Below are 72,089 nucleotides of genomic sequence, written 5' to 3'. Positions count from 1 at the left end.
AACACCTCTATACACTCACACACACCTACACACACCTCTATACACTTACACACACACCTCTATATACTTCAACACACACCTACAAACACACACACACCTCTATACATTTACACACACCTACCTCTATACACTTACACACACCTACAGACACCTCTATACGCTTACACACCCTTACACACACCTCTATATACTTACACACACCTACATACACTCACACACACCTACACACACACCTCTATACACTCACACACACCTACACACACACCTCTATACATTCACACACCCCTACACACACACACCTCTATACACTCACACACACCTACACACACCTCTATACACCTAAACACACCTACACACACCTCTATACACTCACACACACCTACAAACACACACACACACCTCTATACACTTACACACACACACCTATATACACTCACACACACCTACACACACCTCTATACACCTAAACACACCTACACACACCTCTATACACTCACACACACCTACAAACACACACACACCTCTATACACTTACACACACACACCTATATACACTCACACACACCTACACACACCTCTATACACCTAAACACACATACACACACCTCTATACACCTAAACACACATACACACACCTCTATACGCTTATACACACCTACATACACCTCTATACACTCACACACACACACCTATATACATTCACACACACCTACACACACACCTCTATACACTCACACACACCTACACACACACACCTCTATACACTCACACACACCTATATACACTCACACACACCTACACACACCTCTATACACCTAAACACACCTACACACACCTCTATACACTCACACACACCTACAAACACACACACACCTCTATACACTTACACACACACACCTATATACACTCACACACACCTACACACACCTCTATACACCTAAACACACCTACACACACCTCTATACACTTACACACACCTACAAACACACACACACCTCTATACACACACCTACCTCTATACACTTACACACACCTACACACACCTCTATACGCTTACACACTCCTACATACACCTCGAGACACTTACACACAGCTACACATACACCTCTATACACTTACACACACCTACACACCTCTATACACTCACACACACCTACACACACACACACCTCTATACACTTACACACACCTACACACAACACACCTCTATACACTCACACACACCTACACACACCTCTATACACTCACACACACCTACACACACCTCTATACACTTACACACCTCTATACGCTTACACACTCCTACATACACCTCGAGACACTTACACACAGCTACACATACACCTCTATACACTTACACACACCTACACACACACACCTCTATACACTGACACACACCTACACACAAACCTCTAGACACTTACACACACCTACACACACCTCTATACACTCACACACACCTACACACACCTCTACACACTTACACACCCTTACACACACACCTCTATACACGTACACACACCTCTATACACTTACACACACCTACCTCTATACACTTACACACACCTAAACACACACCTATATACACTCACACACACCTACACACACACACCTCTATATACTCACACACACCTACACACATCTCTATACACCTAAACACACCTACACACACCTCTATACACTCACACACACCTACAAACACACACACCTCTATACACTTACACACACCTACCTCTATACACTTACACACACCTACACACACCTCTATACGCTTACACACCCTTACACACACCTCTATATACTTACACACACCTACATACACTCACACACACCTACACACACACCTCTATACACTCACACACACCTACACACACCTCTATACGCTTACACACTCCTACATACACCTCGAGACACTTACACACAGCTACACATACACCTCTATACACTTACACACACCTACACACACACACCTCTATACACTCACACACACCTACGCACACACCTCTATACACTCACACACACCTACACACACACCTCTATGCACTCACACACCCCTACACACACACCTCTATACACTCACACACACCTATATACACTCACACACACCTACACACACCTCTATACACCTAAACACACCTACACACACCTCTATACACCTAAACACACCTACACACACCTCTATACACTCACACACACCTACAAACACACACACCTCTATACACTTACACACACCTACACACACCTCTATACACCTAAACACACCTACACACACCTCTATACACTCACACACACAACACACCTCTATACACTCACCTCTATACACCTAAACACACCTACACACACCTCTATACACTTACACACCTACAAACACACACACACACCTCTATACACACACCTACCTCTATACACTTACACACACCTACACACACCTCTATACGCTTACACACTCCTACACACAACACACCTCTATACACTCACACACACCTACACACACACCTCTATACACTCACACACACCTCTATACACTCACACACACCTACGCACACACCTCTATACACTCACACACACCTATATACACTCACACACACCTACACACACCTCTATACACCTAAACACACCTACACACACCTCTATACACTCACACACACCTATATACACTTACACACAGCTACACACACACACCTCTATACACTTACACACACCTACAAACACACACACACCTCTATACACACACCTACCTCTATACACTTACACACACCTACACACACCTCTATACGCTTACACACACCTACACACACACCTCTATACACTCACACACACCTACACACACCTCTATACACCTAAACACACCTACACACACCTCTATACACCTACACACACACACACCTCTATACACTTACACACACCTACACACATACCTCTATACACTTACACACACCTACACACACACCTCTATACACTTACACACACCTACACATACACCTGTATACACTTACAACACAACTACACACACACCTCTATACACTCACACACACCTATATACACTCACACACACCTACACACACCTCTATACACCTAAACACACCTACACACACCTCTATACACTCACACACACCTACACACACACACACCTCTATACACTTACACACACCTACACACAACAAACCTCTATACGCTCACACACACCTACACACAACTCTATACACTTACACACACTAACACACACACCTCTATACACTTACACACACCTACACACATACCTCTATACACTTACACACACCTACACACACACCTCTATACACTCACACACACCTACACACACCTCTATAGGCTTACACACACCTACATACACCTCTATACACTTACACACACCTACACACACACACCTCTATACACTCACACACACCTACGCACACACCTCTATACACTCACACACACCTACGCACACACCTCTATACACTCACACACACCTATATACACTCACACACACCTACACACACCTCTATACACCTAAACACACCTACACACACCTCTATACACTCACACACACCTACAAACACACACACACCTCTATACACTTACACACACACACCTATATACACTCACACACACCTACACACACCTCTATACACTTACACACACCTACACATACACCTCTATACACTTACACAACTACACACACACCTCTATACACTTACACACACCTACACACACACCTCTATACACTTACACACACCTACACACACACCTCTATACACTTACACACACCTACACACACACCTCTATACACTTACACACACCTACACACAACACACCTCTATACACTCACACACACCTACACACACCTCTATACACTTACACACACCTACACACACACACCTCGATACACTTACACACACCTACACACAACCCGCCTCTATACACTCACACACACACACACCTCTATACACTCACACACACCTACACACAACCCGCCTCTATACACTCACACACACACCTCTATACACTCACACACCTACACACACACACCTCTAGACACTTACACACACCACAGACACACACACCTCCACACACTTACACACACCTACACACACACCTCTATACACTCACACACACCTACACACCTCTATATACTTATACACACCTACACACACCTCTATACACTGACACACCTACACACAACCCGCCTCTATACACTCACACACACACCTCTATACACTGACACACACCTACACACACACCTCTATACACTTACACACACCTACACACAACACACCTCTATACACTCACACACAACTACACACACCTCTAGACACTTACACACCCCTACACACACCTCTATACACTTACACACACCTACACACACACCTCTAGACACTTACACACCCCTACACACACACCTCGAAACACTTACACACACCAACACACACCTCTATACACTCACACACACCTACACACACTTACACACACCTACACATACACCTGTATACACTTACACAACTACACACACACCTCTATACACTTACACACACCTACACACAACACACCTCTATACACTTACACACACCTACACCTCTATACACTTACACAACTACACACACACCTCTATACACTGACACACACCTACACACACATTTAGACACTTACACACCTACTCAAACACCTCTATACACTTACACACACCTACACACACACACCTCTATACACTCACACACACCTCTATACACTTACACACACCTACACATACACCTCTATACACTTACACAACTACACACACACCTTTATACACTTACACACACCTACACACAACACACCTCTATACACTTACACACACCTACACACAACACACCGCTATATACTCACACACACCTACGCACACACCTCTATACACTCACACACACCTATATACACTCACACACACCTACACACACTTCTATACACCTAAACACACCTACACACACCTCTATACACTTACACACACTAACACACACACCTCTATACACTTACACACACCTACACACATACCTCTATACACTTACACACACCTACACACATACCTCTATACACTTACACACACCTACACACACACCTCTATACACTTACACACACCTACACATACACCTGTATACACTTACACAACTACACACACACCTCTATACACTTACACACACCTACACATACACCTGTATACACTTACACAACTACACACACACCTCTATACACTTACACACACCTACACACAACACACCTACACACACACACCTCTATACACTCCTCTATAGGCTTACACACACCTACATACACACACACACCTCTATACACTTACACACACACACCTATATACACTCACACACACCTACACACACCTCTATACACCTAAACACACCTACACACACCTCTATACACTTACACACACCTACAAACACACACACACCTCTATACACACACCTACCTCTATACACTTACACACACCTACACACACCTCTATACGCTTACACACTCCTACATACACCTCGAGACACTTACACACAGCTACACATACACCTCTATACACTTACACACACCTACACACCTCTATACACTCACACACACCTACACACACCTCTATACACTTACACACCTCTATACGCTTACACACTCCTACATACACCTCGAGACACTTACACACAGCTACACATACACCTCTATACACTTACACACACCTACACACACACACCTCTATACACTGACACACACCTACACACAAACCTCTAGACACTTACACACACCTACACACACCTCTATACACTCACACACACCTACACACACCTCTACACACTTACACACCCTTACACACACACCTCTATACACGTACACACACCTCTATACACTTACACACACCTACCTCTTTACACTTACACACACCTAAACACACACCTATATACACTCACACACACCTACACACACACACCTCTATATACTCACACACACCTACACACATCTCTATACACCTAAACACACCTACACACACATCTATACACTCACACACACCTACAAACACACACACCTCTATACACTTACACACACCTACCTCTATACACTTACACACACCTGCACACACCTCTATACGCTTACACACCCTTACACACACCTCTATATACTTACACACACCTACATACACTCACACACACCTACACACACACCTCTATACACTCACACACACCTACACACACCTCTATACGCTTACACACTCCTACATACACCTCGAGACACTTACACACAGCTACACATACACCTCTATACACTTACACACACCTACACACACACACCTCTATACACTCACACACACCTACGCACACACCTCTATACACTCACACACACCTACACACACACCTCTATGCACTCACACACCCCTACACACACACCTCTATACACTCTCACACACCTATATACACTCACACACACCTACACACACCTCTATACACCTAAACACACCTACACACACCTATATACACTCACACACACCTACACACACCTCTATACACCTAAACACACCTACACACACCTCTATACACTCACACACACAACACACCTCTATACACTCACACACACCTACACACACCTCTATACACCTAAACACACCTACACACACCTCTATACACTTACACACACCTACAAACACACACACACCTCTATACACACACCTACCTCTATACACTTACACACACCTACACACACCTCTATACGCTTACACACTCCTACACACAACACACCTCTATACACTCACACAGACCTACACACACACCTCTATACACTCACACACACCTCTATACACTCACACACACCTACGCACACACCTCTATACACTCACACACACCTATATACACTCACACACACCTACACACACCTCTATACACCTAAACACACCTACACACACCTCTATACACTCACACACACCTATATACACTTACACACAGCTACACACACACACCTCTATACACTTACACACACCTACAAACACACACACACCTCTATACACACACCTACCTCTATACACTTACACACACCTACACACACCTCTATACGCTTACACACACCTACACACACACCTCTATACACTCACACACACCTACACACACCTCTATACACCTAAACACACCTACACACACCTCTATACACCTACACACACACACACCTCTATACACTTACACACACCTACACACATACCTCTATACACTTACACACACCTACACACACACCTCTATACACTTACACACACCTACACATACACCTGTATACACTTACAACACAACTACACACACACCTCTATACACTCACACACACCTATATACACTCACACACACCTACACACACCTCTATACACCTAAACACACCTACACACACCTCTATACACTCACACACACCTACACACACACACACCTCTATACACTTACACACACCTACACACAACAAACCTCTATACGCTCACACACACCTACACACAACTCTATACACTTACACACACTAACACACACACCTCTATACACTTACACACACCTACACACATACCTCTATACACTTACACACACCTACACACACACCTCTATACACTCACACACACCTACACACACCTCTATAGGCTTACACACACCTACATACACCTCTATACACTTACACACACCTACACACACACACCTCTATACACTCACACACACCTACGCACACACCTCTATACACTCACACACACCTACGCACACACCTCTATACACTCACACACACCTATATACACTCACACACACCTACACACACCTCTATACACCTAAACACACCTACACACACCTCTATACACTCACACACACCTACAAACACACACACACCTCTATACACTTACACACACACACCTATATACACTCACACACACCTACACACACCTCTATACACTTACACACACCTACACATACACCTCTATACACTTACACAACTACACACACACCTCTATACACTTACACACACCTACACACACACCTCTATACACTTACACACACCTACACACACACCTCTATACACTTACACACACCTACACACACACCTCTATACACTTACACACACCTACACACAACACACCTCTATACACTCACACACACCTACACACACCTCTATACACTTACACACACCTACACACACACACCTCGATACACTTACACACACCTACACACAACCCGCCTCTATACACTCACACACACACACACCTCTATACACTCACACACACCTACACACAACCCGCCTCTATACACTCACACACACACCTCTATACACTCACACACCTACACACACACACCTCTAGACACTTACACACACCACAGACACACACACCTCCACACACTTACACACACCTACACACACACCTCTATACACTCACACACACCTACACACCTCTATATACTTATACACACCTACACACACCTCTATACACTGACACACCTACACACAACCCGCCTCTATACACTCACACACACACCTCTATACACTGACACACACCTACACACACACCTCTATACACTTACACACACCTACACACAACACACCTCTATACACTCACACACAACTACACACACCTCTAGACACTTACACACCCCTACACACACCTCTATACACTTACACACACCTACACACACACCTCTAGACACTTACACACCCCTACACACACACCTCGAAACACTTACACACACCAACACACACCTCTATACACTCACACACACCTACACACACTTACACACACCTACACATACACCTGTATACACTTACACAACTACACACACACCTCTATACACTTACACACACCTACACACAACACACCTCTATACACTTACACACACCTACACCTCTATACACTTACACAACTACACACACACCTCTATACACTGACACACACCTACACACACATTTAGACACTTACACACCTACTCAAACACCTCTATACACTTACACACACCTACACACACACACCTCTATACACTCACACACACCTCTATACACTTACACACACCTACACATACACCTCTATACACTTACACAACTACACACACACCTTTATACACTTACACACACCTACACACAACACACCTCTATACACTTACACACACCTACACACAACACACCGCTATATACTCACACACACCTACGCACACACCTCTATACACTCACACACACCTATATACACTCACACACACCTACACACACTTCTATACACCTAAACACACCTACACACACCTCTATACACTTACACACACTAACACACACACCTCTATACACTTACACACACCTACACACATACCTCTATACACTTACACACACCTACACACATACCTCTATACACTTACACACACCTACACACACACCTCTATACACTTACACACACCTACACATACACCTGTATACACTTACACAACTACACACACACCTCTATACACTTACACACACCTACACATACACCTGTATACACTTACACAACTACACACACACCTCTATACACTTACACACACCTACACACAACACACCTACACACACACACCTCTATACACTCCTCTATAGGCTTACACACACCTACATACACACACACACCTCTATACACTTACACACACACACCTATATACACTCACACACACCTACACACACCTCTATACACCTAAACACACCTACACACACCTCTATACACTTACACACACCTACAAACACACACACACCTCTATACACACACCTACCTCTATACACTTACACACACCTACACACACCTCTATACGCTTACACACTCCTACATACACCTCGAGACACTTACACACAGCTACACATACACCTCTATACACTTACACACACCTACACACCTCTATACACTCACACACACCTACACACACCTCTATACACTTACACACCTCTATACGCTTACACACTCCTACATACACCTCGAGACACTTACACACAGCTACACATACACCTCTATACACTTACACACACCTACACACACACACCTCTATACACTGACACACACCTACACACAAACCTCTAGACACTTACACACACCTACACACACCTCTATACACTCACACACACCTACACACACCTCTACACACTTACACACCCTTACACACACACCTCTATACACGTACACACACCTCTATACACTTACACACACCTACCTCTTTACACTTACACACACCTAAACACACACCTATATACACTCACACACACCTACACACACACACCTCTATATACTCACACACACCTACACACATCTCTATACACCTAAACACACCTACACACACATCTATACACTCACACACACCTACAAACACACACACCTCTATACACTTACACACACCTACCTCTATACACTTACACACACCTGCACACACCTCTATACGCTTACACACCCTTACACACACCTCTATATACTTACACACACCTACATACACTCACACACACCTACACACACACCTCTATACACTCACACACACCTACACACACCTCTATACGCTTACACACTCCTACATACACCTCGAGACACTTACACACAGCTACACATACACCTCTATACACTTACACACACCTACACACACACACCTCTATACACTCACACACACCTACGCACACACCTCTATACACTCACACACACCTACACACACACCTCTATGCACTCACACACCCCTACACACACACCTCTATACACTCACACACACCTATATACACTCACACACACCTACACACACCTCTATACACCTAAACACACCTACACACACCTATATACACTCACACACACCTACACACACCTCTATACACCTAAACACACCTACACACACCTCTATACACTCACACACACAACACACCTCTATACACTCACACACACCTACACACACCTCTATACACCTAAACACACCTACACACACCTCTATACACTTACACACACCTACAAACACACACACACCTCTATACACACACCTACCTCTATACACTTACACACACCTACACACACCTCTATACGCTTACACACTCCTACACACAACACACCTCTATACACTCACACAGACCTACACACACACCTCTATACACTCACACACACCTCTATACACTCACACACACCTACGCACACACCTCTATACACTCACACACACCTATATACACTCACACACACCTACACACACCTCTATACACCTAAACACACCTACACACACCTCTATACACTCACACACACCTATATACACTTACACACAGCTACACACACACACCTCTATACACTTACACACACCTACAAACACACACACACCTCTATACACACACCTACCTCTATACACTTACACACACCTACACACACCTCTATACGCTTACACACACCTACACACACACACCTCTATACACTCACACACACCTACGCACACACCTCTATACACTCACACACACCTATATACACTCACACACACCTACACACACCTCTATACACCTAAACACACCTACACACACCTCTATACACTCACACACACCTACACACACACACACCTCTATACACTTACACACACCTACACACAACAAACCTCTATACGCTCACACACACCTACACACAACTCTATACACTTACACACACTAACACACACACCTCTATACACTCACACACACCTACACACACCTCTATAGGCTTACACACACCTACATACACCTCTATACACTTACACACACCTACACACACACCTCTATACACTCACACACACCTACACACACCTCTATAGGCTTACACACACCTCTATACACTTACACACACCTACACACACACACCTCTATACACTCACACACACCTATATACACTCACACACACCTACACACACCTCTATACACCTAAACACACCTACACACACCTCTATACACTCACACACACCTACAAACACACACACACCTCTATACACTTACACAACTACACACACACCTCTATACACTTACACACACCTACACACACACCTCTATACACTTACACACACCTACACACACACCTCTATACACTTACACACACCTACACACACACCTCTATACACTTACACACACCTACACACAACACACCTCTATACACTCACACACACCTACACACACCTACACACACACACCTCGATACACTTACACACACCTACACACAACCCGCCTCTATACACTCACACACACACACACAACCCGCCTCTATACACTCACACACACACCTCTATACACTCACATACACCTACACACACACACCTCTAGACACTCACACACACCTACACACACACACCTCTATATACTTATACACACCTACACACACCTCTATACACTGACACACCTACACACAACCCGCCTCTATACACTCACACACACACCTCTATACACTCACACACACCTACACACACACCTCTAGACACTTACACACACCACAGACACACACACCTCCACACACTTACACACACACCTCTATATACTTACACACACCTACACACACACCTCTATACACTCACACACACCTACACACACACACCTCTATATACATATACACACCTACACACACCTCTATACACTGACACACACCTACACACACACCTCTATACACTTACACACACCTACACACAACACACCTCTATACACTCACACACAACTACACACACCTCTAGACACTTACACACCCCTACACACACCTCTATACACTTACACACACCTACACACACACCTCTAGACACTTACACACCCCTACACACACACCTCGAAACACTTACACACACCAACACACACCTCTATACACTCACACACACCTACACACACTTACACACACCTACACATACACCTGTATACACTAACACAACTACACACACACCTCTATACACTTACACACACCTACACACAACACACCTCTATACACTTACACACACCTACACATACACCTCTATACACTTACACAACTACACACACACCTCTATACACTGACACACACCTACACACACATTTAGACACTTACACACCTACTCAAACACCTCTATACACTTACACACACCTACACACACACACCTCTATACACTCACACACACCTCTATACACTTACACACACCTACACATACACCTCTATACACTTACACAACTACACACACACCTCTATACACTTACACACACCTACACACAACACACCTCTATACACTTACACACACCTACACACAACACACCTCTATACACTTACACACACCTACACACAACACACCGCTATATACTCACACACACCTACGCACACACCTCTATACACTCACACACACCTATATACACTCACACACACCTACACACACTTCTATACACCTAAACACACCTACACACACCTCTATACACTCACACACACCTACACACACCTCTATACACTTACACACACCTACACACAACAAACCTCTAAACGCTCACACACTAACACACACACCTCTATACACTTACACACACTAACACACACACCTCTATACACTTACACACACCTACACACATACCTCTATACACTTACACACACCTACACACATACCTCTATACACTTACACACACCTACACACTCACCTCTATACACTTACACACACCTACACATACACCTGTATACACTTACACAACTACACACACACCTCTATACACTTACACACACCTACACATACACCTGTATACACTTACACAACTACACACACACCTCTATACACTTACACACACCTACACACAACACACCTACACACACACCTCTATACACTCCTCTATAGGCTTACACACACCTACATACACACACACACACCTCTATACACTTACACACACACACCTATATACACTCACACACACCTACACACACCTCTATACACCTAAACACACCTACACACACCTCTATACACTTACACACACCTACACACACCTCTATACGCTTACACACTCCTACATACACCTCGAGACACTTACACACAGCTACACATACACCTCTATACACTTACACACACCTACACACCTCTATACACTCACACACACCTACACACACACACACACCTCTATACACTCACACACACCTATACACACACCTATATACACTCACACACACCTCTATACACTTACACACACCTCTATACGCTTACACACTCCTACATACACCTCGAGACACTTACACACAGCTACACACACACCTCTATACACTTACACACACCCACACACACACCTCTATACACTGACACACACCTACACACAAACCTCTAGACACTCACACACACCTACACACACCTCTATACACCTAAACACACCTACACAAACCTCTATACACTCACACACACCTACAAACACACACACCTCTATACACTTACACACACCTACACACACACCTCTATACACCTAAACACACCTACACACACCTCTATACGCTTATACACACCTAAACAAACACCTCTATACACTCACACACACCTACACACACCTCTATACACTTACACACACCTCTATACACTTCAACACACCTCTATACACTTACACACACCACCGACACACACACCTCCACACACTTACACACACACCTCTATATACTCACACACACCTACACACATCTCTATACACCTAAACACACCTACACACACCTCTATACACTCACACACACCTACAAACACACACACACCTCTATACATTTACACACACCTACCTCTATACACTTACACACACCTACAGACACCTCTATACGCTTACACACCCTTACACACACCTCTATATACTTACACACACATACATACACTCACACACACCTACACACACACCTCTATACACTCACACACACCTACACACACACCTCTATACACTCACACACCCCTACACACACACACCTCTATACACTCACACACACCTATATACACTCACACACACCTACACACACCTCTATACACCTAAACACACCTACACACACCTCTATACACTCACACACACCTACAAACACACACACACCTCTATACACTTACACACACTTATATACACTCACACACACCTACACACACCTCTATACACCTAAACACACCTACACACACCTCTATACACTTACACACACCTACAAACACACACACACCTCTATACACACACCTACCTCTATACACTTACACACACCTACACACACCTCTATACGCTTACACACTCCTACATACACCTCGAGACACTTACACACAGCTACACATACACCTCTATACACTTACACACACCTACACACCTCTATACACTCACACACACCTACACACACACACACCTCTATACACTTACACACACCTACACACAACACACCTCTATACACTCACACACACCTATACACACACCTATATACACTCACACACACCTACACACACCTCTATACACTTACACACACCTCTATACGCTTACACACTCCTACATACACCTCGAGACACTTACACACAGCTACACACACACCTCTATACACTCACACACACCTACATACACTCACACACACCTACACACACCTATATACACTCACACACACCTACACACACCTCTATACACCTACACACCTCTATACACTCACACACACCTACAAACACACACACCTATATACACTCACACACACAACTCTATACACTTACACACACCTACACACAACTCTATACACTTACACACACCTACACACAACAGACCTCTATACGCTAACACACACCTACACACACACACCTCTATACACACACCTACCTCTATACACTTACACACACCTACACACACCTCTATACGCTTACACACACCTACACACACACACCTCTATACACTCACACACACCTACGCACACACCTCTATACACTCACACACACCTATATACACTCACACACACCTACACACACCTCTATACACCTAAACACACCTACACACACCTCTATACACTCACACACACCTACACACACACACACCTCTATACACTTACACACACCTACACACACACACCTCTATACACTTACACACACCTACACACAACAAACCTCTATACGCTCACACACACCTACACACAACTCTATACACTTACACACACTAACACACACACCTCTATACACTTACACACACCTACACACATACCTCTATACACTTACACACACCTACACACACACCTCTATACACTCACACACACCTACACACACCTCTATAGGCTTACACACACCTACATACACCTCTATACACTTACACACACCTACACACACACACCTCTATACACTCACACACACCTACGCACACACCTCTATACACTCACACACACCTATATACACTCACACACACCTACACACACCTCTATACACCTAAACACACCTACACACACCTCTATACACTCACACACACCTACAAACACACACACACCTCTATACACTTACACACACACACCTATATACACTCACACACACCTACACACACCTCTATACACTTACACACACCTACACATACACCTCTATACACTTACACAACTACACACACACCTCTATACACTTACACACACCTACACACACACCTCTATACACTTACACACACCTACACACACACCTCTATACACTTACACACACCTACACACACACCTCTATACACTTACACACACCTACACACACACCTCTATACACTTACACACACCTACACACACCCCTCTATACACTTACACACACCTACACACAACACACCTCTATACACTCACACACACCTACACACACCTCTATACACTTACACACACCTACACACACACACCTCGATACACTTACACACACCTACACACAACCCGCCTCTATACACTCACACACACACACACCTCTATACACTCACACACACCTACACACAACCCGCCTCTATACACTCACACACACACCTCTATACACTCACACACACCTACACACACACACCTCTAGACACTTACACACACCACAGACACACACACCTCCACACACTTACACACACACCTCTATATACTTACACACACCTACACACACACCTCTATACACTCACACACACCTACACACACACACCTCTATATACTTATACACACCTACACACACCTCTATACACTGACACACCTACACACAACCCACCTCTATACACTCACACACACACCTCTATACACTCACACACACCTACACACACACCTCTAGACACTTACACACACCACAGACACACACACCTCCACACACTTACACACACACCTCTATATACTTACACACACCTACACACACACCTCTATACACTCACACACACCTACACACACACACCTCTATATACATATACACACCTACACACACCTCTATACACTGACACACACCTACACACACACCTCTAGACACTTACACACCCCTACACACACACCTCGAAACACTTACACACACCAACACACACCTCTATACACTCACACACACCTACACACACTTACACACACCTACACATACACCTGTATACACTTACACAACTACACACACACCTCTATACACTTACACACACCTACACACAACACACCTCTATACACTTACACACACCTACACATACACCTCTATACACTTACACAACTACACACACACCTCTATACACTGACACACACCTACACACACATTTAGACACTTACACACCTACTCAAACACCTCTATACACTTACACACACCTACACACACACACCTCTATACACTCACACACACCTCTATACACTTACACACACCTACACATACACCTCTATACACTTACACAACTACACACACACCTCTATACACTTACACACACCTACACACAACACACCTCTATACACTTACACACACCTACACACAACACACCTCTATACACTTACACACACCTACACACAACACACCGCTATATACTCACACACACCTACGCACACACCTCTATACACTCACACACACCTATATACACTCACACACACCTACACACACTTCTATACACCTAAACACACCTACACACACCTCTATACACTCACACACACCTACACACACCTCTATACACTTACACACACCTACACACAACAAACCTCTAAACGCTCACACACTAACACACACACCTCTATACACTTACACACACTAACACACACACCTCTATACACTTACACACACCTACACACATACCTCTATACACTTACACACACCTACACACATACCTCTATACACTTACACACACCTACACACACACCTCTATACACTTACACACACCTACACATACACCTGTATACACTTACACAACTACACACACACCTCTATACACTTACACACACCTACACATACACCTGTATACACTTACACAACTACACACACACCTCTATACACTTACACACACCTACACACAACACACCTACACACACACCTCTATACACTCCTCTATAGGCTTACACACACCTACATACACACACACACCTCTATACACTTACACACACACACCTATATACACTCACACACACCTACACACACCTCTATACACCTAAACACACCTACACACACCTCTATACACTTACACACACCTACAAACACACACACACACCTCTATACACACACCTACCTCTATACACTTACACACACCTACACACACCTCTATACGCTTACACACTCCTACATACACCTCGAGACACTTACACACAGCTACACATACACCTCTATACACTTACACACACCTACACACCTCTATACACTCACACACACCTATACACACACCTATATACACTCACACACACCTCTATACGCTTACACACTCCTACATACACCTCGAGACACTTACACACAGCTACACACACACCTCTATACACTTACACACACCCACACACACACCTCTATACACTGACACACACCTACACACAAACCTCTAGACACTCACACACACCTACACACACCTCTATACACCTAAACACACCTACACACACCTCTATACACTCACACACACCTACAAACACACACACCTCTATACACTTACACACACCTACACACACACCTCTATACACCTAAACACACCTACACACACCTCTATACGCTTATACACACCTACATACACCTCTATACACCTACACACACACCTCTATACACTCACACACACCTACACACACACACACACACCTCTATACACTTACACACACCTAAACAAACACCTCTATACACTCACACACACCTACACACACCTCTATACACTTACACACACACCTCTATACACTTCAACACACCTCTATACACTTACACACACCACCGACACACACACCTCCACACACTTACACACACACCTCTATATACTCACACACACCTACACACACACCTATATAAACTCACACACACCTACACACATCTCTATACACCTAAACACACCTACACACACCTCTATACACTCACACACACCTACAAACACACAAACACCTCTATACATTTACACACACCTACCTCTATACACTTACACACACCTACAGACACCTCTATACGCTTACACACCCTTACACACACCTCTATATACTTACACACACCTACATACACTCACACACACCTACACACACACCTCTATACACTCACACACACCTACACACACACCTCTATACACTCACACACCCCTACACACACACACCTCTATACACTCACACACACCTATATACACTCACACACACCTACACACACCTCTATACACCTAAACACACCTACACACACCTCTATACACTCACACACACCTACAAACACACACACACCTCTATACACTTACACACACCTATATACACTCACACACACCTACACACACCTCTATACACCTAAACACACCTACACACACCTCTATACACTTACACACACCTACAAACACACACACACCTCTATACACACACCTACCTCTATACACTTACACACACCTACACACACCTCTATACGCTTACACACTCCTACATACACCTCGAGACACTTACACACAGCTACACATACACCTCTATACACTTACACACACCTACACACCTCTATACACTCACACACACCTACACACACACACACCTCTATACACTTACACACACCTACACACAACACACCTCTATACACTCACACACACCTATACACACACCTATATACACTCACACACACCTACACACACCTCTATACACTTACACACACCTCTATACGCTTACACACTCCTACATACACCTCGAGACACTTACACACAGCTACACACACACCTCTATACACTCACACACACCTACACACACCTACATACACTCACACACACCTACACACACCTATATACACTCACACACACCTACACACACCTCTATACACCTACACACCTCTATACACTCACACACACCTACAAACACACACACCTATATACACTCACACACACAACTCTATACACTTACACACACCTACACACAACAGACCTCTATACGCTAACACACACCTACACAGAACAGACCTCTATACGCTCACACACACCTACACACAACAGACCTCTATACGCTCACACACACCTACACACATCATTAGACACTTACACACCCCTACACACACACCTCTATACAACTACACACACCTACACACACCTCTATACACTGACACACACCTACACACACATTTAGACACTTACACACCTACTTACACATCTCTAGACACTTACACACACCTACACACACCTCTATACACTTACACACACCTAAACACACACCTATATACACTCACACACACCTACACACACCTACATACACTCACACACACTCACACACACCTACACACACCTCTATACACCTACACACCTCTATACACTCACACACACACCTACAAACACACACACCTATATACACTCACACACACCTACACACACACCTCTATACACTCACACACACCTACACACACCTCTATACACCTACACACACCTAAACACACACCTATATACACTCACACACACCTACACACACCTCTATAGACTCACACACACACCTCTACACACTTACACACCCTTACACACACACACCTATATACACTTACACACACCTACACACACCTCTATACACTTACACACACCTACACACACACCTCTACACATTTACACACACCTACACACACCTCTATACGCTTACACACACCTACACACACTCCTCTACACACTTACACACCCCTACACACACCTCTATACACTTACACACACCTACACACACCTCTATACACTTACACACACCTCTATACGCTTACACACTCCTACATACACCTCTAGACACTTACACACAGCTACACATACACCTCTATACACTGACACACACACACATTTAGACACTTACACACCTACTCACACACCTCTAGACACTTACATACACCTACACACACCTCTATACACTTACAAACACTAACACACACACCTCTATACGCTTACACACACCTACATACACCTCTATACACTTACATACACTTACACACACCTACACACAACACACCTCTATACACTCACACACACCTACACACACACCTCTATACACTCACACACACCTACACACACACACACCTCTAGACACTTACACGCACCACCGACACACACACCTCCACACACTTACACACCCTTACACACACACCTCTATATACTTACACACACCTACACACACACCTATATACACTCACACACACCTACACACACCTCTATACGCTTACACACTCCTATATACACCTCTAGACACTTACACACAGCTACACATACACCTCTATAAACTTACACACACCTACCTCTATACACTTACACACACCTACAAACACACCTCTCGACACTTACACATACCACCGACACACACACACCTCTACACACTTACACACCCTTACACACACACCTCTATACACTTACACACACCTACACACACACCTCTATACACTTACACACACCTACACACACCTCTATACGCTTACACACTCCTACACACACCTCTAGACACTTACACACACCTACACACACCTCTATACACTTACACACACTAACACACACACCTCTATACACTTACACACACCTCTATACACTTACACAACTACACACACACACACCTCTATACACTTACACAACTACACACACACACACCTCTATACACTTACACACACCTACACACACACCTCTATACACTCACACACACCTACACACACCCCTCTATACACCTACACACACCTCTATACACCCCTCTATACACCTACACACACCTCTATACACTCACACCTATATACACTCACACACCTACACACACCTCTATACACTCACACACACCTACACACACACCTCTAGACACTTACACACCCTTACACACACACCTCTATATACTTACACACACCTACACACACCTCTATACACTCACACACACCTACACACACACACACCTCTACACACTTACACACCCTTACACACACACCTCTATACACTTACACCTCTACACACTTACACACCCTTACACACACACACCGCTATACACTTACACACACCTACACATACACCTCTATACACTTACACAACTACACACACACCTCTATACACTTACACACACACCTAAACACACACCTCTATACACCTACACACACCTCTATACACTCACACACACCTACAAACACACACACACACCTATATACGCTCACACACACCTACACACACACCTCCACACACTTACACACCCTTACACACACACCTCTATATACTTAGACACCTACACACACCTCTATACACTCACACACCTACACACACCTCTATACACTTACACACACCTACACATACACCTCTAGACACTTACACAACTACACACACACCTCTAGACACTTACACAACTACACACACACCTCTATACACTTACACACACCTAAACAGACACCTATATACACTCACACACACCTACACACACTCACACACACCTACACACACCTATGTACACTCACACACACCTACACACACCTCTATACACCTACACACCTCTATACACTCACACACACCTATATACACTCACACACACCTACACACACACCTCTATACACTCACACACACCTACACACACACCTCTAGACACTTACACACACCACCGACACACACACCTCCACACACTTACACACACACCTCTATATACTTACACACACCTACACACACCTCTATACACTCACACACACCTACACACACACCTCTATACACTTACACACACCTACACACACCTCTATACGCTTACACACTCCTACATACACCTCTAGACACTTACACACAGCTACACATACACCTCTATACACTGACACACACCTACACACAACAGACCTCTATACGCTCACACACACCTACACACATCACTAGACACTTACACACCCCTACACACACACCTCTATACACCTACACACACCTACACACACCTCTATACACCTACACACACCTCTATACACTTACACACACCTACACATACACCTCTATACACTTACACAACTACACACACACCTCTATACACTTACACACACCTACACACACCTCTAAACACCTACACACACCTCTATACACCTACACACACCTACCTCGATACACTTACACACACCTAAACACACACCTATATACACTCACACACACCTACAGACACACCTCTAGACACTTACACACACCACCGACACACACCACTGACACACAAACCTCCACACACTTACACACCCACACCTCTATATACTTACACACACCTACACACACCTCTATACACTTACACACACCTACACATACACCTCTACACACTTACACACCTCTATACACTTACACACACCTAAACACACACCTATATACACTCACACACACCTACACACACCTCTATACACCTACACACACCTATATACACTCACACACACCTACACACACACCTCTATACACTTACACACACCTACACACACACCTCTATACACTTACACACACCTACACACACACACACACCTACACACACACCTCTATACACTTACACACACCTACACACACACCTCTATACACTTACACACACCTACACACACACCTCTATACACTTACACACACCTACACACACACCTCTATACACTCACACACACCTACAAACACACACACCTATATACACTCACACACACCTACAAACACACACACCTATATACACTCACACACCTCTATACACTTACACACAGCTACACATACACCTCTATACACTTACACACACCTACACACACACCTACACACACCTCTATACACTTACACACACCTAAACACACCTATATACACTCACACACACCTAAACACACACCTATATACACTCACACACACCTAAACACACACCTATATACACTCACACACACCTACACACACACCTCTATACATTCACACACACCTACACACACACCTCTATACACCTACACACACCTACAAACACACACACCTCTATACACTCACACACACCTACACACACACCTCTATACACTTACACACACCACCGACAACACACACCTCCACACACTTACACACCCTTACACACACCTCTATATACTTACACACACCTACACACACCTCTATACACTTACACACACCACCGACACACACACCTCCACACACTTACACACACCACCGACACACTTACACACACCACCGACACACACACCTCCACACACTTACACACCCTTACACACACACCTCTATACACTTACACCTCTACACACTTACACACCCTTACACACACACCTCTATACACTTACACACACCTACACACACACCTCTACACACTTACACACCCTTACACACACACCTCTATACACTTACACCTCTACACACTTACACACCCTTACACACACACACCTCTATACACTTACACACACCTACACACACACCTCTATACACATACACCCACACCTAAACACACACCTCTATACACTTACACACACCTACACACACCTCTATACGCTTACACACTCCTACATACACCTCTAGACACTTACACACAGCTACACATACACCTCTATACACTGACACACACCTACACACAACAGACCTCTATACGCTCACACACACCTACACACATCACTAGACACTTACACACCCCTACACACACACCTCTATACACCTACACACACCTCTATACACCTACACACACCTCTATACACTTACACACACCTACACATACACCTCTATACACTTACACAACTACACACACACCTCTATACACTTACACACACCTAAACACACACCTATATACACTCACACACACCTACACACACACCTCTATACACTCACACACACCTACACACACCTCTAAACACCTACACACACCTCTATACACCTACACACACCTACATCGATACACTTACACACACCTAAACACACACCTATATACACTCACACACACCTACAGACACACCTCTAGACACTTACACACACCACCGACACACACCACTGACACACAAACCTCCACACACTTACACACCCACACCTCTATATACTTACACACACCTACACACACCTCTATACACTTACACACACCTACACATACACCTCTACACACTTACACACCTCTATACACTTACACACACCTAAACACACACCTATATACACTCACACACACCTACACACACCTCTATACACCTACACACACCTCTATACACCTACACACACCTATATACACTCACACACACCTACACACACACCTCTATACACTTACACACACCTACACACACACCTCTATACACTTACACACACCTACACACACACCTCTATACACTCACACACACCTACAAACACACACACCTATATACACTCACACACCTCTATACACTCACACACACCTACACACACACCTCTAGACACTTACACACACCACCGACACACACCTCCACACACTTACACACCCTTACACACACACCTCTATATACTTACACACACCTACACACACCTCTATACACTCACACACACCTACACACACACCTCTACAAACTTACACACCCTTACACACACACACCTCTATACACTTACACACACCTACACACACACCTCTATACACTTACACACACCTACACACACACCTCTATACACGTACACACCTACACACACACCTACACACACCTCTATACACTTACACACACCTAAACACACACCTATATACACTCACACACACCTACACACACCTCTATACACCTACACACACCTCTATACACTCACACACACCTACAAACACACACACCTATATACGCTCACACACACCTACACACACACACCTCTAGACACTTACACACCCTTACACACACACCTCTATACACATACACACACCTACACACACACCTCTATACACGTACACACCTACACACAACACACCTCTATACGCTCACACACACCTACACACAACACACCTCTATATGCTCACACACACCTCCACACATCACTAGACACTTACACACCTACTTACACATCTCTAGACACTTACACACACCTACACACACACCTCTATACACTTACACAACTACACACACACCTCTATACACTTACACACACCTAAACACACACCTATATACACTCACACACACCTACACACACACCTCTATACACTCACACACACACCTACACACACCTCTATACACCTAAACACACCTCTATACACTCACACACACCTACAAACACACACACCTATATACACTCACACACACCTACACACACACCTCTATACACTCACACACACCTACACACACACCTCTATACACTTACACACACCTCTATACACTTACACACACCTACATACACTCACACACACCTACACCTCGATACACCTAAACACACCTACACACACCTCTATACACTCACACACACCTACAAACACACACACCTATATACACTCACACACACCTACACACACACCTCTATACACTCACACACACCTACACACACACCTCTATACACTTACACACACCACCGACACACACACCTCCACACACTTACACACCCTTACACACACCTCTATATACTTACACACACCTACACACACCTCTATACACACACACACACCTACACACACACACACCTACACACACACCTCTATACACTTACACACACCACCGACACACACACCTCCACACACTTACACACACCACCGACACACACACCTCCACACACTTACACACCCTTACACACACACCTCTATACACTTACACCTCTACACACTTACACACCCTTACACACACACCTCTATACACTTACACACACCTACACACACACCTCTACACACTTACACACCCTTACACACACACCTCTATACACTTACACCTCTACACACTTACACACCCTTACACACACACACCTCTATACACTTACACACACCTACACACACACAACTTTATACACTTACACACACCTACACACAACAGCCATCTATACGCTCACACACACCTACACACATCACTAGACACTTACACACACCTACACACACACCTCTATACACATACACCCACACCTAAACACACACCTATATACACTCACACACACCTACACACACCTCTATACACCTACACACACCTCTATACACTCACACACACCTACAAACACACACACCTATATACGCTCACACACACCTACACACACACACCTCTAGACACTTACACACCCTTACACACACACCTCTATACACATACACACACCTACACACACACCTCTATACACGTACACACCTACACACAACACACCTCTATACGCTCACACACACCTACACACAACACACCTCTATATGCTCACACACACCTCCACACATCACTAGACACTTACACACCTACTTACACATCTCTAGACACTTACACACACCTACACACACCTCTATACACTTACACACACCTACACACACACCTCTATACACTTACACAACTACACACACACCTCTATACACTTACACACACCTAAACACACACCTATATACACTCACACACACCTACACACACACCTCTATACACTCACACACACACCTACACACACCTCTATACACCTAAACACACCTCTATACACTCACACACACCTACAAACACACACACCTATATACACTCACACACACACCTCTATACACTCACACACACCTACACACACACCTCTATACACTTACACACACCTACACACACCTCTATACACTTACACACACCTACATACACTCACACACACCTACACCTCGATACACCTAAACACACCTACACACACCTCTATACACTCACACACACCTACAAACACACACACCTCTATACACTTACACACACCTACCTCGATACACTTACACACACCTAAACACACATCTATATACACTCACACACACCTACACACACACCTCTATACACTCACACACACCGACACACACCTCTACACACTTACACACCCTTACACACACACACACCTCTATACACTAACACACACCTACACACACCTCTATACGCTTACACACTCCTACATACACCTCTAGACACTTACACACAGCTACACATACACCTCTATACACTTACACATACCTACACACAACACACCTCTATACGCTCACACACACCTACACACATCACTAGACACTTACACCCCCCTACACACACACCTCTATACACCTACACACACCTACACACACCTCTATACACTGACACACACACACATTTAGACACTTACACACCTACTCACACACCTCTAGACACTTACACACACCTACACACACCTCTATACACTTACACACACTAACACACACACCTCTATACGCTTACACACACCTAAATACACCTCTATACACTAACATACACTTACACACACACCTCTATACACTCACACACACCTACAGACACACCTCTAGACACTTACACACATCACCGACACACACACCTCCACACACTTACACACCCTTACACACACACTCCTCTATATACTTACACACACCTACACACACCTCTAGACACTTACACACAGCTACACATACACCTCTATACACTGACACACACAACTCTATACACTTACACACACCTACACACAACAGACCTCTATACACTTACACCTACCTACACACAACACACCTCTATACGCTCACACACACCTACACACATCACTAGACACTTACACACCCCTACACACACACCTCTATACACTCACACACACCTACAAACACACCTCTAGACACTTACACACACCTACCTCTAAACACTTACACACACCTATATACACTCACACACACCTACACACACACCTCTATACACTCACACACACCTACACACACACACCTCTCGACACTTACACATACCACCGACACACACACACCTCTACACACACACCTCTATACACTTACACACACCTACACCTCTATACACTTACACACACCTACACACACCTCTATACGCTTACACACTCCTACATACACCTCTAGACACTTACACACAGCTACACATACACCTCTATACACTTACACACACCTACACACACACCTCTATACACTGACACACACCCACACACACACACACATTTAGACACTCACACACACCTCTATACACTCACACACACCTACACACACACCTCTAGACACTTACACACCCTTACACACACACACCTCCATATACTTACACACACCTACACACACCTCTATACACTCACACACACCTACACACACACACCTCTACACACTTACACACCCTTACACACACACCTCTATACACTTACACACACACAAACACACCTCTATACGCTTACACACTCCTACATACACCTCTAGACACTTACACACAGCTACACATACACCTCTATACACTGACACACACCTACACACACACACACACACCTCTATACACTTACACACACCTACACACACACCTCTAGACACTTACACACACCTACACACACCTCTATACACTTACACACACTAACACACACACCTCTATACACTTACACAACTACACACACACACACCTCTATACACTTACACACACCTAAACACACACCTATATACACTCACACACACCTACACACACACCTATATACACTCACACACACCTACACACACCTATATACACTCACACACACCTACAAACACACACACCTATATACACTCACACACACCTACACACACCTCTATACACTCACACACACCTACACACACACCTCTATACACTCACACACACCTACACACACACCTCTATACACTCACACACACACCTACACACACACCTCTCGACACTTACACATACCACCGACACACACACACCTCTACACACTTACACACCCTTACACACACACCTCTATACACTTACACACACCTACACACACCTCTATACACTTACACACACCTCTAAACGCTTACACACTCCTACATACACCTCTAGACACTTACACACAGCTACACACACACCTCTATATACTTACACAAACCTACACACACCTCTATACACTCACACACACCTACACACACACCTCTACACACTTAAACACCCTTACACACACACCTCTATACACTTACACACACCTACACACACACCTCTATATGCTTACACACTCCTACATACACCTCTAGACACTTACATACAGCTACACATACACCTCTATACACTTACACACACCTACACACACACCTCTATACACTTACACACACCTACACACCTCTATACGCTTACACATACCTACACACAACACACCTCTATACACTCACACACACCTACACACACATCTCTAGACACTTACACCACCGACACACACACCTCCACACACTTACACACCCTTACACACACACCTCTATACACTCACACACACCTACACACACACCTCTATACACTCACACACACCTACACACACACCTCTAGACACTTACACACACCTCCGACACACACACACCTCTACACACTTACACACCCTTACACACACACACCTCTATACACTTACACACACCTACACACACCTCTATACACTTACACACACCTACACACACCTCTATACGCTTACACACTCCTACATACACCTCTAGACACTTACACACAGCTACACACACACCTCTATATACTTAGACACACCTACACACACCTACACACACACACACACAACTCTATACACTTACACACACCTACACACAACAGACCTCTATACACTCACACACACCTACACACAACAGACCTCGATACGCTCACACACACCTACACACATCACTAGACACTTACACACCCCTACACACACACCTCTATACACCTACACACACCTACACACACACACACATTTAGACACTTACACACCTACTTACACATCTCTAGACACTTACACACACCTACACACACCTCTATACACCTACACACCTCTATACACTCACACACACCTACAAACACACACACCTATATACACTCACACACACCTCTATACACTCACACACACCTACACACACCTCTATACACCTACACACACCTCTATACACTCACACACACCTACACACACACCTCTATACACTCACACACACCTACACACACACCTCTATACACTCACACACACCTACACACACACCTCTATACACTCACACACACCTACACACACACCTCTATACACTCACACACACACCTACACACACACCTCTCGACACTTACACATACCACCGACACACACACACCTCTACACACTTACACACCCTTACACACACACCTCTATACACTTACACACACCTACACACACCTCTATACACTTACACACACCTCTAAACGCTTACACACTCCTACATACACCTCTAGACACTTACACACAGCTACACACACACCTCTATATACTTACACAAACCTACACACACCTCTATACACTCACACACACCTACACACACACCTCTACACACTTAAACACCCTTACACACACACCTCTATACACTTACACACACCTACACACACACCTCTATATGCTTACACACTCCTACATACACCTCTAGACACTTACATACAGCTACACATACACCTCTATACACTTACACACACCTACACACACACCTCTATACACTTACACACACCTACACACCTCTATACGCTTACACATACCTACACACAACACACCTCTATACACTCACACACACCTACACACACATCTCTAGACACTTACACCACCGACACACACACCTCCACACACTTACACACCCTTACACACACACCTCTATACACTCACACACACCTACACACACACCTCTATACACTCACACACACCTACACACACACCTCTAGACACTTACACACACCTCCGACACACACACACCTCTACACACTTACACACCCTTACACACACACACCTCTATACACTTACACACACCTACACACACCTCTATACACTTACACACACCTACACACACCTCTATACGCTTACACACTCCTACATACACCTCTAGACACTTACACACAGCTACACACACACCTCTATACACTTACACACACCTACACACACACACCTCTATACACCTACACACACCTCTATACACTCACACACACCTACAAACACACACACCTATATACACTCACACACACCTACACACACACCTCTATACACTCACACACACCTACACACACACCTCTATACACTCACACACACCTACACACACACCTCTAGACACTTACACACACCACCGACACACACACCTCCACACACTTACACACACACCTCTATATACTTAGACACACCTACACACACCTACACACACACACACACAACTCTATACACTTACACACACCTACACACAACAGACCTCTATACACTCACACACACCTACACACAACAGACCTCGATACGCTCACACACACCTACACACATCACTAGACACTTACACACCCCTACACACACACCTCTATACACCTACACACACCTACACACACACACACATTTAGACACTTACACACCTACTTACACATCTCTAGACACTTACACACACCTACACACACCTCTATACACCTACACACCTCTATACACTCACACACACCTACAAACACACACACCTATATACACTCACACACACCTCTATACACTCACACACACCTACACACACCTCTATATACTTACACACACCTACACACACCTCTATACACTCACACACACCTACACACACACCTCTATACGCTTACACACTCCTACATACACCTCTAGACACTTACACACAGCTACACATACACCTCTATACACTGACACACACAACTCTATACACTCACACACACCTACACACACCTCTATATACTTACACACACCTACACACACCTCTATACGCTCACACACACCTACACACAACATACCTCTATACGCTCACACACAACTACACACACACCTCTATACACTTACACACACCTAAACACACACCTATATACACTCACACACACCTACACACACACCTCTATACACTCACACACACCTACACACACCTCTATACACCTACACACACCTCTATACACTCACACACACCTACAAACACACACACCTATATACACTCACACACACCTACACACACACCTCTATACACTCACACACACCTACACACCTACACACACACCTCTAGACACTTACACACACCACCGACACACACACCTCTAGACACTTACACACACCACCGACACACACACATTTAGACACTTACACACCTACTTACACACCTCTATACACTTACACACACCTAAACACACACCTATATACACTCACACACACCTACACACACACCTCTATACACTCACACACACCTACACACACCTCTATACACCTACACACACCTCTATACACTCACACACACCTACAAACACACACACCTATATACACTCACACACACCTACACACACACCTCTATACACTCACACACACCTACACACACACCTCTAGACACTTACACACACCACCGACACACACACCTACACACCCTTACACACACACCTCTATATACTTACACATACCTACACACACCTCTATACACTCACACACACCTACACACACACCTCTATACACTTACACACACCTCTATACACTTACACACACCTACACACACACCTCTATACACTTACACACACCTACCTCGATACACTTACACACACCTAAACACACATCTATATACACTCACACACACCTACACACACCTCTATACACTCACACACACCTACAGACACACCTCTAGACACTTACACACACCACCGACACACACACCTCCACACACTTACACCCACACCTCTATATACTTACACACACCTACACATACCTCTATAGACTCACACACACCTCTACACACTTACACACCCTTACACACACACCTCTATACACTTACACACACCTACACACACACCTCTATACGCTTACACACTCCTACATACACCTCTAGACACTTACACACAGCTACACATACACCTCTATACACTTACACATACCTACACACAACACACCTCTATACGCTCACACACACCTACACACATCACTAGACACTTACACCCCCCTACACACACACCTCTATACACCTACACACACCTACACACACCTCTATACACTGACACACACACACATTTAGACACTTACACACCTACTCACACACCTCTAGACACTTACATACACTTACACACACCTACACACAACACACCTCTATACACTCACACACACTAACACACACACCTCTATACGCTTACACACTCCTATATACACCTCTAGACACTTACACACAGCTACACATACACCTCTATAAACTTACACACACCTACCTCTATACACTTACACACACCTAAACACACACCTATATACACTCACACACACCTACACACACACCTCTATACACTCACACACACCTACAGACACACCTCTAGACACTTACACACACCTACACACACACACCTCTATACACTAACACACACCTACACACACCTCTATACGCTTACACACTCCTACATACACCTCTAGACACTTACACACAGCTACACATACACCTCTATACACTTACACACACCTACACACACACCTCTATACACTTACACACACCTAAACACACACCTCTATACACTTACACACACCACCGACACACCTCCACACACTTACACACCCTTACACTCACACCTCTATATACTTACACACACCTACACACACCTCTATACACTTACACACCTACACACACCTCTAGACACTTACACACAGCTACACATACACCTCTATACACTGACACACACCTACACACACACACCTCTAGACACTTACACACACCTACACACACCTCTATACACTTACACACACCTCTATACACTTACACACACTAACACACACACCTCTATACACTCACACACACCTACACACACACACCTCTATACACTCACACACACCTACACACACACACCTCTACACACTTACACACCCTTACACACACACCTCTATACACTTACACACACCTACACACACCTCTATACGCTTACACACTCCTACATACACCTCTAGACACTTACACACAGCTACACATACACCTCTATACACTTACACATACCTACACACAACACACCTCTATACGCTCACACACACCTACACACATCACTAGACACTTACACACACCTCTATACACTCACACACACCTACACAAACACACCTCTCGACACTTACACATACCACCGACACACACACACATCTACACACTTACACACCCTTACACACACACCTCTATACACTTACACACACCTACACACACCTCTATACACTTACACACACCTACACACACCTCTATACGCTTACACACTCCTACATACACCTCTAGACACTTACACACAGCTACACATACACCTCTATACACTTACACACACATACACACACACATACACCTCTATACACTTACACACACCTACACACACACCTCTATACACTGACACACACCCACACACACACATTTAGACACTTACACAACTACACACACACCTCTATACACTTACACACACCTAAACACACACTTCTATACACCCACACACACCTACACACACACACCTCTATACACTCACACACACCTACACACACACCTCTATACACCTACACACACCTCTATACACTCACACACACCTACACACACCTCTAGACACTTACACACACCACCGACACACACACCTCCACACACTTACACACCCCTCTATATACTTACACACACCTACACACACCTCTATACACTCACACACACCTACACACACACCTCTACACACTTACACACCCTTACACACACACCTCTATACACTTACACACACCTACACACACTTCTATACGCTTACACACTCCTACATACACCTCTAGACACTTACACACAGCTACACATACACCTCTATACACTGACACACACCTACACACACACACACACCTCTATACACTTACACACACCTACACACACCTCTATACACTTACACAACTACACACACACACCTCTATACACTTACACACACCTAAACACACACCTACACACACACCTCTAGACACTTACACACACCACCGACACACACACCTCCACACTTACACACCCTTACACACACACACCTCTATACTTACACACCTACACACACCTCTATACACTCACACACACCTCCACACACTTACACACCCTAACACACACACATCTCTATATACTTACACACACCTACACACACCTCTATACGCTCACACACACCTACACACATCACTAGACACTTACACACCCCTACACACACACCTCTATACACCTACACACACCTACACACACCTACACACACCTCTATACACTGACACACACCCACACATTTAGACACTTACACACCTACTTACACATCTCTAGACACTCACACACACACCTACACACACACCTCTAGACACTTACACACACCACCGACACACACACCTCCACACACTTACACAACTACACACACACCTCTATATACTTACACACACCTACACACACCTATATACACTCACACACACCTACACACACACCTCTACACACTTACACACACCTCTATATACTTACACACACCTACACACAACACACCTCTATACGCTCACACACACCTACACACATCACTAGACACTTACACACCCCTACACACACCTCAAAACACCTAAACACACCTACACACACCTCTATACACACACACACCTACAAACACACCTCTAGACACTCACACACCCCTACACACACACCTCTATACACTCACACACCCCTACACACACCTCTAGACACTTACACACACACCTACACACACACCTCTATACACTTACACACACCTACACATACACCTCTAGACACTTACACACAGCTACACACACACCTCTATACACTTACACAAACCTACACACACACCTCTATACACTGACACACACCTCCACACACACACACACACACATTTAGACACTTACACACCTACTCACACACCTCTATACACTTACACACACTAACACACACACCTCTATACACTTACACACACCTACACACACACCTCTATACACTTACACAACTACACACACACCTCTATACACTTACAAACACCTAAACACACACCTATATACACTCACACACACCTACACACACACCTCTATACACTCACACACACCTACACACACCTACACACACCTCTATACACTCACACACACACCTCTATACACTCACACACATCTACACACACACCTCTAGACACTTACACACACCACCGACACACACACCTACACACCCTTACACACACACACACACCTCTATACACTTACACACACCTACACACACCTCTATACACTCACACACACCTACACACACACCTCTACACACTTACACACCCTTACACACACACCTCTATACACTTACACACACCTACACACACCTCTAGACACTTACACACAGCTACACATACACCTCTATACACACCTCTATACACTTACACACACACACCTCTATACACTTACACACACCTACACACAACACACCTCTATACGCTCACACACACCTACACACATCTCTAGACACTTACACACCCCTACACACACACACCTCTATACACCTACACACACCTCTATACACTGACACACCTACACACACACACCTCTATACACTTACACACACCTACACACACCTCTATACGCTTACACACACCTACATACACCTCTATACACTTACAACAACAACAACAACCGCCATTCGCCACTAAGTGGCGGTGACGTCACCACGACGCTTGTGCCAGGCCATGTGCACCCTGAGGCCACGTGAAGTGTCGAACGCCCGCTGACAGGAGGTCACGGGGCAGACCCAGGTGCCACGGGTCGACTGACCGAGATGACCGAGATGACTGGCTGATGCACCACCTGTGCCCCCTACTGTGCCAACTTGCTGTGCTTTAGCCACCCGGCGCTCCGCTCGTTGTTGTGAGCGTCGCTCCTCCGCCCTCCGTTGTTGTTGGAGGGCGACTGCCTCCAACTGCCCAGTAGCGTCCTTCACGAGCCTCCTCCACTGAGGCCGATCTTGACACCGCTGGTACCAGTCATCGGCAAGTCCACTCAGCTCCACGTCCTCCTGTACCACATCACTCCATCTCTTCTCTAGCCCGTGCCGCGCCCGTTTAGCCCCCTCGATCCGGCCGAACAAAAGCTGTTTAGGCATGCGGTGGCTGGGCATGCGGGCTACATGACCCAGCCAACGCAGCCTTGCCTGCCGGAGGAGCTCACTGATGGGACTTTGCACAGATCTTTCAAGGACTTGTGAGCTCCTCACACAATCCAGCCTGGTTAAACCCAGGATGGATCGTAGGCAGGCCAGCCTAAATGTTTCCAACCGGCGAAGATGCTCCACTAGGGGGGTCCACGTTTCGCAAGCGTAGAGAAGGGAGGGAATGACCGTGGCCGAGAAGACCTGAAGCTTCGTGCGGAGCGACAGACCAGGTAGCTTCCACACAGCGTTACGCAACCGATGAAAAGATATTGCCGCTCGACTGATTCGGAGTGAGACCTATGCTGATAAACTGGAGCCGGTCATAAGCACACTGCCCAGGTATGGGAAACTCTCCACTCTCTCCACAACTGCCCCATCACCGATTGGGAGTTGTGGGGGTGGAGTGCCTGATGGTACAAAATACCCAGGCAGGTGCTTAGTTTTGGTGGGGCTGATGGTAAGGCCCCACCTCTTAGTGGCACGCTCCAGTCTCAGCAGCAGCGTCTCCAACTCCTCTTCTGAATGAGCAGCTATTACCAAATCATCGGCATACATAACGTGGTTGACCAATAGGGAGCCATCCCTTGATCGCACCCGGGCGTCGATCAGCCTCCCATTATATCTGTACCAAATGGTAATTCCCCCGGTACAGCTATTGAAGGCTTCACGAACTACGCAGTCGAAATAGATGTTAAATAATGTGGGAGCCAGAGGACATCCCTGTCGCACCCCAAGGTGTACAGGGAAAGGCTCCGACTCCCGGCCACGTAGTTTTACCCGGGCCCGCTCACCATCATGAAGGTCCTTAATGATCGTGAGCAGAGGGTCAGGGACTCCGAAAGTACGAAGAACAACCCAGAGCCCAGTCCTACTGATGGTATCATAGGCCTTGACCAGGTCAATAAAGCAGAGATGTAGGTCTTTTTGGAATTCCCTACACCTCTGCTGTAGCAGACGGACAGAAAATATGGCATCTGTGCAGGACCGCCCTTTCCTGAAACCGCATTGGGGCTCCGCAAGCCTCTCCTCAGCGTGCCTAGCAAGGCGATGTTGAATAATCCTTGCCAGGACCTTACCCGGCACACTGAGGAGTGAGATGCCCCTGTAGTTGTTACAGTCGGTACGGTCCCCCTTCTTAAAGAGGGGGACCACCAGGGCATCCTTCCAGTCCTGCGGAACCCGTCCAGTGGTCCAGACTGTTGTTATGATGTCATATAGGGCAGTCTGTGCACAAACGCCACCCTCCCTCAGCATTTCGCTTGGGAGATCATCTCTGCCCGGTGCCTTCCCTGGTCTCAGACTCCGGATCGCCCTCAGTACTTCCTCAACAGCTGGTACCTCAGCCAGCCACTCACAGGGGGTGACCTCTTCCAATATTTGAAGCACTGCAGCCTCAGCAGGGTTATCCCCACTTTGTGCCATGATGTTTTCCTGGCTGAGAGATTTTCCCTCCCCCAGGACCTCACAGAAATGCTCAGCAAATCTGCAAACCTGTCCCTGGGGGTCGGAGATTGGATCACCGTTTTTTCCTCTAATGATGGTAATAGGTGTGGCGCTGCAGGTTACTTTTTTGATGGAGTTAAATAGTGATTTGTGATCGCGGGCCACTGAGGCAGACTCCATCTCCTCAGCAACCCTCGACCACCACCCATCCTTACAGCGCCTTACGGCTCTCCGAACCTCCGAGCGAAGGCTGCGGTAAACCTCCTCATTCTCTGACGTGGGATGCTGTAGGCGATGAGAGTGGGCCTGTCGCTTTTTCTCAATTAACCTGAACACCTCCTCCGTCAGCCAGGGTTTCTGGGGAGGTCTGGACCGCGTACCCAAAGCAGCCATTGCAGCTGCATGAGTCACAGTCTTAAACCTCGCCCATTTACCCTCGACATCAGGTGGAGTGGGGGACGATGCCAACCCCAGCTGCAAGCAATGATGAAATTCTCGCTTGCAACTTTCATCAGCTAGCTGAGACCAGGCCACTTTTGGTTGGAATGGGGTCCTGGGTGTACACCCACCACCGGAGTGGAAGAATGGCAGGCGCATCTTACAGATGACTAGTCGATGGTCAGAGGTCAGATCAGCTCCACGGTAGGTCCTGGTGTCAAGGACATGGGCTCGCATCCGCTGGTCCGTCACTATGTAGTCCAGCAGATGTTCTTGCTTGGACCCGGCATGTATCCATGATGTTGTGTGGATGCGCCGATGTTGGAAGAGCGTGTTGGTAATTACAAGCCCATGGGCTGCACAAAAATCTAGCAGCCTCCTACCGCTATTATTGAGCTGATCTGGCCCATGCCTTCCAATCACTCCAGACCAGGTGCCAGCATCATGACCAACTCGGGCATTGAAGTCACCCAACAAGATGACTCTGTCCCGAGTGGCCACTTAAGCCAGCACCTGTGACAGGAGGTCATAGAAAGCGTCTGACTCATCGGCTTTGCCTGCATCCCTCCACGGATGTTCACACACCTCTAGACACTTACACACACCACCGACACACACACCTCCACACACTTACACACCCTTACACACACACCACTATACACATACACACACCTACACACATTTGGACACTTACACGCCTACTCACACACCTCTACACACTCACACACACCTACACACACACACCTCTACACACTTACACACACCTACACACACACCTCTATACACTTACACACACCTACACACACCTCTATACGCTTACACACTCCTACATACACCTCTAGACACTTACACACACCTACACACACACACCTCTATACACTTACACACACCTACACACAACACACCTCTATATGCTCACACACACCTACACACATCACTAGACACTTACACACCTACTCACACACCTCTAGACACTTACACACACCTCTATACACTTACACACACTAACACACTTACACACACTAACACACACACACACCTCTATACACTTACACACACCTATATACACTCACACACACCTACACACACACCTCTAGACACTTACACACACCACCGACACACACACACACCTCCACACACTTACACACCCTTACACACACACACACCACTATACACATACACACACCTCTATACACTGACACACACCTACACACATTTGGACACTTACACGCCTACTCACACACCTCTAGACACTTACACACACCTACACACACCTCTATACACTTACACACACTAACACACACACCTCTATACACTCACACACACCTACAGACACACCTCTAGACACTTACACACACCACCGACACACACACCTCCACACACTTACACCCACACCTCTATATACTTACACACACCTACACACACCTCTATACACTCACACACACCTACACACACCTCTATACACTCACACACACCTACACACACACACCTCTACACACTTACACACCCTTACACACACACACCTCTATACACTTACACACACCTACACACACCTACACACACCTCTATACGCTTACACACTCCTACATACACCTCTAGACACTTACACACACCTACACACACCTCTATACGCTTACACACACCTACACACACCTCTATACACTCACACACACCTACACACACACCTACCCTTACACACACCTCTATACACTTACACACACCTACACACACACCTCTATACACTTACACACACCTACACACACACACCTCTATACACTTACACACACCTATACACATCTCTAGACACTTACACACCCCTACACACACACACCTCTATACACCTACACACACCTCTATACACTGACACACACCTACACACACACCTCTATACACTTACACACACCTACACACAACACACCTCTATATGCTCACACACACCTACACACATCACTAGACACTTACACACCCCTACACACACACACCTCTATACACCTACACACACCTCTATACACTGACACACACCTACTCACACACCTCTAGACACTTACACACACCTCTATACACTTACACACACTAACACACTTACACACACCTACACACACACACCTCTATACACTTACACACACCTATATACACTCACACACACCTACACACACACCTCTAGACACTTACACACACCACCGACACACACACCTCCACACACTTACACACCCTTACACACACACCACTATACACATACACACACCTCTATACACTGACACACACCTACACACATTTGGACACTTACACGCCTACTCACACACCTCTATACACTTACACACACTAACACACTTACACACACCTACACACACACCTCTATACACTCACACACACCTACACACACCTACCTATATACACTCACACACACCTACACACACACACCTCTATACTCTCACACACACCTACCCACACACACACCTCTAGACACTTACACACACCACCGACACACACACCTCCACACACTTACACACCCTTACACACACACCTCTATATACTTACACATACCTACACACACCTCTATACACTCACACACACCTACACACACCTCTATACACTGACACACACCTATACACACACATTTAGACACTTACACACACCTACACACACCTCTAGACACTTACACACACCTACACACACCTCTATACACTGACACACACCTACACACACACACATTTAGACACTTACACACCTACTCACACACCTCTATACACTTACACAACTACACACACACACCTCTATACACTTACACACACCTACATACACCTCTATACACTTACACACACCTACACAAACACACCTCTATATACTTACACACACCTACACAAACACACCTCTATACACTTACACACACCTACACACACCTCTATACACTTACACACACCTACACACAACACACCGCTATTCACACACACACACACCTACACACACATCTATATACACTCACACACACCTACACCTCTATACACCTACACACACCTCTATACACTTACACACCTACAAACACACACACACCTCTATACACTTACACACCTACACATACACCTCTATACACTTACACACACCTACACACACACACCTCTGTACACTTACACACACCTCTGTACACTTACACACACCTACACACACACCTCTATACACTTACACACACCTACACACCTCTATACACTTACACACACCTACACACCTCTATACACTTACACACCTACACACACACCTCTATACACTTACACAACTACACACACACCTCTATACACTTACACAACTACACACACCTCTATACACTTACACACACCTACACACACCTCTATACACTTACACACACCTACACACACCTCTATACACTTACACACACCTACACACACCTCTATACACTTACACACACCTACACACACCTCTAAACACTTACACACACCTACACACACCTCTATACACTTACACACACCTACACACAACACACCTCTATACACTCACACACACCTACACACACACACCTCTATACACTCACACACACCTACACATACACCTCTATACACTTACACACACCTACACATACACCTCTATACACTTACACACACCTACACACACACCTCTATACGCTTACACACACTTACACACACCTCTTTACACTTTCACACACTTACACACACACACCTCTATATACTTACACACACACCTACACACACCTTTAGACACTTACACACCTACTCACACACCTACACACACCTCTATATACTTACACACACCTACACACACCTCTATACACTGACACACCTACACACACACACACACACCTTTAGACATTTACACACCTACACACACCTCTATACACTTACACACACTAACACACACACATCTATACACTCACACACCTACACACACCTCTATACACTGACACACCTACACACACCTCTATACACATACACACACTAACACACACACATCTATACACTCACACACCTACACACACCACTATACACTGACACACACCTACACACACCTATATACACTCACACACACCTACACACACCTATATACACTCACACACACCTACACACACCTATATACACTCACACACACCTACACACACCTCTATACACCTAAACACACCTACACACACCTCTATACACTCACACACACCTACACACACACCTCTATATACCTAAACACAGCTACACACACCTCTATACACCTAAACACACCTACACACACCTCTATACACTGACACACCTACACACACCTCTAGACACTTACACACAGCTACACAGACCTCTATACACTTACACACAAATACACACACACCTCTATACACCTAAACACACACCTCTATACACTCACACACACACCTCTATACACTTGCACACACCTAAACACACACCTATATACACTCACACACACCTACACACACACCTCTAGACACTTACACACACCACCGACACACACACCTCCACACACACCACCGACACACACACCTCCACACACTTACACACACCACCGACGCACACACCTCCACACACTTACACACCCTTACACACACACACCTCTATACACTTACACACACCTACACACACCTCTATTGGGTACGAGATTGAATGGGTGGCTGGCTGAGTGGTTGAGAAGATGGGTATGCGAATTTATGGGTGAGTGAGTCGGTGAGTGAATGGGTGAGTGTTTCGGAGGGTTCATGAGTGAGTAGATGGGCTATGGGTGAGAGGGTGGGTATTTGAGTAAGTGGTGCGAGTGAATCGGTGAATGGGTGGGTGTTTTAGTGAGTGAGTCAGAAAATGGGGTGCCACGGGGGTGAGATGTTAACTTCCTCACCTAGTGTATACAGGAGGTTGTCGATTCGATCCCGACCCTGTCGCAAGTATATTTGATTGTGCTTGTTCTCCTCGTGGTCGCGTGGATTTTTCTCCAGGTCCACGGGGTTTTCCCTCTGCATTGAGAATAAAATTGCATTCAGAGGATTTGGCTGCAATGCATGTGTATGTGATAAGCGACATCGTTAACCTGTCATTTGTAACAAGGTCACTTTTGAAAAAGATCTATATAGCCCTGTAGGCCTTATCTGGTAAAATAAAAACAGTTTAGTTTTTGTTTTGTGGGTGAGTGGATGAGTGAGTGAATGGGTGGGTTGGTGGTTGGGTGGTTAAATGGGGGTTGGGTGGGTGAGTTGGTGGGTGGCTGAGTCAGTGGCTGGGTCATTGTGTGAGTGGATGGGTATTTGAGTAAGTGGTGTGAGTCAGTAGGTGAATGGGTGGATGTTTGGGTGAGTGGCTGGTGGGTGGGTGGGTAAGTTAGTGTAGGAGGTTGAGTGGATAAGTTAGTGTGTGAGTGGGTGGGTGGGTGAGTGAGTCAGAGAATGGGGCACCACGGTGGTGAGATGTTAACTACCTTGCCTAGTATACAGGAGGTCATGGAATCGATCCCGACCCTGCCACCTGTATATTTGGAGTTTGCATCTTATCCCTGTGGTCACCTGGATTTTTCTCCGGGTCCTCCTGTTTTTCCCTCCACATTTATAATCAACACACGTTTGGAGTATTTGGTTGCTATGCATTTTTACGTAATTAGCCACTTCGTTGAGCTATCATGTGGCCAAGTTGCTTCTGAAAGAAGAGCTGCATAGCTCAGTGAGCCTTACCTGCTAAAATATATATTTTTTCATTCCCCCTCCCTCTGTCCACTCAGCAGTATAAATGGGAACAGCGCAGTCGATGGGCAATTTGTGTGTAGTGGGATACAGTGTGGGTAATCCCACCTCCTATACAATGTCTGGCCAGCAGGGAACAGGAGGCCAAAACTATCTCGAGGGGCTTTCTCGAGCTCCTCGAGTGGAGGTCCATCTGTCAGCATTGAGGAAGCAATTGCTGGGCTGCATGCACTTCAACTTAAGTAGTGCCACCTCAGGTGATATCAATACGCGAATAAGTAGAATAGTTGCTTAAACTGAGAGTGGCTGTTTAGAATAAACTATTAAACAAAATGAAAATGGCTTCTCAAGTGGAAATGTGTAGCAATGTATAGCACTCTTTAAACACATTTTTTTTTATGTGGAGGTAAAAACTGGAGAACAATCCACACCACCAGAGAGAACATGCAAACTCCAAATACACAGGTGGCAGGGTGGGGATCAATCCCACGGCCTGTATACCAGACGAGGTATTTAACATCTGTACCAGGGCAAGCCATACATGGAGCTGGAGTGGACCGTGTGCCCCACTGCACTATGAACCCAACATGACCAGGCTGTGGTTGTGGTGCCACAGCGACGGGGCCGCTCGGCCGAGCCAGGGAGCCGCCCGGCTTCCACCGCCGCACTGCCCCCCATCACCTCCCCCACATAAACACGCACCCGCACCCACGTAGGGCCTCGTGGTCGGGTCACCTACCCTGAGTTTTCACCCGAGGGCCCCCTAGGGGGGTTACCCCACGGTTTCTCAGGGCCAGGGAATTGGACAGGACCCTTCCCAGGCCAAGTAACACTGCGGCGCCGTGGGCGGATTTGAGATCGCACGACCACGGCGAGCTCAGAGAGCCCCGCAGTTAGAAACGCATACAAACACAAACACGGGTCAGCAAGGCAGATAGCTGGGATCAGGACCCGGGACGACTGATTGGTCGAAAGTTCAAAGGCCGGCGGGATCGCAAAAGAGCGGGAAATCCTAGGCTCAGGATTGGTCGAGAGACCAAGGCGGTCGGGACGGGGGCGCCTAGCCTTTGATGTGAATAGTTTAAAAGAAAACGCAGGGGCAGTAGGGAACTGTCTTCTTCTGGAGTTTGGACACGGGGTCAGCGACGAAGGAGTCATCGGGCGAGCCGCTAGATTGTCTGCAGGACGATCTGAGCGCCGCAAGGTCACCAAGGACTACAGACGGTATCGTGTTGCGCGCCTTACAACACCTCAGAGCGGAGGGTAGGATCCGTAGGAGAGGGTTAGTTCGGGGTAAGGACGAGTAGGAAAGCGGTTTAGCAGAGAGCGCAGCATAGAATAGGGCTACACGGCACCAGAGTGTGGGTTAGAAGCGCCTTGCTGTCCCGCACACACACACGGGTGGCTCGGTTGGTTAGCAAGGGCTAATAAAATCTCGAGCGTAGTAACAAAACCGTGTTGTTGGGTGTTTTTGGAACGTGGTATTAGCGTGCACTGCATTCGCGAGTGTGTGGTCGTATGCATAAAGGCCGTGGTCTCTGTACGATTGTGCGGGTACGGGGGTGTGTGCGTTAACGCCCGGGGAGAGCACTTTTGTGTGTCGGCGTGTGCCCCGCTTGCGTGTGCTCGTTACTTGCGTAAAGTGCGGCGCGGTGGTGGACCCATGACCCCCGACCCCACGGCTCGAGCGCGTAATCGGCTGCGCATTGTTGTACGGTTTGTCTCGCGCGCACGGCGGCGGCGGCTTGAGTCGTTGTGTCGGCGTGTGCCCCGCTTGCGTGTGCTCGTTACTTGCGTAAGTTCACGACGTGTGTAACACAGGTGCGCGATCCTAACGTGAGTGGTCAGTGTTGGGTGAGTGCCGTGCAGAGCTGTGTGTGAGTGTGCGCGTACGTGGTTAACTATGCCTGCTACGCGGACCCGCGGTGGAGGGGAATCCTCGGGTGACGGCTCCCACACCATGGGTGAGGAGCTTAGCGGCGGTTCGCTTAGCAGCGGGGGGGCGATTGATGATGTTAGTCCGGCCGTTAGTATTATCGAGGGAGGGATCTCGGGGGCTAGCGACCCCCACATGGTCCCTCTCGCCTGGCTCGTTGAGAGGCTCGCCCACCCCACGGGCGTCGTCATGAAGAAGCTGCTGGGAGGAAGAATATCTCACAATACCAGAAGAGGTGAGCACTACACATAGAGTGGGTGATTAACTGGGTGGGTCTGTGAGTGAGTCAGTGGGTCAGTGGTTGAGGGAGTCGGTGAGTGGGTGAGTGAGTGTGTTAGAGATTAAGTGGGTTGCAGGGTAAGTGGGTGGGTGAGGTAGTGAGTCAGTGGGTGGGTGAATAGGTGAATAGATGGGTTTGTGAGTGGGTGGATGATTGAGTTAGTGGGTGGATGGGTGAGGGAATATGGGAGGTTGAATGGGTGAGTCAGAGATATACAGGAGGTTGTGTATTTTATCCCAGCCCTTCCGCCTGTATATATGGAGTTTGCATATTCTCCCTGTGGTCACGTGGTATTTTCCCGGTTTTCCGGGTTGTCCCTCCACATTTGAAAATGCATTTATAGAATTTGGTTGATATTCTTGGTTCTTTCAATAAAGTCACGTAGAAGGGAAATCATAAAATTATTAAAATAAAACAATAAAATTCTCACATTTCAATTGCAACACAAGCAATCATCAGGTGTGAAAACCACAGCAAGAACATTTCTGAAAAAAGTGGCGTTTTTTTTTTACTTTAGTACAACGGACAGCGACGAGTGTTGTTCAGACGGACGAGTCCATCTATGCTCGGAACGGAGAAGGGTGGAGAGGAGAATGGAATGCGGTCTGAAATTCACCATAAACGTGAATACAATAAATCAAGACCCGAAATGGTTTATCACATCCTTGCAATGATTGCTAAGCCAGAATCCATCTACTCGGTTGAAATTGTCTCTGTGTTTGTAGATGTGGATCGCCTCATGAACGAATCTCTCATGGTAGCCGGATGGCTTGCACAGAACCTCCATCTTGGAGAAGTCAATGTCATGTGAGCCCACTGAATTATAACAATGGTCTGCCATGGCTGAGGTGTTGGTCCTACCGTGTTTTAGGTCTGCCCTTGTGTTCACGGATGCGGTCCGAGACATGTTGTTTGGTTTTCCAATGTAACTGCTACCACAGAGGCGGGTTGAGGTGATAGGTGAGGAAGACAAGGTGAGGTGATGGTTGAGGTGGGGATGAGCTGAGGTGATGGGTGACGAGGTGAGGTGATGAGTAAGGACAGACGAGATGAGGTGATGGTTGAGGTGGGGGACGATCTGAGGTGATGGGTGAGGACAGACGAGGTGAGGCGATGGGTGAGGACAGACGAGGTGAGGCGATGGGTGAGGACAGACGAGGTGAGGCGATGGGTGAGGAGGGGGACGAGGTGAGGCGATGGGTGAGGAGGGGGACGAGGTGAGGCGATGGGTGAGGAGGGAGACGAGGTGAGGCGATGGGTGAGGAGGGGGACGAGGTGAGGCGATGGGTGAGGAGGGGGACGAGGTGAGGCGATGGGTGAGGAGGGGGACGAGGTGAGGCGATGGGTGAGGAGAGACGAGGTGAGGCGATGGGTGAGGAGAGACGAGGTGAGGCGATGGGTGAGGAGGGGGACGAGGTGAGGCGATGGGTGAGGAGGGGGACGAGGTGAGGCGATGGGTGAGGAGGGGGACGAGGTGAGGCGATGGGTGAGGAGGGGGACGAGGTGAGGCGATGGGTGAGGAGGGGGACGAGGTGAGGCGATGGGTGAGGAGGGGGACGAGGTGAGGCGATGGGTGAGGAGGGGGACGAGGTGAGGCGATGGGTGAGGAGGGGGACGAGGTGAGGCGATGGGTGAGGAGGGGGACGAGGTGAGGCGATGGGTGAGGAGGGGGACGAGGTGAGGCGATGGGTGAGGAGGGGGACGAGGTGAGGCGATGGGTGAGGAGGGGGACGAGGTGAGGCGATGGGTGAGGAGGGGGACGAGGTGAGGCGATGGGTGAGGAGGGGGACGAGGTGAGGCGATGGGTGAGGAGGGGGACGAGGTGAGGCGATGGGTGAGGGGGACGAGGTGAGGCGATGGGTGAGGAGGGGGACGAGGTGAGGCGATGGGTGAGGAGGGGGACGAGGTGAGGCGATGGGTGAGGAGGGGGACGAGGTGAGGCGATGGGTGAGGAGGGGGACGAGGTGAGGCGATGGGTGAGGAGGGGGACGAGGTGAGGCGATGGGTGAGGAGGGGGACGAGGTGAGGCGATGGGTGAGGAGGGGGACGAGGTGAGGCGATGGGTGAGGAGGGGGACGAGGTGAGGCGATGGGTGAGGAGGGGGACGAGGTGAGGCGATGGGTGAGGAGGGGGACGAGGTGAGGCGATGGGTGAGGAGGGGGACGATGTGAGGCGATGGGTGAGGAGGGGGACGAGGTGAGGCGATGGGTGAGGAGGGGGACGAGGTGAGGCGATGGGTGAGGAGGGGGACGATGTGAGGCGATGGGTGAGGAGGGGGACGAGGTGAGGCGATGGGTGAGGAGGGGGACGAGGTGAGGCGATGGGTGAGGAGGGGGACGAGGTGAGGCGATGGGTGAGGAGGGGGACGAGGTGAGGCGATGGGTGAGGAGGGGGACGAGGTGAGGCGATGGGTGAGGAGGGGGACGAGGTGAGGCGATGGGTGAGGAGGGGGACGAGGTGAGGCGATGGGTGAGGAGGGGGACGAGGTGAGGCGATGGGTGAGGAGGGGGACGAGGTGAGGCGATGGGTGAGGAGGGGGACGAGGTGAGGCGATGGGTGAGGAGGGGGACGAGGTGAGGCGATGGGTGAGGAGGGGGACGAGGTGAGGCGATGGGTGAGGAGGGGGACGAGGTGAGGCGATGGGTGAGGAGGGGGACGAGGTGAGGCGATGGGTGAGGAGGGGGACGAGGTGAGGCGATGGGTGAGGAGGGGGACGAGGTGAGGCGATGGGTGAGGAGGGGGACGAGGTGAGGCGATGGGTGAGGAGGGGGACGAGGTGAGGCGATGGGTGAGGAGGGGGACGAGGTGAGGCGATGGGTGAGGAGGGGGACGAGGTGAGGCGATGGGTGAGGAGGGGGACGAGGTGAGGCGATGGGTGAGGCGATGGGTGAGGAGATGGTGAGGAGATGGTGAGGAGATGGTGAGGAGATGGTGAGGAGATGGGTGAGGAGATGGGTGAGGAGATGGGTGAGGAGATGGGTGAGGAGATGGGTGAGGAGATGGGTGAGGAGATGGGTGAGGAGATGGGTGAGGCGATGGGTGAGGAGATGGGTGAGGAGATGGGTGAGGAGATGGGTGAGGAGATGGGTGAGGAGATGGGTGAGGCGATGGGTGAGGCGATGGGTGAGGAGATGGGTGAGGCGATGGGTGAGGAGATGGGTGAGGCGATGGTGAGGCGATGGTGAGGCGATGGGTGAGGAGATGGGTGAGGCGATGGGTGAGGCGATGGTGAGGAGATGGGTGAGGAGATGGGTGAGGCGATGGTGAGGCGATGGTGAGGCGATGGGTGAGGAGATGGGTGAGGCGATGGGTGAGGCGATGGTGAGGAGATGGGTGAGGAGATGGGTGAGGCGATGGTGAGGAGATGGGTGAGGAGATGGGTGAGGCGATGGGTGAGGCGATGGGTGAGGAGATGGGTGAGGCGATGGGTGAGGAGATGGGTGAGGCGATGGGTGAGGAGATGGGTGAAGCGATGGGTGAGGAGATGGGTGAGGAGATGGGTGAGGAGGGGGACGAGGTGAGGTGATGGGGAGAGGTTGATGAGGTTGTGAGGATGGTGAGGAACGAGATGCACAGATTCCAACCTTACTGATGTCGATGGCGGTCCGCGGGGCCCCCGTGGTGCCCGAGGGCGGCATCGCCGAGGCGGCGCTTGGGCCTCCACGCGGGCGGTGGCGACCACGAGGACGACTCGGGAGACAGCCGCCATCGCTGGGGGGGGGGGGGGTTTCCCGCGCTTTTAGAGACGTGTGACGTCACCCCCTTGCCCCCGTTCACCCCCTCCCCTCCCTTCGTCGCTAAGCGATGGTGACGTCACCACGGTGTCTGCTGTGCCAGGCGAGTTGCAGGATGAGGTCACGGGACAGGTGAGGCGATGGTGAGGAGATGGGTGAGGAGATGGGTGAGGCGATGGTGAGGAGATGGGTGAGGAGATGGGTGAGGAGATGGGTGAGGCGATGGTGAGGAGATGGGTGAGGAGATGGGTGAGGCGATGGTGAGGAGATGGGTGAGGAGATGGGTGAGGAGATGGGTGAGGCGATGGTGAGGAGATGGGTGAGGAGATGGGTGAGGCGATGGTGAGGAGATGGGTGAGGAGATGGGTGAGGAGATGGGTGAGGCGATGGTGAGGAGATGGGTGAGGAGATGGGTGAGGCGATGGGTGAGGAGATGGATGAGGAGATGGGTGAGGCGATGGTGAGGAGATGGGTGAGGAGATGGGTGAGGAGATGGGTGAGGCGATGGTGAGGAGATGGGTGAGGCGATGGGTGAGGAGATGGGTGAGGAGATGGGTGAGGCGATGGGTGAGGAGATGGGTGAGGCGATGGGTGAGGAGATGGATGAGGAGATGGGTGAGGCGATGGGTGAGGAGATGGGTGAGGCGATGGGTGAGGAGATGGGTGAGGCGATGGGTGAGGAGATGGGTGAGGAGATGGGTGAGGAGATGGGTGAGGCGATGGGTGAGGAGATGGGTGAGGAGATGGGTGAGGAGATGGGTGAGGCGATGGGTGAGGAGATGGGTGAGGCGATGGGTGAGGAGATGGGTGAGGAGATGGGTGAGGCGATGGGTGAGGAGATGGGTGAGGAGATGGGTGAGGCGATGGGTGAGGAGATGGGTGAGGCGATGGGTGAGGAGATGGGTGAGGAGATCTGTGAGGCGATGGGTGAGGAGATGGGTGAGGACGTAATAAACCATTTCGGATCTTAACTGATTGTGTTCACGTTTACGGTGACTTTCAGACCGCGTTCCACTCACTGGCATTGTATTCTCCGCAGGGAATGGATTCTTTGCTCCGCTGCAAGTTTCCCTCCCCCTACTCTCCCATTTACATATTTCGTTGCTTTCTCTTAGTATCTTTCACACGACGGTCAATGGTACAGTGTATAATAACCAGAGGTGTGGACTCGAGTCATGTGACTTGGACTCGAGTCAGACTCGAGTCATGAATTTGATGACTTGCGACTCGACTTGGACTTGCATAACAATGACTTTGTCCCACCTATGAGATGTGGACTCGAGTCATGTGACTTGGACTCGAGTCAGACTCGAGTCATGAATTTGATGACTTGCGACTCGACTTGGACTTGCATAACAATGACTTTGTCCCACCTCTGATAATAACAAATAGAAAAATGTATATGCTTAATACAATGTACAAAGCAATATATAGTATCGTATTTGTATAGTGAATATACAGCAGTATGATATACATTAGGGTGGGTAGAATAATACATAGTGTAATATTACAATGTATATAGTTTATAACAATACAGTATATAATTTAATGTTGGGTTTGTCTATGGCAGTATATAGTACGGTGTAGACTCGTGTGATGTAAGAGAATAAAGTTTAGATGGAAGCATATTATATATACGATGTAGAATTGTAATGTATTACTTACTGTTAGTAACTCAGCTTATTGTAGAGTATATTTAGCATACTGATGATACTATGTAGTTTATACTTTAGTTGTTTACGTGGTGGTTTTAGTTACTGCAGCTACATACTATTAACACTTCTTCCCCTCCCTTTGATGCTGCTAATCCTGCATAATGCACGGGCATAAGTAGTACTAATCACATTCCTGCATTTCCCAGATCCCCTCCCTTTGATGCTGCTAATCCTGCATAATGCAGGGCATAAGTAATACTAATCACATACCTGCATTTCCCATAAATATGCTAAATTCCTCTTGATATGCATATTATTTTGTCAAGGCGCCCTTTCCCCCCCTTCCAATCCAGCTTATATATAGTCTCCAAGCACGTGTGCTGTTTCATTCAGACGCTGTCGCCTCGACAGACCTGGTTTTCACCTGAGGACGGCTGCTTGCGTTGTGGCCGAAACGTCGTGAGAATTATTTTATTGTTTTATTTTAATTATTTTATTACTTCCTTTCTACGTGACTTTACCGAAAGAACCAAGAAGATATCAAGCGGAATTTAGCATATTTATGGGAAATGACAGACCTGTTCTTCATTTGAGGACAGCTGCTTGCGTTGTGGCCGAAACGTCGTGAGAATTATTATGTTTTATTTTTATTATTTCCATTCTACGTGACTTTACCGAAAGAACCAAGAAGATGAGTACATGTAGCCGTAAGATGCACCTAGCCTGGCACAAGCGCTGTGGTGACGTCACCACCACTGAGTGGCGAACGGCAGATCTCTTGGAAATCAATTGTCGTCGGCTTCGAATCGATTCAAGTGTTGTTAATCGATGTCTCCCCACTCGCGTCATCATGCCGAGATGGCGTGCAAGCGGTTGTTTTCCGCCTCCGGGACAAAAAATGAAGTGATCTTGTCATACGCTCAAATGTTTTTAAAGGACGTTCTCAGAGTTTGAAAATATTCAGTTGAGTCAAATCGAATTACAATTTACGTTAACTCCAAAGTCGCATTCAATGTTACAAAAGTAGTGCGCACAACCTGCTGGGGTGGGGGTGTGGCAAGGCGCTGTGTGAGTCGGCGCTCGCCCATTGATCGGGACTCGGTGCGTGACGTCGCCGCGCGGTTGGTTGCCGGAGAGACGCGGGGCGAGTGGAGACAGCGGTGCAGGTAACAGTCAACTAAAACTATTCAAAACTATATTCAGTATTTTTTTTATATTTTACCAGCTAAGGCTCCACACTGAGCTGTATTATAGCTCTTTTTCATAATCGACCTGACTACCACATTATACCTCAACGGAAGTGGCGTATCATCGCGTGTAAATTTATAGCAGCCAAACGCGCGTTGATTCTTAATGTGGAGGGGAAAACCCGGAAAAAAATCCACGCGAACACGGGGAGAGAGAGAGACACGCAAACTCAAAATATACAGCCGAAGTCGGGGTTGGGATAGAACCGACGACCTCCTGTATACCAAGCGACGTAGCTACCATCTCGCCAGCGCGTCCACACACGCGGTGCGACACGAGAACACCACGGGCAGTGAGCGTCCCGCATCAGTCAGAGCCAGAATTGTGTGTGCGTGGGGAGGGGTAGCGTCGTGGTTAGCGGTCCTGGGCCTCTCCTAGGTCGACTCGGTTTCAATGTAAGAACCTGGTACGGTGTGTAGAAACATCGCCACTGGGAGACAAACGCGGTCGCGCGTGGTGTTGGCCGCCCCCTCGTGTGGCCTTCGTGGGTGCTGCTCGCTACCAGCACTTGCCCCGACAGTTCGTTAAGGCGACATGGAGGATCTTTTTTGCGTGCTACCAGATGTTGATTGGCGAATGGACGCTCTGTTCGAGTCGGGTCAACCTCGACACCTGTAAATACGCGACACGCAAATGAGCACTCGTCGACAGTGGAAATTGCTACTAACCATTTAGAAAGTTTCAGCTGTGGTTTCTTCCAAATCGGACTGCTGATGGAGACACTGAATGTCAAAACCGGTCCAGAGTTTGCTTGCGTTGAACCCATGCTGTCTGAGATGCGCTCCCAAAAGGCCGATATACATAGTTGTTTTGTACGTAGAGGGACATATATATGTGCAGGAGGCGTGTAATGTCTTTTGTTACAGCAGAAATCCAATAATTCGCGATGTGGTAATCTACAAATCCCTGTAATTCGGGGATTTGTGATTCGCGATTTGCTTCCGTAATCCAGCAATGTCGTCTTTTGGGTTTGTATCAGTATAGACTAGCTGTGCTCACGCGATCTGTTAGGAAGTATTTAGCATGTATTTACTTGGATATCAAGTATCATAAATACAACACCGGTACAGCATAACATAACGGTGGTCACTCTTTGGTTCTTTCGGTAAAGTCACGTATAAAGATAAAATAATAAATTAAATAATAACATACAGGTATAAATGAGAACCTCATTTGCCAGTAAAATATGATAATTGGTTTTTTACCCTTCTATCTGGCAACAAAGCTGACACCTTTTTATCAACTTCAAGGACAGTGCACATTATCAGAGTTATGTCTTTTGTTTGTATTATGACTGCAGGTATTGCGGTCTATGCAAACATGACTCCTTGTAAAAAGGTGTCAGTTTTGTTGCCAGATAGAAGGGTAAAAAACCAATTAGGTATAAATGAAATAGCAACAAAAATCTAACCAGAAAACTATAGACAGACATATAAGCAGACAGATATCACCAAGATACATAGAGAGAGAGTAACACATAGGCACAGAGAGGAAAGTAATTGTTGGAGGCAGTACAGAAAGTAGGCTTCCATCCTCTGTGAATGCTTCTCAGGCTCATGCTCTGCACCCTGCCTCGTCAGAATCTACGTTCACTTAGCTGCCCTAGGTAAACTCGGCCAAAAATGTATACTTTATACAGTCGGGTGTGTCAACATTAGAAAGACATTGTTTTTGCAACAGCAACCCAATAAACATTCTGCCAGCCTTCAGGGTTGCTCGTCTAGAATACCCCCCCCCCACCAGCCAGAAGGCTATATGGCTTAAAGGTGGATCTTATTATCCCTTTTATGATTTAGCATTATCCCTGCTGGGTCCACCATCGGAGATCCATCGCTCTCATTTACAGGCACGCCGAGCCGGGCTGGCCGGTCGGCATGGTGCGGTGAAGTCGCTTCGTGAACCAGCCACGTGCGGGAGAATATGGCGAAGGCACGAACACTTATTGACCCGTAGTGGGATGTTTTTGTTTGTTTTGTACCGGGTCACTGGGGTTGTCTGCCGCTTTTATCACAAAGAGCCACGGGGACTTCTTTAATGTCCACGTGGGTAGACGCGAGATCGGTTGAAACGTCTCGCGTGAAGGATGGCTCCGCTGACTCTGCGCACACACGGGTTGTTCGAGTCCAGGCCAGGGGGGAGAGACACCAACCGACTACCGATGATGTCATGGCACAGGGCGATGGGCGATCGTGCGCGTGGTGGGCGCGTGTCCACTGTTGGCTGTGGTGGTGGACGCGGTAGCGTGCGACTTGGCGATTGTTTCTACGATCTGGGCGGCGTCTGTGTAGAAGTATGGCGGATTTTGCACTGCGCGACAAATCCGTTGACCTGATTCCCGCTCACGGCCAACATTGGTGGCAAATATTTCCACCGGTGCTGAACTCCCCCGCCCCCCCATATATACTCAAAGTGAAATGAGTTCCTGGTGTGGTGTGTAATATCACTAGATAAATGTGTCCAAAACACCCCATTTTATGCTGTGTTGGCGTTCATATGTGTTCAATAACAGCACTTGCCCCTGCGGTCTGTTGAGGCTATGCAGGGATCTTTTGTCTTTGTTACATTCTGCCCGACTGAAATGCCCATATACCGTAGCAGTCATTGGAATCAACATGAATGTCAGAATATTATAGCTTAATGAAACCGGTTGTGTGATTTTTTTATATTCTAGGAATACCTGTTTTAAATACAACAGGATGTTTCACAGATAAAGTTACGTTAGTAATGATGATGTTGATGGTAGTGATAGCATTGTGAGTGATGATTGTATTTATTTTGGTAGGGGTAATGATGATGATGGTGGTTGTTGTTTGGGGTAGTTATGATGATGATGGTGTTGGTAATGGTGACAATCGTTCATGATTTACATGATTATGATAGTCACAATAATGATTATGACGTTCATGATCACGATGATAATGGCGGTGATGACTATGATGATGTTGATTGTTGGAGGAGGTTATGAGGATGCCGACAATGGGGGAGATGATAATGATGTCATTGTAATGACAACAATAGTCATGCTGTTGGTATTGGTATTGCATTGTTATGGTGATCATGATGATTTTCCCACGTGTACACGTGCAGCCCTTTGATCAATCCACAGCTGAATGAGTGCTTTCCCACACCATACAGATTATGGGGACTATTTGACGATCGTCTCTGTGGCGAGGCCTTAAATAGACAGAGGGGGTGGAGAGAGGGAGGGGTTAGAGAAACGTCGTATGCTAGTATTTAATTTATTATTTTATCTTTATACGTGACTTTACCGAAAGAACCAAAGAGTAATTCCTGCAGTCACGAAAGCTCCAAATTAAGATAACGGTGGTCCTCATGAAGCAGTCTGACGATGTCGCTGTTGCCCCTTGAGTGAGCTGCAGAACTCTCCATCACAAGGTGCACTTAGATTCAGTAGCTACTTTCCCCATTCGAACATGTGATGACACCCTGAGTCCTATACTATTTTAATACCACCGTCCGACGAGCAATGATTTCGGAAATTATTCGAAGAACCGTCCGACCAAGTCTAGGGCACGAGGAGTCAAATCTTGCCTTTGGAACACGGAGCCAGTCAATCGCAATCAGACTGGGTGCTGCTATACGGCAACAGACTGTGAAGCTTTGTGTTCAGCTGCTCATAACATTGGTCTTCCGATTGATTTTGATGCACAGACGCAATATTTTCTGACCGGGGTTGTGAATTGCGGGAAAATAAAAATGTATTCCAAATTTTTTGTTATGATACTGTACCGCGCACCAGCGGTGTACCGCCAATACGGTGTAATGCAAGGACATCTTCTAATATAGACCCACATGAAACATTTAACACGTAGGCTTTCGCGACCAATATAATTCATAATAGAGGTTTTTGGGAAACGTCGTACTCAGATTGTCAACGTTGTGGCTTGGCTCTCCAACAAACTGGTGTGATGTACTCGTGACGTATTGGCATGTTCTGTTTACGTGACAACCCTTACTACTTTGCTGTGTCGGGTGGTGGCGGGTTTAACGACACATTTCTATATTTACGTGATCTAACCCAAAAAACCTCCATTATGCACATGGAAGATGTTGCACCATTTGGGTGTTAGAAAACGCGTAATAAAAAAATCAGTGATTTTATTTCATGTAATGAATGCAACTGTGCAGTTAATTCATCCCATAATCCATAGCATACGTCAGCGTAAACATGTTTTCACGGGGATTGTTTAACGACTCTCCACGGTGTACCGCAGGTTACAGGACCCACGATTTGATCCCCCACAGGAACGCGGATTATTGGATTATTATTGGACTTACATTTTTCACAACGACGATACAGTATTAATTATTTTATTTAGTATACTATATAATATTGTATATGTGTACAGCTAATTATCATACTCCACATGTACATTACTACTAATATAGCACTATATAGCACTTTATAAGTGGCTCTACATGTGGAGAATGTTATGCATGCCAGACAAAATTATTTGTAGCATCGTTGTGCAGAATATAAGTACAGTAATAATAAATAAGCAATGTCTCCTTCAAATATCTGTCCCTCTACGTAATTTTATTTTTTATATTAACCAAGTGTACTGATGTACCAATGAGCTCAAACAACAATAATTAGCACGTTAAATGCTTATGGACATGACAATTCACCTTTTTGGAGAGTCTTATGACATAATCTTGGCTAGTTTGTTATGTACTCTAACCAAAATAACTATTGTAAATAACCACCCAGGAATGTCTGTCCTTAACGCTCGTGACCTCACTCCACATCGACCAGCCCGCCTCATTAATATTCATGAGCAGGTGACGTCCTCCAAATGGACCCCCCACCCCTCCTCACTGGCGGAGCTAGTGGGGGGTGGGGTGGCACGTGCCCCCCCAATGATCCGATCTAAATCCCTAATTTCGATCGGATCATTGGGGTTTATTAGTAATAAATCGGCATTTTGCGACCCCCACTGCCACTGTATAGCATACTATTATGTGCCAGGGACTCTATGAGATGATAGGACAATAGTCTGAGTCCATAATTGGCAATAAGTAACGTCAAAGCAGTTATAAGTCACTCACAGAATTGTGCGCAGTTGCGTATACAGTACACGACTTCCCTGAAGGCATATCTTAAGTGAGCGCGATGCCGATCACACACAGTTCGAATTCGACCCTCGATTGATGGCTGCACACATCGCCGCACACGCGTCGAATAAAAAGCAAGGGACAAGTCCTTACTTACTAACAACTATCATTTTTCATTGCTGGAGGAGTTGCCACCCCTACCTGAAAATCCTGGCTCCGCCATTTCCCCTCATTAATAATCCAAAACGGGTAACTTCACTCAATATGGAGTACTCCCCCTGCCCCTTACTAATAACACTGTAAGAAAAATTGTCCCTGGGTCGTAAGTGTTATTTTCTAATTGCGTATGCCTCAAAAGTACAGAAAATGGCTATTCCCCCCAAAAACTTCGCTTTTGTGACCAGGACAGTGATATTTTTAAATGTACCTATTTTCATTGAGCATTTCAGATAGATTCTGTGCGGAGTAAACTTGGAGTAACTTCGAGAACATTCTAGAACTTTCCAGTAATATAAATACTAGTATAAATACAGGGGCCTTAAGCCCACCAGTTCAGTTTAGTTCCAGCTGCCGAAGTGGATATATATCTGCATTTTTCTGAGATGGCATTAAGCGGCTGCAAGCATCCGGCAGACGCATTTTGCTATGTCTGCGGCCAATTTATCAATACAAGAGCGAAAAAGTACCTGTTGAAGCATCTGCTAAGATGTGTGAGGCCCACAAGGCATATTTACGATATTTCGGCATGCCTGTCGGGGATCAAGACAAACCCTGGGCACCTCATTTCACCTGCCAGCAATGCAAAAAAACTATGGAATGTAAGATGGACAATTGTTGCTCGGAATTTTATATTATAAAATATAAAAAATTGTAAAACTTTTTTATTTTAAAATGTTTTACAATTTTCAATGCAAGTCAGAGAGCGAGGAAGATGTAGATCCAGATGACATTTTCAGAGGTGGAGCCGAGGAGAGAAACCAAAAAGACCTCAACGACTTGATCAGAGATCTTGGTCTCACCAAGTCCAATGCTGAGCTTTTGATGTCTCGGCTCAAGCAGTGAAACTGGTTGAATGCAAGTGTGCAAGTCGCAGATCAGAGGAAGCGTCACCAACCTTTTTGCAGCTTCTTCACCCGTCAAGATGGGCTCTGCTTCTGCCACAATGTGACCAGTCTGTTCGAGGCAATCGGAATCGCCTGTAACCAGAATGAGTGGCGCCTCTTCATTGACAGCTCATCCAGGAGCCTCAAAGCCGTGCTGCTCCGTAATGGTAATAAGTACCCGTCTCTTCCCCTGGCTCGCTCGGTGCACCTCAAAGAGGATTACAACAGCATCAAGACCTTGCTGGATGCCTTGAAGTATGATGAGTATGGCAGGGAGGTCATCGTAAACTTAAAAATGGTGGCATTCCTGAAAGGTCTCCAAGGCGGTTTTACCAAGTTTCCCTGCTATTTTTGCCTTTGGGACAACAGGGACACCAAGGCGCACTACCACAGGTGGGACTGACCACAGCGGACCGAGTTCTCTGTGGGGAGGAACAACGTCAAGTGGGAGCCACTGGTGGACCCCCGGAAGGTGCTGATGCCACCACGGCACATCAAAGTGGGCCTTATGGAACAATTTGTCAGAGCTGTAGATAAGGAGTCGGCAGCCTTCAAGTACCTTCAAGACTACAGTGGAACCTCGGTATATGTCGTTAATTCGTTCCAGAAGGTAGGACTTATACCGAAAATGACGTATACCAAACGATTTTTTCCCATAAGAAATAAAGGGAAAGGAAATAATCCGTTCCAGAGGAAAATAAATTATATTTTATATGGCATATTATACATTAATGGGGTTGTATAAAATAATTTAGACACTAATTACGAAAATGCTTACAGAAGCCACGTGACCGCGCTGCTGGCAGCTGCGCTGGCCACGTGGCGTGTCTCAACCCCGCAAGTAGCACGCGCCTCGACCTGGGGCCCTCCATGGGGGCAGCCCTCCACGTCCCCCGCCCCTCTCCTCTACGTCCCCCCCCCCCTCTCCACCACGCTACCCTGCCCCTTTTCCCCACATCCCCTGCCCCTCTCCCCCACGCCACGCCACCCCGCCCCTCCCCCCCACGTCCCCCGCCTCTCCTCGCTTTGTTTCAGTCGTGAACGGGCATACGCGGGTACTGTACGCGGTGACTCATCCCGACCCACACAAGTTTTAGCAAAGGCGTCGTATCCCAAGCAAGACGTCGTATCCCAAGATATATTTTTTATACGTATACGACGTATACCAAATTCGACGTATTCCAAAGCGGTTGTATACCGAGGTTCCACTGTACTTCCCGAAGCTGTCTGAGGCAAAGGTGAAAGCTGGTGTTTTCGTCGAATCACAGATAAAGAAGATCCTGGAGTGCAATGAATTCCCCAAGAAGCTCACAAGTAAGGAGAAAGCGGCTTGGAACAGCTTTGTCGCAGTCGTTCGGGGCTTCCTGGGAAATCACAAGGCCGAAAACTATGTGGAGCTGGTTGAGACTCTGGTGAAGAACGATGGCACAATGGGCTGTAGGATGTCCCTCAAAGTCCATTTCCTTTATGCTCATCTTGATAAATTCAAGGAGAATATGGCAGCGCACTCGGAGGAAATGGGCGAGCGCTTCCACCAGGATATACTGGACTTTGAACGCCGCTACCAAGGACAGTATAATGAGAACATGATGGGAGGCTACATTTGGGGGCTGATTCATGAAAGTAATTTTCAGTATAATTGTAAATCTTCAAAAACTACTCACTTCTAAATCTTTTGTAATAATTTTTGTATTACTTTAGTATAAATACATGTTAATTTCGATTCATATGTTTTTTTTCTGACTTTATGTGAACGAAAATACACAAATTCGCCCGTTTTCTCATTGAAAATAGGTACATTTCTAAATATCACTGTCCTGGTCACAAAACCAAAGTTTGTGGGGAATAATAGCCATTTTCTATACTTTTTAGGCAGAAGCAATTAAAAAATAACACTACCCAGGAACAAAAATTGTGTTACACATAGTGTAGTCATGCGTAAGTGATGTCACTCCACATCGAACAGCCCCCCTCATTAATAATCATGAGCAGATGACATCACTCCACATGGAGCACGCACCCCCCTAATTAATAATCATGAGCAGGTGACGTCACTCCACATCGAACAGCCCCCCTAATTAATAATCATAAGGTGACGTCCTCCAAATGGACACCTCCCCCCATTCATAATAATTAGCGGCTGACGTCACTCCACATGGGGGGCCGAGGTGCCTCCTCCCCCCTCCTCAGCGTTAACTTACAAACCTCACTACAAAGGCAAAACCCTCAAGTCAAGCAATCTCCGTAATGCTATTGAGACATCAAAGTAAAAAGGACGTCATGATGAACAAGGGATTATAACCTTAAAATGAAATAGGTCTGTGTCACTGCGCCCTTACAGATTGCACACGCATTGATGCAATGAATATCACGTCGCGGTCTGCTTTTCACTTGCAAGTTTCAGATTAACTGCAATACACCCGTCCTTGGACGGGCTAAAGGCTAGTTGTAAATAATTGAGCAGTTTTACATACAGTGAGGGAAAAAAGTATTTGATCCCCTGCTTATTTTGTACGTTTGCCCACTGACAAAGAAATGATCAGTCTATAATTTTTATGGTAGGTTTATTTGAACAGTGAGAGACAGAATAAGAACAACAAAATCCAGAAAAAACGCATGTCAAAAATGTTATAAATTGATTTGCATTTCAATGAGGGAAATAAGTATTTGACCCCTCTGAAAAACATGACTTAGTACTTGGTGGCAAAACCCTTGTTGGCAATCACAGTGGTCAGACGTTTCTTGTAGTTGACCACCAGGTTTGCACACATCTCAAGAGGGATTTTGTCCCACTCCTCTTTGCAGATCTTCTCCAAGTCATTAAGGTTTCGAGGCTGACGTTTGGCAACTCGAACCTTCAGCTCCCTCCACAGATTTTCTATTGGATTAAGGTCTGGAGACTGACTAGGCCACTCCAGGACCTGAATGTGCTTCTTCTTGAGCCACTCCTTTGTTACCTTGGCCGTGTGTTTTGGGTCATTGACATGCTGGAATACCCATCCAAGACCCATTTTCAATGCCCTGGCTGAGGGAAGGAGGTTCTCACCCAAGATTTGACGGTACATGGCCCCGTCCATCGTCCCTTTGATGCGGTGAAGTTGTCCTGTCCCCTTAGCAGAAAAACACCCCCAAAGCATAATGTGTCCACCTCCATGTTTGACGGTGGGGATGGTGTTCTTGGGGTCATAGGCAGCATTCCTCCTCCTCCAAACACGGGAGTTGAGTTGATGCCAAAGAGCTCCATTTTGGTCTCATCTGACCACAACACTTTCACCCAGTTGTCCTCTGAATCATTGACAAACTTCAGACGGGCATGTATATGTGCTTTCTTGAGCAGAGGGATCTTGCGGGCGCTGCAGGATTTCAGTCCTTTACGGCGTACTGTGTTACCAACTGTTTTCTTGGTGTCTATGGTCCCAGTTGCCTTGAGATCATTGACAAGATTCTCCCGTGTATTTCTGGGCGGATTCTTCACCGTTCTCATGATCATTGCAACTCCACGAGGTGAGATCTTGCATGGAGCCCCAGGCCGAGGGAGATTGACAGTTCTTTTGTGTTTCTTACATTTGCGAATAATCGCACCAACTGTTGTCACCTTCTCACCAAGCTGCTTGGCGATGGACTTGTAGCCCATTCCAGCCTTGTGTAGGTCTACAATCTTGTCCCTGACATTCTTGGAGAGCTCTTTGGTCTTGGCCATGGTGGAGAGTTTGGAATCTGATTGATTGATTGGTTCTGTGAACAGGTGTCTTTTATACAGGTAACAAGCTCAGATTAGGAGCACTCCCTTTAAGAGTGTGCTCCTAATCTCAGCTTGTTACCTATATAAAAGACACCTGGGATCCAGAAATCTTTCTGATTGAGAGGGGGTCAAATACTTATTTCCCTCATTGAAATGCAAATCAATTTATAACATTTTTGACATGCGTTTTTTCTGGATTTTGTTGTTGTTATTCTGTCTCTCACTGTTCAAATAAACCTACCATTAAAATTATAGACTGATCATTTCTTTGTCAGTGGGCAAACATACAAAATCAGCAGGGGATCAAATACTTTGTTCCCTCACTGTATATAAATTGCATTGGCATATGTGATCATTGACACGGTAAAACTAGTCAAGATGGTGTGGTGATGTTGCAGTGTCAAGAAAAGTGCTTCATGGTGTCTTAAACTCTCTTCTCATTTGACAGCAATTGGAGAGTACAGCCATGTCTTTAGCTGCATGCAGTGAGGCATGGGGCGTCTGCGAGAATGCCGGCAATTCACGGAGCAAGACCAGAGGTCGAGCCATGCTGCCCACGTCTAGAGAGGTATTTGTATGCTTGAATAATAATAGTGAAAATTATTGTACAGGCAGACCTCGCTTAGCGCTCAAAATGTGTATGCTGGAGAAGTGGCCACTAATCAAATCGGCGCATAAAGGAGTTCATTAGACAATTGTATATATGGGGATGCATTCCCAACAGCTTTAATTCTTACATGTGTAATGCGAGCGTAGGCTGGGGCTTCGCCGCCCCAGCCCCTAAGCCATCAAGGCGACACGAGCCATCGGGTAAAGGGTTCAAGGGTGGAGCCCGCGGGCACTAGGGGGTGGTATTATCTGGAAAGTTCTTAAGGGGTGTGGTGAAAGGCAGAGTCTGGGTGACGCGGGAAGGGGATATAATGGAGAGCCGGAAGGGGCTCGAGGTCAGTTGGTGAGAGCTGGAAGCTGGACCACGTCGCGGGTCTCCGTGAGCCATCGGCCACGTGGCGACGCAGAGACGGCTCCCAGCGCGCCGTCTGCCAGCGGTGCGCGGGAGCGGGGAAGCGGGACGCCAGCTCACGCGACGCGCCGAGAGCGAGAGAATGGCGTGAGAGCGGGACGCCAGCTCACGCGACGCGCCGCGGAACGTCCGAGAGAGCGGAACGCGAGCTGTCCATATAACGAAAAAATAAACAGACGGAGACACAGTCGCTTCTTCTTGGTTCTTTCGGTAAAGTCACGTAGAAGGGAAATAATAAAATAATAAAAATAAAACATAATAAAATACAATTTTCACGACGTTTCGGCCACAACGCAAGCAGCCGTCCTCAGGTGAAGAACAGGTCTGTCGGAAAGACAGCGTCTGAATGAACACAGTCGCTTGTCGTCGACCTGTATTATTGCACATGTATGAGCAATATATGAGGGCTTCATTGAGGTATTGGTAACAGCACTTATAATACAGATGCTAAAACTTCTTTTGAATAAGTAATATTTTAAAATACTTTTTTTTAAACACGCTTTAATGAAATGTACCGTATGAGTAATGGCAGAACTCCACAACTCCAGGAAGTGGCCCCGAGGCTTGCCATAATGTAAGGGACCGTGGTCAATTACAGCCTACGTAAGTTGAGCGTTGACAACTAGACCCAAGCCGAAACATAACATATAAAAAAGATTGTTTCAAAATATATTTTTTATTTTTTTTTTATAGAATATAGTATTGTCATTGATACGGCTATTTTAATACACACAATGGACTGGAAGGACAAGATTAAAGGGCTCGTATAATGCACATGCATAATGTACGTTGACTCATTAATCGCCCCCCCCTCCACTTTGCGCAAGAGCGTGGAGTGTGGTCACCACATCTACTCCTCTATATAAGGAACAAAACAGGTGGACTTCTCCACAAATCTGTCTGTCGCCTGATGAAGCTAGTTGTAATACTGGCAAAACATCGTACTCAGATTGTAAATGTTGTGGCTTGGCTCTCCAACACACCAGTGTGCTGTACTAGTGACAAATTGGCATGTTCTGTTTACATTACAACCCTTACTAGTTGGCTGTGTCGGGTGGTGGTGGATTTTAACGACACATATATTTACACGATCTAACAAAACAAACCTCTTATGGATGATATTCGTCGTGAAAGCCTACGTGTTAAACGGGATATTCGATGTCCCCTGTGAAGCCGATGGCGTTTATTTTACGGCTCGTACATCTTAGTATTAACCAGGACGGCCTGTCGGAATAGAACCGCAAACCTCTGCAACAAGTGGCAAATGCACTACCGCTGAGCCACGTCAATTATTTTATTCATAAACTTAGGTTTCCACGGCCAGCGTTATGATGCATAGTTGATTTGTGGGCTTAATTGAGGAGTGTGTATGTTCTCCACCTGCTGTACATGGACGACTCGTAGACTGAACTCTTAGTAAGGGCTTGCGCCAGTTTATTAACACAGAGGTAACAAAACACACCAGAGGTAGGTGTCCCTACACTCAGTCCTTGACGCGGACGTCAGGCTCTATCTATTCCTAGCCTGGGCTATCTCTTGGCCTCTCACTCGAGTTGGGATGGGGGCTTATCCAACACCACCCGACCGAGGAGAGCAGCACCCCACGTAATCTTAACCGGCTCTTGCAGACTTCTCTGAGCCCTACCCCTGGCTGTATCTTCGGCTCTCCTACTCGTAGAACCCGGACGGGGGATCAGCCAACACCGTCCGGTCACGAGCAGGAGAGACCTTCTTAAGACGCTCACCATCCCGGGCTCCCACAACGACCCCGCTTTCGCCACGGGGTCCCCCTTAAGTATTTCCCGTGACATGACGTCATTGCGCCTCACAGCGCTCATGATGTCATGTCGTCATACTACTCTACACATGTGTAGTGAGTGACATTGGGGATGTCACTGTATGGTGTCGGACAGCATCGTGTGTGTTGCAGAGTGATGCCGGCTCTAGCAGAGCACGGCGTGCGATGCACTGTGTTGCCTCTGAAGAAGAACTTCTGCAACTCAGTTGGACTCACTACACATGGATTTCCTCCCAGAAAATAAAAAACCCCTTCCAATTGAACATGTATTGCTCATCTATCCCAATGCTGGAAATTACTTGCAAAATTACTGAATTCGGATGACAGATGCAATCATCATCCCCTCCTGCTGCCAAAAAAATGGCATGACCCTCGTTAAAAATATTCTTGAGACTTAGGATTTTCTGGGTCAGGAAGTGTAACAATAATAAAAATGTCCTTGTCCCTAACTCTTGTTTCTGTCCTCCTGACAGGTGGAGGTGAATGTGAGTGTGCGCCACATGTACCTGTACAGCCGCGAGGTGCGTGGGGTGGTGGCACGTCTCCGCGCCGAGTGTGGGTCACTGTCCGTGCACGCAGTTGCCTTGGCCCACACTCAAGGTGATCTGAACAAGGCCTTGGGACACGTTCGTAATGAGAAACAGGCAAATGTGCAAGCTTCTAGCATGCGATCGCGACGACCTACACGTGAGGTGGTAAGTCTTGAATAATAATAATTTAGTTGACAGTAATACCCCGGTTTATGTCGGGGATGCTTTCCTTAAATGTGCGACAACGAATACCGAAACGACGTAAATCAACGCAATTTTGCCACGAGGACTAAACAATGCTGAAGCCGTGTTAATGCGTGCATCTTCATCCTAGACGTATCCGCAACATTACATTCAATTACTAAAAATACTACACTCAATACTAGTTTCGGCAGTAAACGTTAAAACATTATTAGCAGTACATTATGAAAATAAAATCACTAAAATATCATGCGTAATTACTATATTGTACTCCACAGTACAGAACATTTCTTTATGCGCGATGCAAAGTAGTTTGTGTACAGGGTTAGGTGGAGGTGAAGGTTGAGAGGCGACGGTTACGAGAAAGGGCAGACGATGCTGTCAGCGACATGAGTGTGGGTTGAGGCAACGCTAGTCGGGTAGCGGTGGTGTTGATAATGAAGTGACAACGTATTTTCTAAACGATATAAAAGGGGGAGGTGTAAATTTGCAAGGCTTACAGCACAAGGCTGTCACGAAGGCGCAGTACAGCACATACAGTAGTCTGCAGTAGCTACATGTTGTGATGTTGCTTTGTGGAATGCCAATTGAGGAATTTGTCGGTCATTTGTGAATTTGGAAAATTTGAACCGTGACAGCAACACACATTGGCCTACTCTTATCAAACTAGCTTCTTTGCCCATCCTAGGACGGAAGCTGTAATATTTACGAAAAAAATTAGCAGAGTATAATTGTATCTTGTGTTAATTGAATGGCAGTGAATCTTGCACGAAATTATGTCATGAAACACTTCACTGCATTTCACTGTAGCACTGTATATAACTGACCTTCAATTTGTTCTAATTCACTGCTCTGATACTTTATTATTTTCTGCTTTCGGTCGCTGGGGTGCAAATAAATTGGATTGCAATACAATATCTGGAAAATCACCGAGAAATGTCTATTTAACCAAAATGTAGAAGCATAAATTAGACTTATCTTAGGAAAAAATATAGACCCCAAATCCAATTTGTTGACGCGTAGAATTATTTATTAGATTCATTTTAAATAAAGAAACGTGAAACTTAAAGCGAATTTGCAACAAATAATAATTCTGCTCTACCTTAATGACGGGGGTGCGGCATGTGGAGTGACGTCACGCGCGAGACACAAACTCCCTAATTAATAATCATGAGCGGATGATGTCACTGATGTGGACCACGCCACCCACCCCCTCATTAATAATCAAGAGTGGATGATGTCATTCCACATGGAGTTCCCCCCCTGATCAATAATCATGAGCGGATTCCGTCACTCCACATGGAGCTCCCACTCTTCATCAATAATCATGGCATGATGACGTCACTCATGTGGACCCTGGCTCCACCCCCTCATTAATAATCATGAGCGGGTCTTTATTTTCGATTGAATATTTCAGATTAACTGCAATACACCCGTCCTTGGACGGGCTATAGGCTACTTTTATAGTAATTTAGAAGCAAAAATTAGACTTACCTTTTGTTTCAAGTGCTGAAGAAATAAATAAAGACACCAAATACACTTTGTTGCTGCGTAGAAATATTGATTTGATTACATTTCAATAAAGAAACGTCAAATTTAAAGTTAATTTGCGTAAAACAAATTATTTCCAATCAACCTGCGGGAATGTAAAAATCCACCCGCTCATGATTATGAATGAGGGGGGGGTGTCTCTTTTGCAGTGACGTCACGTACGGATTTAGCACTGCTGCGTATATTTATTTTTTACTTTCTGTAAAGAAACGTCATATTTGAAGCAACTTTGCGAAAAAACTATCTTTCCACTCGGCCTTCCGCGTGAGTGTAAAAATCCACCCGCTCATGATTATTTTATTATTAATGACGGGGGAGGGGGTATGTGGAGTGACGTCACGTGCATTACACACATTTCTGGGCTATTATAGTAGTAATGCCATCAGCGGGAATTATAACGTCCACTGTGAAGCGTCACTTTCATGTAAATTGCATCATCAGAATCGCTGATTTAGATCTCTGTGTCGCGAGAAGAAAGCTCAAAGTGGTCCATGGGCGACCGGGATTTTGCTTCGGTGGCCATTGGACTTTGGAACTCTCTGTCAAAGTTGGTCAAGGAGTCTAGTTCAGTTTGGGCCTTCAGGTCCCCCCTAAAAATATTTATCTGTTAAGAAAGCATCTCGAATTTTAACTTAGCCACTTCTTACCCCCCCCCCCCCATTGTAAGGCACCTTGATGTTTTATGCATGGGGTCAGTAAAAGAGAAGAAGCAGAAAGAGAAGTGTTGTGAGCTGCGGTCCTGAGTGAATGTGTGTACAGGTGAGCGTGTAGCTCGGTGAGTGAGCGTGTGGGTGATTTGCCACAGTGTAATGGTTAGCACACTGGATTTGCGATGATCCTAAGGTCACCAGTTTGTTTCTGTGGCAGTTGAAACAACGGTGCAAGTCTCTCGAATTCCCCCCCCCTCCACTTGTGTAAGAACTCATCATTCATTCGTCGAAAATGTAAAAAAACAATTCAGGACCTGACTGTGACTCAGTGTGGATCTCCTGGAGTAAGTCTATTTTATTATTATAAAGAGTTAAAGGGGCTGTTTGATGACACGACTAGAGAGCTGGCTTGCACTGCAGGGAACTTAATATTCAACTTGGATTCCGCAACCCTCAATGGCCTTTTTAAGTAAAATTTGTGCATGTAAGACTCGCACAAACAACCATACCCAGAAACCCATAGACTCCAACAGAGACTCATACATTACTACAGACACTCAGACTCACACAGTGACCCCATACTCACAGAGACCGATAGACATGCACAGAGACCCATAGCCTCACACAGAGATCCATACACCCAAAGGCCCAAAAACTCACAGAAATCCATAGATTCGCACAGATGTCAATAGAATTTTAATTTGAATATTTATTTATACTGGATGAATCTGATGAGCTATAACGATGTTTTCACAGACGTCCAATCGGGTGGGTCAGAAAATAACAACAAAAATACAATACAAAAACATCACGGGAAAAGTAAACAATTTGTTTCGAAATATACAAATTAAACTGAACTCTTTTTATCTTACCATAGACTCATACAAACATGTTGGACTCGCACAGAGACCTTAACCACTAAACCTCGAACAATTAAAACCCTCTAAACCCCTATCTAAATCCATAACCATCTAAACCGCTAACCCTCTCAACCCATTTACCCTTACAACCCTAATCTTTAAACCCCTCGCCCTCTAAAAGCTTAAACACTAAACCACCAAAACACTAACCATCTCAACCCCTAACCCTCTAAATTCCTATACCCCTAACCCTCAACCCCTTTACCCTTAAAACCCTAACCCACCAAAACCCTCACTCTCTAAACCCCTTATTCTTTTAACCCTAACCGTCTAAGCCATTAAAAACCAAAACTTCTAAACCCTCTGAATCCCTAACCCTCTAAACCTTGAAACCCTAACCTTCTAAAACCCTAAATCCTTAACATTCTAAATACCAACCAATCTAAACCACTACCCTCTAAAGAACTAACCCTCTAGACCCCTAACCCTCTGAACTCATAACCTCCTAAATCCTCAACCTCTAAAACCCTAACCCTCAAACCCCTAACGTTCTAAAACCCTAAATCTGTAACCTAATCTCAACACATTTAAACCCCAACCCTCTAAAGAA

The 72,089-nt window shown here is 46.3% G+C and overlaps 1 long non-coding RNA gene across 1 annotated transcript; it reads left to right on the top strand.

Annotated features, from left to right (window-relative positions):
• The first annotated feature begins 54,517 nt into the window (after window positions 1-54,517).
• LOC144739476 (uncharacterized) lies at window positions 54,518-68,474 on the top strand. The gene is made up of 3 exons (XR_013589439.1): window positions 54,518-54,865; window positions 65,317-65,436; window positions 68,161-68,474. It is a non-coding gene; the product is annotated as an uncharacterized LOC144739476 (long non-coding RNA).
• The last annotated feature ends 3,615 nt before the right edge of the window (window positions 68,475-72,089 follow it).

The sequence above is a fragment of the Lampetra planeri genome, unplaced genomic scaffold (genome assembly GCF_965212315.1).
Source record: "Lampetra planeri unplaced genomic scaffold, kcLamPlan1.2.h2 scaffold_152, whole genome shotgun sequence".
Taxonomy (NCBI): domain Eukaryota; kingdom Metazoa; phylum Chordata; class Hyperoartia; order Petromyzontiformes; family Petromyzontidae; genus Lampetra; species Lampetra planeri.
This window is presented reverse-complemented; position numbering and strand designations above follow the sequence as displayed.